This window comes from Silene latifolia, chromosome 6 (genome assembly GCF_048544455.1).
Source record: "Silene latifolia isolate original U9 population chromosome 6, ASM4854445v1, whole genome shotgun sequence".
In the NCBI taxonomy this organism is placed as follows: Eukaryota; Viridiplantae; Streptophyta; class Magnoliopsida; order Caryophyllales; family Caryophyllaceae; genus Silene; species Silene latifolia.
In genome coordinates this window covers 133767065-133819029 of record NC_133531.1, presented here as the reverse complement: position 1 = coordinate 133819029, position 51965 = coordinate 133767065, and the positions used below count along the sequence as shown (strand labels likewise).

General features: G+C 37.6%; 1 protein-coding gene across 5 annotated transcripts; it reads right to left on the bottom strand.

Moving 5' to 3' along the window:
* Nucleotides 1-8226: 8226 nt before the first annotated feature.
* Nucleotides 8227-49681, bottom strand: LOC141587330 (intermembrane lipid transfer protein VPS13-like). 5 transcript variants are annotated; one of them, XR_012519751.1, is made up of 48 exons: nucleotides 49567-49681; nucleotides 48985-49085; nucleotides 48748-48861; nucleotides 48467-48544; nucleotides 47178-47290; nucleotides 46889-46982; nucleotides 46032-46075; nucleotides 45863-45931; nucleotides 43817-43872; nucleotides 42741-42942; nucleotides 38903-38971; nucleotides 38741-38820; nucleotides 36817-36966; nucleotides 35649-35712; nucleotides 33591-33692; nucleotides 33288-33479; nucleotides 33066-33187; nucleotides 32031-32181; nucleotides 31515-31613; nucleotides 31326-31427; nucleotides 31156-31214; nucleotides 29755-29857; nucleotides 25360-25533; nucleotides 25157-25273; nucleotides 23563-23837; nucleotides 21670-23129; nucleotides 20049-21241; nucleotides 19422-19550; nucleotides 19171-19326; nucleotides 18501-19049; nucleotides 18357-18428; nucleotides 17563-18021; nucleotides 17301-17484; nucleotides 16192-16945; nucleotides 15417-15533; nucleotides 14999-15269; nucleotides 14099-14212; nucleotides 13697-13789; nucleotides 13488-13538; nucleotides 12908-13407; nucleotides 12018-12374; nucleotides 11854-11917; nucleotides 11439-11585; nucleotides 10247-10415; nucleotides 9921-10031; nucleotides 9736-9840; nucleotides 9567-9636; nucleotides 8227-9070 (listed from the first exon to the last, which is right to left on the bottom strand). XR_012519751.1 is itself a non-coding variant. In XM_074408786.1 (48 exons), exons 3-48 carry the CDS (start codon nucleotides 48842-48844, stop codon nucleotides 8376-8378), a joined length of 10368 nt encoding a protein of 3455 aa, XP_074264887.1. In that variant the 5' UTR covers nucleotides 48845-48861; nucleotides 48985-49085; nucleotides 49567-49681; the 3' UTR covers nucleotides 8227-8375. The 5 variants fall into 5 exon arrangements, 4 of the variants coding, with proteins under 4 accessions (XP_074264887.1, XP_074264888.1, XP_074264889.1 ...); XM_074408786.1 differs by having other exon boundaries at nucleotides 10311-10415; XM_074408787.1 differs by having other exon boundaries at nucleotides 10311-10415; nucleotides 48985-49039; nucleotides 49568-49586.
* Between the last annotated feature and the right edge of the window lie 2284 nt (nucleotides 49682-51965).

The window sequence follows — 51965 nt, the reverse complement described above, 5'->3', positions numbered from 1 at the left end:
CTAATCGGTTAATCAATCCCTAATTTCACGAACAATCTAATGTAATCGACTAAATCAACTAATTTCACAACAAATAATCATAAAGATCAAAATTTTACCTCGAATTTAAAGGCGTCATTGATTGAAGCAGCGTCGAAAGGTTGATTGTCGAAGAATTTATCGTTCGATTGTAGAGAAAGTTAAGGTTTGATTATCGAATAGGCGTCATTGATGGCGGAAGGTTTTCATAGTCGACGAGATGAGTTGAAGAAGAGAGAGAAAGCAAAATTAGAAAATGAGTAAGATTAGTTGGGTTTGGGTAGGACGCGCGAAAAAGTTTGGGCTTTGGTTGAGTTAATCTCAGCCTGTGTATTATTAGATTCAAGGGTTGTTAAGTGGTTCTCATGGTTCTCATTATATGGGTGGTTCTCACCGGATCTCGACCCTATATATATATATATATATGGGTTTTTTCCCAAACACAACCTTTTAAAAACTTTTTTTTCCAAACACAACCTTTTAAAAAAAAGTTTCCGAAACACCACCTTTAATAAACATTTTGTTCTCAAACACGACATTTTGGCTAGAGCTTGAACACTTGCAATTGGGTGACTTTCAGTCAGTGTTTGGGATAGAAAACGAGGTCGGTTTGAGATGTTTTTAGACCCCTTGGAAAGGTGGGAGTATAAGCTTTCTAGGCATTATCAATACGGCGGTGATAGGTGGACTTATGTGGGGTCTATTGGTGTGTAAAGTAAGGGTGGTCGAGGAGTGAATTAGTGTTTTTCTAATTTGTTTTTACCTCCAATTCACTCCTCGACCACCCTTACTTTACACACCAATAGACCCCACATAAGTCCACCTATCACCGCCGTATTGGTAACCCCTGGAAAGCTTGTACTACCACCTATCCAAAAAGTCTAAGAACACCTCAAATCGACCTCGTTTGCTACCTCAAATATCGACTAAAAGTCACCCTATTGCAAGGTGGTTAAACTCCTGCCAAAATGTCGTGTTTGAGAACAAAATGTTTATTAAAGGTGGTGTTTCGGAAACTTTTTTTTAAAAGGTTGTGTTTGGAAAAAAAAGTTTTTAAAAGGTTGTGTTTGGGAAAAAACCCTATATATATATATATATATATATATATATATATATATACAGCGGAGATCCGGTGAGTCTAGCTTTTGAGGTGAGTCCGTCCTACCAATTAGAACCGTTGGATCTCACGAAATCGAAGGCCACGATTAAGATAGCAAAAAAAAAAAAAAAAGCGCACAGGTCGAACCCCCTGTCATCATTCATCACAAAATAGACTCGCATCCTTCAAGAGACTTTTTCTCTCTCTCTCTAGATTTTCCAATTCCCTTCAATTCAACTAACAATTACCAAACAATTAGTGTGAAGAACTGAAGATCAGCTACTCAATGAAGATAACACAAATAATCATTGATATCAGATTATCATCACCAATTCGCTTCAATTCGGTTTGACGACAACATATATTATCAGGTACATGCTGCAATTTGTTCATTGATTTCTATTTGTAATTCAATGATGTTAGATTACTATGTTGCATTTATCTATCCCAAGCAAGGATTCAATTTCTGAAAACTGTTGGCATTAGATCATATATGTATTTTTGTTTGAGTAGAATTAATTTAAGCATAGTCTATCGTAGACCTGTTTTTTTTTTTTTTTTTTTTTTTTTTTTTTTTTTGAATTGAAGGTGATTGAATTGATTCCTAATTTTGTTCACTGATTTTCCAAATAAAATCATCGAAAATCAGTAAACCCCTATAAAATTAGCACAATTGCGTAGAAATTACGATTTCACTATCGGCAATGAAGTTAGTGAAAATATAAGGGTGCTTTTCAGTGTATCTGTCGTAAGAAGATGTTAATAAGAAAAGTTATATTAAGTGTTTAATTCATAGACAGAGTGAAGGAAATCTGCATCAACCAAAGTGAAATTTGATGTTTTTGTAAACTTTTGGGGTTTGATTCCGCTTGCTATATGGACTTCAAGTACGAATAATAGGATATAATTGTTCATTTGGGCCTATATGTTGTTCGGATTATGAAAATTTTTATTATTTCAATTTGCGGTCGATAGTTCCTTGTTGTATGTATTGCATTACTGTTGTTTAGATTAAAATATATCTTACATTTTCTTAATCTATAAGCATTTATATCTTGAGATCATATAATCACCTTCTTGGCAGAATAGTTGAACTATATCATTGGTCTTTGTCATTATAACAGATATCTATGGTCATTGTAACACATAATTAGTGTTCCTGTAACACACACTAACTATTATCGTAACACTTTTTTGTCGTTATAACACAAGTTAGTGGTTAACTTGTTACCGTACTACTTATGTTGGTTTATTGTAACAGATTTATTATGTTCCCCATAATTTAATATATTCGATACTATCATTGTAACGAATATGAGTTGTTATTGTAACACATCACTGTTTGTTATTGTGACACATTATTGTTAGTTATAGTAACACATACAAGAAAAACCCAATGCCTCACCAGCTTAAACCCTTCTGCATTTGCTCACATAAATGCTTTAACTTTGGGTGAATCAATAAAGCTTAATACTTCAATTTCCTCGGGAATAAAGTTAAAGAGTGTTCACTTATGTTTATTTTTCCTCTTGTTTCTTTCATTCCCCAATTTCCCTTTTTTGTTGGTGGAAATACAACTACTGTTTTCATAGCATATTTTTGTTAAAATTTAACTCCTCTCGGTGAGAAGATATGACCTATTCTCTTTTAGATCTAAAGCTTCCTTAGTTTCCACCAACAATACAACACCGTCCTCGGTGCATCCACGATCACACAATAGAGATTAGTCCTATGTCCTAGGTGAAACTAGCTCATTAGCTCAACTGGGAGAGCACTTGTGCAATTGCACAAAGAATGTAGGTTCGAATCCTACATGAGCTCACTATTATCTGTGCTTTGATCTTCAAAATTGATAGAATGACACTCTTCTATGATTACAATTGCTTTCACATGTTTTAAGTAATGCGCATTCGTAAATTGATTTACACCCAATATATATCATAAAAGTCTACTAAAATGAATGAACGAATTGTGAATTAAAGAGTAGAATTTAGTTTCTTTTAGTGTACATGTTTGATTGAACAATAGATTAAAATAACACACTTATATGAATAGAATAACACACTTACAATATTAGAATAACACCCCTAAAATGTTCATCTGTCCGAGACGGTGTTTCTTGTTTGATTGAACAATAAATTTTGTCACTGATTCTTTTGTTGAAATTTGAGGAAATTGAGATACAAGATTTAGACGCCTTTGATTTTGAAGCACCTGTCATTCCTCAGCCAGCAAAAAGAGCCTAGAACATGCAACCACTTGTTCCATGCCAGTCAGCATTGCAAAAGTATTGATGAGCTCAGTCAGTTCAGAACTACGGAGTAGCAATTATTGATGGCATGTTCACATCACTTCCTGTACCTGTTCTTTTTATGATGAATAGATCTGGTCAGTTGAAATTTTATTTGACACTGCTTGCTCAACTCGAACAATTTTCCTTCTCCCCATCAGGAAATGTCAAACCTCGAATTACCCTTCTGACCTAATAAATAATGCTACTAGCCAATATTCAGCAGATGTCTCTTATGCTACTGCAGCACCAGGCCTGCTTTGCAACATTAACTTGATCAAATTTATTCGTCTATGTAGGACTTGAACCCACATCTTGTGCATTGGCACAATGCTCTATCTTTTGAGCTAATAGACGTTAAAGTGCCTAAATTGATGATTATACCACTACACTCACTTCAGTGACCACCCGGTGGCCGGTGCGATACTGAATTTACCCTGTTATTGTTGCAACACTAGACAAAACTAGAGGAACTCACAATTTTATATAATTAAAGCATCAATAGCATGAACTTGTGCAAAACAATGCAAATACTCGCATAATCAAACGCTACTCCACTCTCACATAAGCTTTACATGGTGTGAATCAGGCAAGCAATAAAATAAATGGAAATTAGGACTTGAAAATTATAACAAGATAATGGCGGGATATGGAACATAGTTGAACCATTATAGTAACACATTTAAACCATTATCGTAACATAGTTAAACGTTTATTGTAACAAGATTAAATAATAATTGTAACACAGTTAAACCAATATTGTAACATGATTAAGCCATTCTCGTAACGGTAAAACCATTATTATGACAGAGTTAAACCGTTATTGTAACACGATTAAACCATTATACTAACACAGGTAAACCATTAATGTAACACAGTTAAACCATTATTAATAACACGATGAAACTATTATTGTAACATAGTTAAACCAATATTGTAACACGGTTAAGCAGTTATTGTAACAAGAATTACACGATTGAACATTTATCGTAACACAACTAAACCAATATAGTAACATGATTAAGCCGTTATTGTAACACGATTGAACATTTGATGTACCAATATAGTAACATGACTAAGCCGTTACCGTAACAGCATTAAACCATTATTGTCGTAAGTTACACTTTTATCCATTATCATAACACATTCATACAGTTGATCAAACGCGATAGCCAAGTAATTCTTCCCGTTGATCTTCCAAAGTTATATCAAGTTATAATTCTCAAATTTAATCTAAATACTAAACACTTCAGCGTATAAACTAACACAAATTTCTCTTATCTAAATTCATAATTACATAACCAAAGCAAAACACAACCTCGTTTTAAGTGATTGTTTTTCTAAGTAACAAAATCATCAGAATTCGAAAACTTAAGAGACACAAAAAGAATGACCAAAAGATCTATACCTGAAAAATCGAGTTATGATCCACACAATTTAAACACAAAAACGCCTGAAATCACGACAACTAAATAGAAATTTGTAGGGAAAAAAAAGCAAGCGTGAGAAGAAATAGTTCAGATCAATAACGAAGTATTTCTTCAAGTTTATCTTCTGTAAGTTAAGTCATATTTTAAATCTCAAGTTTAATCTAAATATGCTAAAAACATCAACAAGGAGTAATAAATTCAATGACAAAAGAAAAATATCGTAAAATTACCAGAAAATCGATATTACACCATCACCATAACAGAGATTTATCTTTAGAATAACACGATTAAACCGCTAGAGTAACACCTTCAAACCAGCGGTTCGGGCTTGAGCAAATTTACAAGGATTTCGTAACATAATCCTCGAACTCTACCATTCAACATCACTGTCCATTGCAAATCTATGTCATTAGTTACTGATTAGGATGCGATTCAAATCAAATTCCTAAGCTAATTTAATTCCACCAAAATACCACTCATTTTATCACAACAATACAAAATAATCAAATAAACAACACTGAAATTTAAACACCTCAATCATATCCAACAATAAGTAAATCAAAGCATACGATTTTGAGCGAATTATGATCTCGGTTCATTTTATAACCTAATTTAACTGTCATTAAAATGGACTAAACAACAAATCTAGCAATTTGTACCTGATTTCATCTCGAATGTAGGTTAATTGCAAGAGAACAGACTTTCTGATTAACATTGGAGATTTAATCGAGCAGTCGTTGTCGTCGTTGTAAGAGTTCAAAAATAATTTGTGAGAGCCATTGGGAGAAGATTGAGAGACGGAGGGAAAGAGAGGGAAAGTGATAAATCGGGAAGTAAATGACACATATGCCTGGTATTTTTAGAGAGAAAATTGGGGGAAATAGATCGATCATAGAGAGAGAAAGTGAACTGACAAAATACATGAACAAGCGCTTTTATAACTAAACTTGGAAATGACCATTGTACCCTTAATGACACGCGTTGATTCATGACCGTGAGATCTCCTTAATCTGACGGTCAGGATTAGAGGACGACGACTTCATTTCAAAAAGCTTTAGACTCATAGATCCTAATTTACATATATATATATATATATATATATATATATATATATATATATAGAGGTGGGATCCGGTGAGTCCACCTAAATATTTGAGTCCATGAGTCCATAAAACAATATCACGCACTATACAAAACAATATCACGATTTTTTTTTTTGAAATAATTTTTTTTTTTCGAAATTTTTTTTTTTTTCAAAATTTTTTTTTTTCGAAATTTTTTTTTCAAAAATTTTTTTTAACAATTTTTTTCCGTATAAGCTGTGATATTGTTTAGTATAACGTGTGATATTGTTTAGTATAACTTGTGATATTGTATTACAAAACAATATCACAAAAAAATATACAAATTTTTTTTTTCGAAAATTTTTTTTAACTGAGTTTTTTTTCGTGAAACCTGTGATATTGTTTAGTATAACGTGTGATATTGTTTAGCATAACGTGTGATATTGTATTACAAAACAATATCACAATTTTTTTTTTCAATTTTTTTTTTTTTTTGAAAAAGTTTTTTTTTCCAGCTGTGATACTCTTTAGTATAACGTGTGATACTGTAAGCTGCGATATTATTTAATATAACGTGTGATATTATATCATGGACTCACGGACTCAAAAAGATAGGGCGGACTCATGTGATCCTAATTCTATATATATATATATATATATATATATATATATATATATATATATATATATATATTATGGAATTACTCTCCATAAGATGAAATAATTAACGCAAGTTAGTAACACAATTATGGCAAGAAAAAATGATGGCCATAAAAATTGTGATCAAGAAATAAATTAAAGTAGCATCACCATTGCAAATCAGTAATAAAATCAGTAATAAAGTAATGTTTAATTGTTTAGTGAGTATACACAAACATCCACAAATTAAAAGAATTTGCATGGAAATTGATAGCCTGACAATCCCCAAAATTTGCGTAATTGAAGTTTGGGTAATTTGATAACTTATATCTTGAATAAGTCATTTTTTTAAGATTTGGTATCAAGTTTGGAAGAAAATGTTATTTTAGGTATAAGATTTTAAAGAAAATTATCTTAGGTATAAGATTTGAAAAAATGAGTTATTCAAGGTATAAATTATCAAATTACCCAAGTTTCAATACTACAATAAGCTAAATTACCCATCAATAGTATCATCATTTCTTGCGTAAAACAGTTGTACCCATGTTTTTCAATAAAAAGTGACTATTGTATGGTAATTAGTGACCACTTTAAGATAAACAGTGACCACTTTAAATAAAAAGTGCCAATTTTAAAGATAAACAAATGGATCTTATTCTCCTTTCATGGCTTACCAACATTCTGTTTCACCTCACCGATTCACTTCCATCCCTTTAAAACGATCCACCCGGAGAAAAAAAAACTTTATCAAAAATGTACATTAAAATATAAATATCTCAATTCTTTGTAAAAAGAACCCAATTAAATAACCCAAATTATAAGATAAATTTAGCTCTGAATATTTAGATTTATATTAGGAAATAAAAATAAGAATTGGTGTACAACAAAGCCAAGCTAACAACTCGTGTGAATCTCAATAAATAAACCCCTAAATGTGTCTATTTTTACCTTGTGCTCCCATTTGCCGCCCCCTCAATCCATTGCTCATCTTCTATATTTTTCCTTTCCATTTTTTCAATTAAATTCTCGTTTCCTAATTTTCACATAAATCCTTGCCCCTACTAATTGTGTGAATTTGTTTACTTCTTGTCAACGTCATCAACCGTCTCTCTTTCGAAAAATAAAATATCCTAATTTACAAATTTTAAATCATGATTAATTCATTATTCTATCTTTCTTTCCCATCAGTATTTGAACACATACCATATCACCATTACTTCCACCATATCCCATTAATATATATTTATTACATCTTAACAGGTAAATATTTTCATATTAATTACTTAAACTCTTTGATTTTTGTATGCATGTGATAAATACACAATTTTAAGTTGTGAGATACTGTTCTTATTTTCGAGGAGTCCAGCAATTGAAAAACATCTCAACTTATTATTATTATTTTTTTACAACAATTGAAAATTTCACTACGTATTTTGACCTTTCAATTTGAAGGCCAATTCGATCATCTCTTAACAAATAAATTCCATTTTCTAGGCGGTTTTATAGGGATCAAATTATTGCAGAAGATTGCGTGAGGCTATGCTTTCTAGACCGCGAGTCTGTTACCCTCGGGTGACTTGCTTGGTATACGTGGTTTGCAGACTACTGCGTATACCCGAGGGTTTAGCCAGTGCGCACCGAAAATAGCGACTGCAGGTTCACTTTTCACGAAACAATAAAACGAGCGGGGTAAGAAACTCTCTTCACTGGGCAAAAAGAATAGATAGCTTTGCACATACCACAGAATCCAACTATATTATAAATGATCAATCTTTACAAGAGGGCGCATTTACAAATTTACATAGGCCATGAAGCACTATTGCTTATTTGCTTATCTATTTTAATTTACTTTGGTGAAGAAGGTGCACATTTCCCCAACCTCTCTCCTTTCCCATCTCGATTGTAGACGACAATACTCTCAAAAAGTAATCCGCTTCTTCCACCGTAAGCAACTCCAAGCTTGTCTGAAAGAGCGGGAGTGTTGTAGAACTTTCGCGCCATTGCTTCGTCCTAACTCCACTTCTCCTCGAGTGATGTTGACTTTGACCAAGAGGAATCTCCGAGCTGCTTCCGACAATGTGCACAACACTGTCATCGACATCAGCATGTATCACGCTCTCCAAGGCAATTTCAACACCCACTATCCATTCGGGCTCAGCAACAATGCCTCGAAAGTCGGGCTGTCCTAAATCTATTAGACTTGAACATTCAACTATCATGATGAGTTTCTCAGTGAGGATGACAAACTTCCCAGCATCCTTAAGTGATTTGCACATTACCAGGACCTCATCTCCGTATTTGGAACCATCTTCAACCTCGGATAATACAGCTGTTCCGATTGCTTCCTCCCAAGAATAAGGTCTGAGGGGTAATTCTGAGCTAAGAGACCTTGGAAGGCGAACTCGTAAATTTCGGGTTCTCATTTTATGAACTCTACTCCGATTTCTTATGCTTTGGGCAGTCTTTCCCGTGGCTTCAAGAACACTCGCAGCAGGTTTAGCCACTAGTCCAGTAACACCTAAGGCAAACCCTGCAATTGACAGAATATAACATTAATATCACATTATGATTTAAAATCAATTCCTGCATTTAGAAGGTAGCAAAGTTTAGCTATCCCCTTAATAAGTGTTATTTTTTGTGGAAAGGGAGTCAAGGGGTGCACAATGACAGTTTTTTATCCTTGAGTGCTTTCGACCCACGTAGGAAGCACTATCACTCAATGACTTTATCAACCAGACATCTGCTTAAGCTGACGGAGAAGAAAAAGAGAATGCTATTTTATTGAAAATAATTCGCCTAAAATTCACATTATCTTTCATGAAGCAGATTAGATGGGAAATATATGCCAGTGAACCAGCATTGAAGGGCATTGCCCGTGTTGCAACCCTAAAGTCAACGAAGTATTGAAGTACATTATTACATTAGTAAGGTTCACCCCCTTTTCTTCTCATCAATATGATGAATGCGTTTACTTTATAAAATGGTCTTAAGGAGAGTGATATAGTACAAACAAATCCTAGATATACCTGACAAAACCCCAGGAAGTCCATGTTTCTCTGCACCTCTAATTGGTGACTGGAGGAGACCAGTTAGTCCCTATAGAAAGAAAACAAACAAGTCAACTGCAAACTTGACTCTGCTGAGTATATCAATTACGCAGGCGTGAAAAGAAAAAACCCGTTGGCTTTAGCATACCTCAAGCAGTTCATTGATTACACCTTTACTCTGAGAATATGCTACTGCTCTCTGGTTTTCCGGCTTTGTACTATAATGGTCATCAAATGTAAAAGCAAGAACTCCCTACAAGTATCACAGCTTCTAATTACTGAACAACCATCACAAACCTTCAAATATCCTGCAAATGTTTTAGAATAATATACCTTATGCGCAGCTTTGCTGAATTGTGTAGCTGTGTCACTTATAGCATACATTGTGTTGCTAAGCAGACTACTAGTTCCTTTAGCCATTCCAGTGAATAATCCCGAGGGACTCTGCCAGAAAGTAACATACTCAGATTAGAAAAACACCATAAATTTCCCCGCATGTTACTCTGACTCGGCTGCATGCGTTGGAGTGTCGTGCTGTATGAAGTGTTGCCACAAGTCACACACAATGTGTCTTGTATGAAACAGTCTCATATGTGAGACCAACCCAACTAATTTATATATGAAATCATTTATTTATATGGTTGATAGGTTGGTCTCACATGTAAGATGACCTCATATCAACTGAACCCAGATGGGAATTAAACAGTCTCCTTTCTACTACACCTGCAGAACTCCTTTTGCTGGAACTGAGAGAAAGTCTTTGAAGCCCAGCCCAATGTTTCTAGCAAAGCCCATTGGATTTCCAATTACACCAGCAGAACCAAACACCTGAATCATGCACTATCAAGTGTCACGCTGCCAGCTTTCATTGTGAATAATATTATTATATACAATATGATTGTAATGTACACGTAGTTGCTAGACAAGCACTTATCCAGGCAACGTTTCCTTCAGCAATGAGCAGAACAATACAAAAAAAGTAGTACATTGTAAACAAAGCTTTGATAGAATATCAAGGTTAGAGAGGGAATGGAGAACAAACATAAGGCCTTGTTTGGATACACAAATTGGCGGGAAAGGGAGGGGAGGGCGAAGGACGGAAGGGAAAGGGAGGTGGAATACGGTGTGGGTGTTCGGATACAATTTCCCTCCAAATCCTTCCTATTGTCGAGAGATTTTAATTTGCCTTGGAGGAGGGAAAATAGATCCCTCCCCCTCCATTACCCTCCACCCTTATTTGCTATTCAAACAAGGGATTTTAAATCCCCTACTCTCCCTCCCTTGCCTTTCCCTCCAAATCCCCCCATCCAAACACACCCTAAGAGTGGAGGAGGAAGAGGAGGAGGTGGTGGGGGAGAGAAGAGGAGCAACAGTTAACCCGTTTATGGATTAACAACTGCCCTCCCTTCATCTCCTTCATCTGTCCACCACCACGAACACCTTTAATACTCCTTCAAATTAACCAGTAAAATTATCCCACTCCCAAGAAAGGTTGCGTACATCCAATTCGGGAAGTCCTTGAGTCACTGGGGGAATTTTGTTATACATATGTTAACAATTATCCCCAATCCAACCTAGCCCTAGTTGGGAATATTAGATCCCACCACCACCTTTCTTCATCCCCCCTCCAACACACTCCTTTCCTTGATACAAAACAAAATAAAGAATGTCCTGAAAATGTCAATTTTCTACCAGTGTGTAGAACATACCACATTCCCCAATGACGTGCTTTGTATTAACTTCATTAAACATTTTTCAGAGAACAAGTAACAAAAATATAACAAAACATACACAAAATACTCCTTATCTGTTCAAATCAAAACCCCATATTTGGTGTACATGATTCTGTACCTTGTACAATTCATGAAGAAACCGTCTCGTATAATGCTTGGATAGGATCTCTTGAACTGATTCCCAGCTAGCCATATGATGTGTAATAGTCAATTCCTTGAGGCAGATCTGTGCCCCCTCAACATCAGCAAAAGCCATAATACGCCTCTACAAATAGAAGAGAACAAGTAGATATAATATACATTATAAAGCAGCATTCTTTAGAACAGGGCCTCAGGAAGATAAAATGTTCTCATAGCCTTAATTAGAACAGGGCCTCAGGAGTTCAATGGCATTTGGACGATTTATTAAATAACAGAATAAAATACCGCGAAAGGACAACAAGGGATTAGAGAACAGGACAACAAGGGATTAGAGAACAAGAAGACCCCATACCCCCACACAATACATTTGCCTACAATACCTTGACACTTACATGGATAAAAGAATCTGAAGATGATAAACCCCCATGTTTGAGTATCAATGGACTGCTAGAAAAGCTGCACGGTAATCAATATAATATTAGGAAGCAAACATAGAAAATAGAAAGAATCTATAAGCTGAATACAAACAGGGTGATTCACTAACTTTGTACATTACCTCAATGTCACCTTAAAAGAAGACACATACAATGCTTCCATGTATATCTTCTTTTGTCTTCTAGCCAGTAGGAAAATTTTCTGCCAAGGTGCACCAACTGGTACTATCTCCGGCAATGATGTACTGCTAGTGGTTTGATCAGAAGGAGAATAATCTAGCTTGGAGGATCCACGATCTCCATTGGCTCGGACAAAATCAGAATGTGCAGGAGACTTGCCAACTGCACTTGGCCTCTGCAAATCTTCCATCTTGCATACTGAAGTTGCTATCTCCGGGTTCAACAAAGGATTTGACTTGTAAAAGTCAACTAATTTTAAAAGCATCTCCAAATCAATTGCTAGTAGTGAATCTTTAAACCTGCATGCATTTGAATGTTCCGAAACATGTTGGAAAATTAGCACACATGTAAGAAAAAGCGCACGAAAACAATTCTAGAGTGCTTGGCAGGAGCCTACACCACAGGTACAGTTTAAGGAAATACTTCACAGCTCATTCACCACTTACTACTAGCCTATACCACGATTCAAATCTCCTTAAAAAGCAAATCCACAACAAGAACTTACTCAAATGAAATCAAGAGATACATTCATGCAACAAGTACATTTTCTGGACAAATGTCTGAAAGCAATCATCTCTAAGACAACATATGTGTTGCAGCCTGATACATGTTACCAACATTTAGTTATGAAACATTAGTTGATCTCCTTTTTAATTTACTTCATTTTAGAATAATTCTAGGAATTCAGTGAGTTCTCTGCAGTTATCTACAGGTGCAACAAAAAATGTGACACCAAAACTTAGCTGATTTGAAAGCAACTATAATCAAGGACGCATTTGATAGGTGAGTTGCCGAAAAACCCACACATCAAATTAAGAGCTACTTCACACACCTTAAGCTGATATATTCAAATGACATTAACATCATATCCTTGTTCCTCCATTTCGAAGCCTCCAAACAAATTACAGGGTCAGAAGAGCTCCCAGAAGCTTGAGACAAGAAGTTTTCATTCTTTGTTCCTCCATCCTTAATTTTCACGTGGCTCACAAGACTGCTTTTATAGTCATCATCAAATGATAAGACAACCGGGTATGGCGTACCACGCAGTTGATTATCAATTTGTAAGCATGAGATTTGAAAGGAAAATCTTTGTTGCTCCATATCTTGCAGACAATCAATTTTTATACCCTGTGCAGAAACGTACAGCAACTCTTGGGGAGATGAGTCCATAATGGAGATCCCAACACAAGATAACCTGATGGATATTTTATCCTTGTATTTGAAAATATCGTAGTTCCCTTCTCTAGCTTCCATTTTCCTCCCAAATAAAATGGAGCTTGAATTTTTCACCTCTCCCAAAGAATGACAGCTTGAGTCAATTATGCTGAGCACCTGCAATAAGTAAATGTCCTAACATGAAGACCAGGAAATGGGTGCAGGACACATTATTCAACTACATACTCAGATATAACCTTCATGGCTCCCTCTGCGTGGACTGATGGAAGTAATGTCCTTTCGTGTTTCTGCTCCAACAAAAAAAAAAGGAATTTCATAATTAGAGAAAACAGAAGTTTTAAGCAGGTGAAAATACTCCAGTCTCCAGCTGTTAGATTTGAATAAACTTCCTTATGAGGTAGGATCATTAATATTGATGCGCAGACAGTTGAGCTGTAGAAAGTACCTCGAATGACATAGAAGATGATGACAAGCGAACAGGAGCATATTCTTTTGTATCATCAAGAGTATATGATCCTATGATGCGCTCACCAGGAACCTTAGGCAACATACACGTATGTGAGCAGTAATACACATACATCTTAGTCCACTGCCTCAAAGGCTGGGCTTCCCAGCCTATGGCAAAGTAAGGGGTTTGAAAGCCCACATCCTTACCCATAACATAGAGAGGTACTTCATCATATAAGAAACCCAATTTTTTTAGCAAGCTATTTTGATATTTTCCATCAATATCTTAATGTCAAAGAATAATGAGTCTTTCACTTCATATAAATTCACAAGTAGTGATACATGTGTAGAATAGGTAGCATGGACAATATAAAAGAATGTGAGGAAAAAGATTACACACCTCAACAACTAGCCGATGTGGGTAGAAAGGCTCATCCCAAGCATACGAGCATGAAGAATAAGGGTGGACTATAGTTTCAAGAGTTTCACACTTCTGCTGATAAATTCGCAACGTCTACAGGCGGAAAACAACATAATATATATGTTATTTTCCGTTATATAATTTGACACATTAATGTCTAAGCAAATTCATAGAATACAATCATACATTCTTACATCAGTAGAATATAAGTGTAAAACAAGAGCAGTGTAAAACAAGAGCATGCCAAAGACTACATCATCAAAAACAAGTATATTGTGTAAAAGTACTACGCTCATGTATAAAAAGAAAGTAAAGCACCCACCCCAGGTACGGTGGAAGGACACTATCGGATACCATGTCCTATATATCACAATAATCAACTAAAAAAATGTGACATATTCGCAGGACAGATAGAGCTAAAGGTCAAACGGTAAGCAAAGGGAGCCATTACAAACGTTTCCCCATAGTATCAAAACAAAGCAATCCCAGAGCGTGCGCGCGCACACACACAAAAGGAAAGATTCAACTTAAAAAAAATTCTCAAAAATCAATTCCAGTAAAAATAAAAAAATAAAAAAAAAATTGTCTCCAAAATCATCAGAGAAGAACAGGTAAAGTTCCCGCAATAAAAATTATAGGTCAACAACAAAAGAAACAAATAGGTAAGAACAATCTCCTACAGTAAAGACAATGATTGAGGATTGTAGGCATGACAAGGACACAAGAAGATAAGATAACTCAGATGTCCCACTTTGACAACAGAAAGCAGTACATACTATTATTTTATTTTCCTTTTATAGAACGAAAGCTGTATAATAGTATGCTTATCGCCCGTTAAATTGAAGCAAACAGAAAAGGACAGCATTACGTAATCCTAACCTCTTTAGAGAAGTTATCAATTCTGTATGGAACAAATCCTGTGTCATCATCTGATAGAAGGATGAAAATTGTTCCGGATTTCCTCTGAGTGTCCCCGATTATCTTTTCATCCTGAATGACATCGGCATTCTGCACTTCAACCCGTATCATATTCAACGTACCGGACACATAATTCCGCATTTTGACTTGTGTATCTCCAACATGATCAGGAAGGAAACTACCAGACCACTGCCATCCAGGTTCATCAAAACGAACGGCGATAAGTAATTCCCTGGAGAAAGTTTGACAACTCTTCAGACCATACACAGCTAAACTTTGCGTTATACTCCATACAATTTTCATGGTCGTTCAAACCTGGTAAATTGTTACCACTCAATATCAGCTGTATTTATAGTTCGCAAAAGTAATGGTAATTTACCTTGTTGTATCAATCCAATGAAGATGAGAATGTTGTCCGGCACCCAGACGGTACAAAAGATCTGTACCCTTTTGCTTATAGCACAGAGCTTTGCCGCATGCATTGCTAATCACATATCTGCCAGAAGTTAAGGCAAATGAAAAAAATACAATCAGTACAGGAGAGATTCCATTTCCAGGTCACTATCTTTTGCTACGTATGCAAGCAGTCATATACATGCAACCTGAACGCATTAAAGGCTCAGGACACAGTATATTAGAAGATTAGTCTTGTTTGGCAAGAAACAAGGTAGCCTCCAAAACACAGCAATAGGGTCAGCTTAGAGGGCTGTCGAAAGAGTTTTGTTTGGTAAGATCTAATCAACTTATTTATCAATGCAACATCGTCAATTAAGCTCAACCAAGAAATAGCAAAAGAAATTGATAAACTCAACCAAAAGTGCAAACAATTTAGTGAGCTAATTTTTTTTTCTTTTATCATAAAAGAAATATTTGTGTTGCTAATACAAGGGTAAGGCTGCGTACATCCGACCCCCCTTACCCCGCAATTTGCGGGAGCCATTGAGGCACTGGGGTAATGTTGTTGTTGTATCATAAAAGAAATATTTAGTGACCAATGCTACTCCACATGGGCAGAAGCGCAAACAATTTAGTGAGCTAATTTTAGGTTCAGATGACGTATACTGATAGGCGCCATAAGTATAACATATTCTTCACATTCAATTGGCTTGTGATGAAGTAAATAATCATAGTTAAGAGTTGAAAACAAATCTCGCCTTGGCTGGAAAGTTACGGCTCTTGTTCGTCCTGTGAGCGGATCACCTAGAAGATGTGATGTCACAGATAAGACGGCAGCAGAATTGTTGTTAGATGGATGTGGGACCAAAAGAGCATTTGACCCACTCGGAGAGATGAGAAAAAATGGGCTTGACCATGCAGAACTGGACATATTATCTGAAGAATATTCAGTATGACACCTGCTCACACGAACCATGACCTCACTAGCAGCCGCATTTGGATCGGGAGAATACATAAAGGGCTTAACTTTTCCACTCTTGCTTCTAAAAATATTAGAGACCTCAAAATCTGATTGATGATTAGAGTCTTGCCTGCTTTCTTGCTTAGCGATATCCACCTGGTTTACAGATTGATGACAACCTGTAGAACCGCTCTGTGAAAGCGATGATTGTGTTATAAATATCCCTACAGGGGGGCTGCCAATTTTCTTTGAAGAGATAATATGATTTTTACACAAGTAACTTTCACTGCCAAAATTTACGGCTTTTGAATTTGATTTCTCCTCCATTGTTATGAGATGAAGGCCATCTTTTTGATTTAAAATAACCCCATCCTCAGTTGAACTATAGCAGGTTGGAAGAATGCGATAGTTTCCTTTTAACTCATGGTCTGATCTTGAGATAGTAAGCACAAAACCTGTGCAGTTGTATAACAAAAAAGGAACGAAAATACAGAGCTCTCGAGCACCAGACGACGAATCCATAGTCTTCTCCACAGTAACATATACGGGGCCTACCAAGTTATGCAGAGGGATATTGTTAGATCGACTAAAACTGCAACAAAATTACCTCGCTGCCTCCTATGAGTAACAGGGTAAGGGGGTCATGTGTACGCCCTGCGTCAAGAACAAAAAGTACGTTGTTTTCAAATGACCCATAATCGCACCGGAATCTGCAGACACTCGGGCCTCGGTTATTTTATTATACAAACCACGGATGGTTTAGTGAGTTATTTTGCTTTATTCCATCAATCCGTCGTAGACCAAAAGCTAAGAATAGTGAGTCCTCGGCCCCATCGAAATTTAAAAAATGCATGCACAACTTGAGGAAACAAGACATGCATACAACTACAAAGATAAAAATATTACCATCTGGTAAATCACAACTAAAGGTCATTGTTTCAGTGAGTGACAAAACAGTTCCGCTAGGCTTAGCTGTTGATGCGAATGCTTCCGCACGAGGAAACTTGACAGTTTGCGGTCTAAATCCAGCCATACAAAATGTCACGGATAAATCATGATAAGAATCAACATGGAAAAAGGAAACCTCTTCCTGCGAGAAGAAGCATACATTAAGTTAGGACTCATAAGAGACTAACAAATGGAAAATCAATATGGAACTCTTAGTAACCTCAGTGAGGAATGCATTGTGAGTTACTCCGCCACCTTCTATAGCCACAGACACTGCTTCTGGAAGATAGTTTTTCACGGTAAATGGTGTAGTCAGTGCGACGCGATGAATGAACCTGGTTTTCAACTTGTTATTACATAGCTGACGACCAGCTTCAGCTGTTTGTGTTAAGGCATCATTTATATGGGACCATCTCCGTTTCAGTCTACCAGATAAAGGCAAGATTGTATCCTGAACTGACAAACAACAGCGAAAGACATAACTGTCCTTTGGATTTGACGGATAACAAACAAGTGATCTTAAAAACCCACTCCGGCTTTCAGATGAGAGGATCTTCGAAAGGTTATGTACTTCACTCCATAAATAATTGTTACCAAGAGGACGCCATCTCACGTGACCTGCTTCAGCCAGATGTAGAGGCAGAGGAAACTCCTTGCCGGGTAAAATTGGATCTTCAATCTAATTTTTAACAAAGATAAGAAATTGTGTCGAAACTTTATAATCAACAGAAACAAGTACTACCTCCGTCCAATAAACTTCCTTTTTCGTGCAGAGTTAGAGGAAAATGAAAATATATGGATAAAAATCTAAGTTGCTGAAAGTACAGGATCACAAACCCTAATGACCAAAAATAACGTATAAAAGAAAAAGGTAAGCATTAAGGTATGAAGTTTTTTGACGGACGCTCCAAAAAAAACGCACAGAAAGTTTATTCATGATAGGAGGAGTAGCAGACAAAGTTGCACAGAATCTGCGCATCTGAACCAGTTACATTAGTTCATAGTTCCACATACCTTTGGAGACATGCTAAAAGGAAAGTCGAATCGTAGCTCCAAAGGAGTTGATGTTGAATTGTGGAATATCACCTGTTACAATGAGAGTATGACTACATAGTGATTGCATACACTTGAACAAAATAACATAGTTCTTTTACTCACAGTTGAATAAAGTTGTATAAGCTTGCTGTATTGCTGCAAAGATACATCGAAGACTACAGGTACAAGAAGCCCGGTATCTGAGCACGACCCTTTGTTATCTCTTGAAAAATTCACCTCAAAGTAAGTGAGACCAACAAGATCCATGGAGACTGGTTCTGATTTATCATATGTTCCTTCAAATTGAATGGTCATGAAATAATGCCCTGCCTTGTTTGATAGTTTTTTGGTAAAACCTTCTGAAGAAGGTCTAGAATATAATGATTGCTCCTCTGGCGTTCCATCAATGTAAATTGGAAGAGAAGATCCAGGTGGAACAGTATTCTCATATGCTGCTGATGATGTATCAATAGTTTCGGCATTCCCAAGTCCTTGATAGACTTGGAATAGAAAAGGCAACGAGGTTTTATTGTCAATGACATACGATGCAAATCTTCTCGCGCAGAAACTTTCAACAAACTGATAATTCTGAAATCTTTGGCATCTAGGAACCTCATTTATTTGCATGAGCCCTCTAGCTTCCTTGATCATATTGAGGGATCTTGCAATAACCTATACGTAGGTAACTAAGCAATCAAAAACTATGCATGCATCTATATCTATCTATACCTAAAACAACTCCCGATTAACACATTACGATCCACGTAACTGCAATTAAAAGAAACATAAATACCTCACAAAATGATTTTGTTATGTTCACATTCAATTCTGTGATCGATTCAAGCTGCACATCTGTGACAATGCCAGAGTCAAACAGAGCACTCTTGTCCCACTGTCTGATGACATGAACCTTAAAGGTCCAAGGTTCTATAAAGGGCTCCCAGAAGACCTGTTAATCCAAAAAGAAATAAAAAAAATTACAATCATAAACCATAAAGTTACTAATGGCAGCAACACAGTTGCTATGACGGTGAACTCACGCACCTTAAGGATGTTATTGTAGTTGATAAGGAGGTCTCCGTCAGAGACAAACCTTATAGAGTTCTCAGTGAGACTAGTTTCAATGCATAAATTTTTCATGAGTAGCTCTATCAAAGGCCCATTGAAGCTCCACTGCATGAAGAATGAAGCAATAATCAAGGTAACATAAATAAAGCGGAAATCAGAATGAAAAGTTCAATACTGCTTAAAATGATGTATGCATATGATCAGGAATGGGAAGCTAAGTGGCTATTTTTGGATGAATTTACTATTCATCAACACTGCTCAAAGTCTGTGTTCCAAGCCAAGTACCTGCATTGGGTTCCTCATAATCAAATTGTGTCTTTTTCCTACAATAGCTCGTTCTCTTATGCTCACCATGTCATCAACATGGACTAAGATGGAGAACACCTCTCTATATCCTCTCCCCCAAGGGCACTTGGAGAACAAGCTCTCCAAATAAAAAGGACCATAACAAGTGGAAAAGCAAAAGCAATTTTTTTTTTTCAAATGTAAAATTAAAAGAGATGGGACCAAGATGGAGATCAGGCACGAGCGCTTTGCTATTGTGGCCTTTTGTACTTGGCAGAGAGATTATTAAGTACGAGGCAAAAAGACGAGGAATCATACCCTTCCATCCGTCAGCAACAGGGAGAGCTTATCTATATGTATCTTCAAGTCCACATTTCCAAATGAGACTTCAGAAGTGCCCGGTTCAGCAGCTGGAAACTGAATGCCGTTACAGAAGTAAAAAACCTGGTGTGATAACTTGACATCAAATGCTAGACAGCTGATATCAACATTGGCGCCCATGCCAACTTTCCCGAGGTCACAAAGTCGAATTTCTGCAGCCAGCTGATGTATGTGAAAGAAAGGCCATGACTGTACAACACCACTTTCACATATCCCTACTAATCCAGTAGCTTTTTCAAAACTAATTTTAACATCCAGATTATCGCCACGAGAATACAGTTTACTGCTTCGACTATGCAAAGAAATTGTTACAAACTTGCTGTCCTTCCCTCCACCAACACAATTAACATCTTCTGTATCCAAGCCACCTCGACCATTGCAGTTCTCAAATTGAGGGACTGCCTCTTCACTAATCCATATAGGTATATGACATAATACATTGATATTTTTGGATGTAACAATTATAGCCATATCATTTGGCCCCGTCTCATCTGACTTCGAAGGCATTGCTATAGGCAGTCCATCCTTCTGAGCTGATATATCAAATGGATCAATAGTTGAACTGGAAACTTCAAAAGGTGAATCTCTAGGGAATTGTAGAATAAAAGAATTTATATGATCTACAAAGATGACCCAATCCAACATATGAAACCATATCTCCAAGGATGGAACAGCAATGAGAAGCTCAATTTTATTCCACTGAGTTATGGAAAGATAAATGTCAAGGACCGAAGATGATGAATTTTCAGACAAGAATTTTGCTAAGCAAGTTGATTTAACAGACGAAGAGAGCATTATGGAAAGGAACTGGGTACTCAACCTTAAATTCACATCGTTTTCCATAGTAGCGGACAGTTCGAAACCCGTATTAACTACTGCAGCCAAGGCCTGAGAACTTGAGGCTCCTTCTAAGCAGATTAATCTAATAGACATATGATTGACAAAACATCTAATTTCAGTAATTCCAGTGCTTGATTCATTAGGGATTGTATCAGTTTTGGCTGACAGAGACTTCACCAACTGAAGGAATACAGGAGTATCGCCAGTAAAGCATCTTGATTTCATTTCAACCAAAGAATATTCATCAACTACCTCAGATACTGCTTCAAACCCAGGCAGATAGTAGTTATCTGACAAAAGTGAAAAATAAAAACGTCAACACCAATAAAGTATAAAGCGCAAAAGATAACTTACATGGGTCTGTTCAAATCAACTGACTTTTTTTTCTGGAAATATTCAGAAATTTTAGCAAGTTTTTTTTTCTTTCAGAAAGTTATCTATACACCTCAAGTGCAGAGAAGTTATAAACTAAAAGTTTAGATGAAATAAGCTGGGGAATAGTATGGTATGGAGAAGAGACCCTAAGTATTGTACCCTAGGAGTATAAACTAACAGTTTCTCACAGACCTCATCACCTTCAAAATCAACACATGTCAAGTAAATAATCTATCTTTTTTTGTTAAGACGTAGTAGACTGACGATAAGTTATAGGTTGTATTATGTACAAGTTAGTTATCAATAACTAGCCACCTTAAACAAAATCCAGAAGGATTTCAACCTTCAGCAGTAAGTTCACAACTCGCAATCTTTATCATCAAACACAATGGAGATGCACAGCCTGATGGAGATGACTGGCTTTCATCTTGAAATCTAAGCCACAGATCAAAACTGTTTGATTGAATTAATCTATGACTTTCATACCCTGTTTCTTGATCGAAACTCGAAGAAGTAGAGGCACAATCCTTCAAAATCAATAATGACACATACATATCACGCCCAAATATATTCAAAGAATCAGCATTGTTAGCTACTTTATCCTCTGTAACTGAAAAATCAGATAGTATTCCTGCTAACGCCTCATCTAATGTATCACTGACTATAAAACTGCCATAAAGCTGTTGAAAATCAAGCTTCAAGAACTGATTATCATTGCATATGACCGGCGACATAATGACAGAATCCAAAATTTCAAACTTGTAGATAACAGATTCAAGCTTATTAGAATCAACATGGCCGCCATTTGTATTAGAAGTATGGATACTGTTTCCTAAACTCCAATCAGGCAAAGAAAAGTACCCAATTAGCAATGCCAAATAATCTGGCGGTAGAACACAGCAGACATGGTGAACACCAAAGCTTATCTCTAAATCAGAATTCAATAGGTAAGCAAGTCCTTTCCTTACACGTATATTTAAAACAGGAGATTGACTGGGTTGTGAAGGACCCCAAAGAAACTCCCGTAAGTTATAAGTCCACTGAGCAGAGAAGAGGGTCAGCTCCTTCACAGAACACAATACATCAAAAGAGTCTCCATGACCGAGAACAGAAGCTTTACCAAGTGGAAAATTCATGCTACCAACAGTACATGAAGAATCATGAAAATGTAAGTCAATGTTAGCAATGTTTAAATCTATTTGCCAAAAACTCAGATTACACTTTGAGCGTTGTAAAGATGATTTCAGAACCTTAGCACTGGTTGGAGCCACATAATTCTTATCATTTATGTCAAAATTTCTCGAGTCAGGGACAATGATAGCACTCTCGACCCTATGGAGCTGACCTGAGTTATGTATTCTTACAAACGGGAACTGATCCAAAGGGAGTGCGGCCCACTCAGTTAATTCATTCTTAGAGAAGTTCGACAACCCAAACCTCTCGAAAGTGAAAGTAGGAACATCTGTAGGTTTCAACTCCATTTGGCTGAAAGGCTTGTCATCTGCACCATCACTCCTAAAATCCATCAATTTTTCAGAAAACCTAATCAACAACCCCATGATTTTAGGGTAGCAGTGAAATTCGACGTTCCTCAATTGTACTGTAAACATGTGACGTATAATGTGCTGACTTTTCTGACCGACACAGTTCAGAACAAAACACCCATCTAACGATTTATTATGCTCACTGGGCAACGTGGATAAACATATAGTGTTACTCTTATCCTCACAAGACTGTCTATAACTGCTTATCTTGAGGGCACCCATGGATATCTGGCAATCTTCAACTTCATTACAAGCAAACCTGAAATCAGAAATATAATGGAGCATCAATATAAACAAGAGCGTAGCCAGAACCATCACTCAAGCAATGCACATAACTAATGGAAAATAGAAGTCAACAAAATGATATTCTACCCACATAAAACAATCAACTACTGGAATTTGATAGACACATTGGGACTGGCTTGCAATTGCTGACACGGCATGCAGCCAAATCGCAATATTTTGTCAACGACATCGATGACAGTTGGACTGGAAACAGAGCTTGTCGAAAAGAAATGTTTGTGATTGACAGTGTGAAAAAGGATGAGGTATGCACCCATAATGCCAGCAATAAGTATGACAAAATGAAAATAATGTTACAGGTGGAGATTCAACAGGGCATATAGTAAGAGAACTTCATTAAATGACAATGCTTGAAATTGACATACAAGTTAACACGTGGACATGCTTACTTAAGATGTAACTGCTGTAGATTGATTAACAAGATGGAGCTATTGTCTCCATCATCTTCAAGGTTAATGCCAAGTTTGAACAAGTCAAAATTTGAAGCTACTGAAAAGCACCATGGCACACTCGGATAACTTGACGCTACGGGTGATACAACCTTCAGTTCCCTGCCCTGCTCGTAGTCAAAATATAAGCGGCCCATATATTCTGCTAGGCTCACCAGAGCACCTACAATGGAGATTGAAAAGTGTACATGAAGGGACGAAACCAATAAAGAAGCCTGCAGTAGAAGTAAAAAATGTAAAGTCAGAACATAACTTAAAACCATCAGTTCAGCCTAGCTACATAAGTCAATGACAAATACAATTTCTTAGAGCACATTCCCTTGTAAAGCAATTATACATATGAGCAGAGAAAATTGAACTTGTCCAGATTTTTTGGGTTAGCCTTCCATGCAGAAAAGGGGAAAAAACAAACAACAATTTGATTTAGTGACATTAATCTTGCACTTAAATAATAATAGAAGACAAATAGGCCGTTGAACTTATTACCGACTCCACTCCTACTACCTCAAGAAGCTATTTCAATTACGGAGCAGCTGCTCTTCATCCCTCAAAAATCCTTGCACACACTAAGTCTGAACTTAAAACAAAGGAACACTCGCATGAAATGAAATGGCAGAGTATTTTTACCGAATTTTAAATACAAAGGAACAATAGTCTTCAGTGTTTTCTATACATTAGAGCACGTGAAAAGTTAGAACTGGGAATCAAGAAAAGTTACAAGACAATAAGGTAACAAACCAAATTTGGAATTTTCTATACGACAAACTATAAGTTCATGCCACACTGGTGATTTCAAGAGATAGAAATCCCCCTATCTAATATTCTCTGAGAGAAGCATTACGCAATAATAGAGGTGAAAAATACAATTATCAGAAGCGATAGAAAGAGAGAACTCCATAAGAGATTAGGCACACAAATGCTAGCATAACTTTTAATCAAGGGCCATCAAATAGTTAATCTCTCCACAAGATATGCAGGTGTGACAATCTGGTCCAACTATCTATGGAGTCATCTGCTCTCACAGACTTATTTTTGTCAGGTACTGATACGTGCCACTTACAAATGTGCCTGAACCAACTTCTAACTTCTTCACCATGTTGATATTTTATTCAATAAGAGATAATATTCATTAAAGGACGCCAACAGCGTGGCGCCCATAATAGAAAGACATTAGGAGGCGACACCAACATACAAAATGAGGCTACTGCAACTTTATCCATCTATAAAACAAAGAAAGCTCAAACGTTGAGCTAAATACAGAACATAAGTTCAAATATCCAACTTCAAAAAGTGAGGTTTGAATATAAGATGGGTGCTTCACATCCAACTACACCACCAACTCATAATCGGCTTCTAACTTCAAGAATCCCAACCACAATTTGCACCATGAACTTAGCACTCATCTAAAGATCAATGAAAGACCTTAGAAAAAACCAACCCATTTCTGGCACTTCAGGGAGAATAAAGTAAAGTGCAAAAAAACATACACGCAATACTTAAATTATGCAAGATGATGCAATGATATAATAGTTACCTCTAGTTGCTTTAATATCAGTTCATCTGGGATGAGGCAACAGGCAAATGCCACAGAAGTAGAAAATTTCTCAACAACTGATAATCCATGAGGTATATTGGGTAGCAACAAGGTTATCTGCACATCAGGTTCAGTCCTCAACCAGTCAAGCATTAACCAACATGCATGGAAAGAATGAAGTACTGAACAACAGAAAAGCTGACCTGAAAATCAGTCATGCTTGCTTCATACTGATCATATAGATCGCTGAACTGCAGTGCATCCAGAATATCACCAGCATTATCCAAATATAGCAAATCACTTAAATCTCCTCTATCAGATGCAAACGAAGTCATATCCAAGTTAGAAGACAGTCGTAGATAGCTCGACTGCATAACCTGTATCTCACACACCATGAGGAAGAAAAGAAATTGTTCAAGGGTGCATGGTTGGCTATATTTTGATAACAAAGCAGGAAGATAACCATCTAAGCTTCTACTCAACCATAACGTTCAAGGAAGAAATAGTAGTGTTTTATAACGCATAAAGAGGGAATATAGGACAGCAAGGCAGCAACTCGCATTTACATGAGGAGGCAGTAGCCCATTTCCAAAGGAAGGCTACAAAAGAAAGTGTCATGCTCTGGGAGAATACCACCAAATTATGAGAGGAATTATTCTCCAGCTGATTAACCCATGAATTTTTCACCCTTCTTCCCCAAGATACAACACAAATCCCAATCAATATTACAGGGCCTTTGAGATAAAAACACATATACAGAGCCAAGAGAAACATCAAAGGATAAATTATAAACTGACTTCTGGCTGCTACAACAAAAATGAGTGTGGACATTATACTACATAACAAGATCGGAGTGTGAAAAGTAATACAAATAACTTCTACTTCTAAACCCCAGGAAACCACAAATGAAACAAAGTAATACACAGTAGTACTTAATTACTTAACATCTTGTTAGTATCACATTATTATTAGAAGATCAGGACTACGGAAAGTTCAATGACTTGCACAACCTTTATTGTCACTAAAAGTTCTGGAACACGGAAAGTTAAATACTTCAGTGACTCCCCTGACCTTATTTACTTCGACTTATTCTTCATCGCGGAAAATTCAATGACTCGCATTTTCTGAGTTTCATTTCAGATTTTATGACTCGAACTAATTATTGTCTCTACCCAAAAAAGATTAATCATTTAACATTAAGGTTCATTTAAAAGGGGTTATTTAAGTAATTTGTCTTAGTATAATTGATGTCAGTGGAATGCCTGAAAGCATTTGCTCCAAAACCCCTATATCCTGTCAACCTTGTAGACTTATGCTTGTGTAACTTCTTAGCTAACAACAACAACAACAACAACAACAACAACAACAACAACAACAACAACAACAACATCAGAGCCTTAATCCCAAAATGATTTGGGGTCGGCTGACATGAATCATCCTTTAGAACCGTCCATAGGTGAACAACAACAACATCAGAGCCTTAATCCCAAAATGATTTGGGGTCGGCTGACATGAATCATCCTTTCGAACCGTCCATAGGTGAACGCACACCTCAAAAAGCGAATAGAAAAGGGAAAATGAAAACAAAAGGGGGAGCGAAAATGTAATGGAAAGTCAAGGTTAACTTAGGGGTTTTAAAATCGAATTCCTGATTTCTTTTATAAAAACTTAAAATTTAAATCGAGAGAAAAGATTAAAACGATTTTGAAAACCGAAATAGAATTAAGGATCCGGAATGCCTTAAAAGTAAACCAAGTTAAATATATAAGAAAGTGGTCGGCAAAAAAGTGTAATAAAGGAGAGAAGAACAAATAATTTAATTTTTTTAAATTAAATAAAAACACTAAATATGTCAAAAAAAATATCAAATACTAGAAATCAACATGTATCCTTTCCCTTCATTGTGCCCTCTCCGTCACCATACTCTCCTCAAGCCCCAGAAATCTCATATCGTGCTCTATCACTCTTAACCATGTCTGTCTCGGTCTTCCTCTACCTCTAGGGACCTTTTCTGTTCTCCAAGTCTCCGGCCTCCTAACCAAAAGCGTCCATAGGTCTCCTTCTCACATGGCCAAACCATCTTAGTCGGTTTTCCATAATCTTGTCCTCTATTGGCGCCACTTTTACCTTTTCCCTAATCACCTCATTCCTTAATCGATCTTTCCTTGTATGTCCGCACATCCATCTCAACATACGCATCTCCGCCACACTCATCTTTTGAATGTGACAATGTTTCACGGCCCAACACTCGGAACCGTAAAGTAAGGCAGGCCTAATTGTCATGCGATAAAATTTTCCCTTTAATCTTTGGGGCATATCTTTATCGCATAAAAACCCCGAAGCACTCTTCCATTTCAACCATCCCGCTTTAATTCTGTGAGCCACATCTCCGTCTAACTCCCCATCTTTTTGAATAATAGATCCTAGATATCTGAAGAAATCTGACCCCTCAACAACATTCCCATCAAAAATAATACTCCCCGCCTCTGTCGATCTCAACCCCGCCACTTTAGTGAACGGACACCTCAAATACTCAGTCTTACTCCTGCTCAGCCTAAACCCACGAGTCTCTAAAGTCTGCCTCCACAATTCCAACTTTCTCTCCAGCCCCTCTTTCGTCTCATCAATCAACACAATATCATCACCAAACATCATACACCAAGGGATGTCGTCCTGAATATCCCTCGTCAACTCATCCATAACTATGGCAAAGAGAAAAGGACTAAGTGCGGAACCTTGATGCACCCCGATGGTAATGGGAAAAATAATTAAAATGACTACCAAGTTGTCCAAAACCCAGAGGGAGTTTCTTCTACACGTCAACAATGCCATGTCCAATACTTGAGTTCAGATTATAATATGGTTGGTAGTCAAGTGCGAAATTCTAACCTGCAACTAACTTTTGCTCTCTTTATAGACAAGATAACTCAAAATAGCTTAAGAGCTTAATCTTCTCTCCCCTTTTGTATATGGGCACGCCCCCTTGGTGATCTTTAAACAATATTCCCTCTAATTCTTAACATTGCCCCATTTATATTTTCGGCCGATTCTTAGAATTGCTCCTATTCTATTTTGAGCAAGTTAGTGGCAAAATTGAACAGTGTGATGGTGAGACCCAACATCCACTCACACCTAATTACATTCCTTAATATTTACAATTTTCAACGAATCGGAGAGAATATACTCTAGTATTTGGAAAAAGAAAAAAAGACTCCAGGACATTTTCTTGATATATAGCACTTTAATATAAATTGTTAGAAATGGGAAATATTCTTAGGCCATACTCGTTTCACTTGTCTTGTGCTGAGCTTGTTACTATCTTGTGAGAGTGTTTGGACACAGGTGAACTGAACTTGGATTAAACATTTTCAATCAAGTGAGAATGCAAACAAATGGCCTTAATTGCATTATCAGCACAGGAGAGAAGAAATTTAGAGACTAGGAAAATATTTTGTAAACAAAAAGGCTAAAGGCAGTAAACAAGAAAGGCCAGCCCAGATATGAAAGGAAATAAGGTTGCAAAAGTCAGACAAAACTCCACACCACCAATACCAAACCCTTCGTCCCACATTGAAGTACGGCAGTATGCAAATATAAATTGTCAATGAAACCATCAATTTCAGGTGGTAAAGCAGATAAAATATAGGAATAATGAAAAAAAAAAAAAAAAAAAAAAAAGATAGCCCCAAAACAAAAAAGAAAAAAAAAGGAGAAAAGGGAATGTGAATAAAAATGATGAGAATAATTATAAGAAAAACTCACAGAAAGGAACAAATAGGAGACGCTCTCACGAAAGGATAAAAATTACTGAGGAAAAAAAAAAAACAAAAAATGTTCGACTATCAAAGATGCCGGTTCAGATCTGATATCCAATGTCAGATATACAATCTCCAATCCAATATTTCAGTTATCCAAACAAATTTCAGATTAGGAACGGGTATAATTGGATATTCTTATTTCAGCATTTTATTGACTAAATAAGATGAAAAGTCCTCATCTACATCCTCTTGTATGACAATTATTTTGCCTCCATCCTCTATTGAGTACTACTAAAAATTTTAGACCAACTTCCATTCATATTATATGGTTCTTAAATTTTTAACTCACTCTTAGGTTTTTGGCTCTTATAAATCAATCATTAAGTTCAACAACTTTGTTTAGCGAAACTTTAAAAAAAAAAAAAAGGAGGTGAGGGAGAGGGAAGGATACAAAATTCCTTGTTTGGTTAACAAATAGGATATGAGAGAAATGGAGGCTCTCCCCTCCCTTTCCCTCCTATTCTTGTATCCAAACACATCCTTTACAATAGACAAATTGTAAGGTAATAGGGAACTATGTTACAATTGCAACAAACCTATTTTTGGATCGGATATACAAAAATTTCTTGATTAATATCCATAACCTATCCAAATATACAAAAAAGATAGGTTGAATGAATACCGGATCCGAAATTAATTTCTGAGCGGAAATTCAAAATTTTGGATAGATGTTGAGAATAATCTACGTCGCGCAGTCCTTGTACTAGCATGGCATGACTTAAAGCAATTACTGAAGTTTTTTAATTCAAAATTTAGTCGGTACAAGTGTATTAGTATTACCATACTGCATTCTTCAGAATTCTTGCTAATCCAAGGAAGATGTACTGAGATGTCGATAAAAGTAACCGTCCAAATTACTCTCTGCTTCCCTGATAAAAGAGACCTGTAGCAAAACATCAAGAAAGTATCAAACACATAACATCAATAGAGATTTTCATTTAAAAAATGTCATTCACCATCACCAAAAAATATGCAACTATGTCTACATATAAAATCCCAACAATGACGAAAAAGATGCAGAAAATAAAGGTCACCACTAAACAGCATACTAGCATGATACAAATAATAGACAATTAGCTTTGTGTGCACCATGTATGTATTTTATTGTTCTATCTTCACTATCATCACGATGAATGAAACACGCCAGAATTAATCATATTAAACTTTGGTGCAGGGCATGATCACGGAATCAGTAGTCTTGACCTGATTGATATGTGGTCGCAGTAACCTTCATGACCTTGAACAGTGATAACTCGGAAACTATGAGATGTCGTGACTGATAATCTGATATTTAATACTATGCCCCAATCCCTCTCCCCCCGTGAAAAGAAAAATAAAAAATAAAAAATTGAACCTCTTGAACCAAATTAGTCTGAAACCTTTACACTTATTCCACGACGCAGGTAATGGCATCCCTTATTTCATCAGGGTCAACAAATAATAAACTAGTTATTACAATAGAAAGGTTGCATATGTCCATCCTCCCTTCTGCTTTCAAAAAACCAATCAAGCAAACATATGTCAAGTTGCCTACAACTTGGATTTTTGTTTGTTCCCTTGTGCTGCAAATGCTTACAAGAAGTCCTGAAAATTGAAATATGTTGTCCATAGAGGATCCTCGTACAGTCAGATGGAGTTGGTTCAAACTTCCCAAACATCATTCACTCATCATAGCAAATGCTTCAAAGGATTCCTCACTAAAACTAAACTATGTTGTTCTTTTTCGCAAGTAAGATATAATATTAATTAACGGACACCAAGGGGATGACGCCCATGTACGAAAGATATCATAGATGTGGCGCCCATCTACAAACACAAACAATGGGGGTGACGGCCATATATACAAAAAGACACCCTAAATGTGACCTCCATGTACACAATGAGAGATGGATAATTAGGCTCTCAAACTATCATGGGTAGTCTTATCTAAACTATGTCAGAGGAATCATACTACAGTCAAATGAACTTGGTTCGAACTTACAAACATCATTCACGTATTATAGGATCATCATAAGGAAACAAACCCATTTCATGTAATTGTGTTCTGTATCAGATCTTTAGCTGTCTTCAGAGTTTCAGTCACCTCATACAGTCATACTGAATATCCTAAAGCATTTACCAAGTACAAAGTGCACAAATAATAAAGTCTCAGAGTCAAGTCATTTAGTCATTTGCACTCACTCTGTTTTACATAGTAGTCGAGACTTGTCATCTTGAATACCGTTCAATGAAAAAAGGACCTGCCAAAAAGTAAGTAGCAACATCACTATTCAGATCCGGAACACTTTACAGTGAAGATGCTGGAACACCTAGCATGGTAAGAAAATATTAATGAAAATCGAATTGTGTACCCGCTCATGGAGAGATTTGTGAGACGTCAGGACAGTGTAAAACTCCATTAATTGAAGGAGAAACTCCAGATCAAAGTAAATTTCAGTAGGCTGAACTGTAACCTGCTCAATTCAAGTACACAATAACCAGTTACCAAGACTGTTTGGGGTTTACGCATTTTAGATACAATGATTACACTACTCAAATACCTTGAGTACCAGGTCAGCAACATCACTCTTCATAGAAAGATCAATGTCAATGTTTGCTGAAGGTTTTTCACTAATTAATACATCTTCGTTACCAAGTTCCTGCATATTCACAAAGGGATCTCAATGCAACTATGAAGAGATTGGGAGATGAACATTTGATCTGAAGACAGATTTTTACCAGTTTAACAACAACAACAACATCAGAGCCTTAATCCCAAAATGATTTGGGGTCGGCTGACATGAATCATCATTTAGAACCGTCCAGCACTAGAGACTCTTCCAACAGAACTCTACTTTTTCCCTTCTTTTTTAACAAGTACTAGAGAAGTACATTGCAGGGATACCAAGGGGATAACAAAAGAATTAAACAATGTGTTCTATAAATTTTCAAGCACCCATCTTATTGAGAATTTAGCATAGAAAACACAAACAACCAGAACCAGCTGCACTGTGTAACAACTACTTGTATAAAAAACATGTCCTTTATTGGACTATAGTAAACAAAAATACACAAACCTTTTTAGTACGCAAGATTGCTATCTGCTTAGACGAATGAAGAACTTCAGCATAGCCCACCTTGACAGTGACAGAAGTTGACTCCTCCCATACATTGCACTTGAATTCAACAGAGCTGCAATTTAATTCAGCTATCTCTAGACCCCGATTCCTGATTCAAGAACTTTACATCAGAAGGGTTTGTCAAAAAAAAAAGTAGGATTGGATTAAAAAGAAATTTACTACTCAAAGTTTCAGATTAAATGCACCATTGGTGCAATTAGACTTCAATAGTTCAATGACACCATAGCACCAATCAAAACCAGTTTAAAACAGTAAGAGATGAGTAAATTTACAATGACACTAATCAATTTTACTTCATCAGAAAATAAGTCCATGCCTGAGATAGACCTCACCTAGAATGTTTGTATTGTTTAGGCCCTAGCCATCAGGTTAAACTGAACTTTTGGCTTAGATGGTCCTTCCCCAGATTCTACCATGTGTGGCTTATTAGAAGTGATGTTTACATGCATCTATAAACTTGTTACGCTTTTGTGTTCCTTCTTTACCATGCGCAAGAAAGATATCAATCGAGAAATCAACCCGTTGACACATAGAAATACGACAAAAGTAGGAATGCTGAATGCCAGATATAAACTTAGGATTTTGAAGGAATCAAGTTTTTAGTTTTTTTTTTCCAAGCCAAGGGTATGCAAAATAGTAAATGGAAATGTTTAGGGAGAAAAATACTCTGGAGAGTTTTGTGTGGTGCGATAATAAATTACGGAAATCAAATAGTTTGATTCTAACATTACAAAAATATTTAGGGCCACCATATGACAACTTTAAGCACACCAGGATATAGTCAGAGTCGTTTGACTAGAGAGAAGATTCACGAATCGACACATATTTCTCTCTCTCCTACCTCTTTCAGGGTATTTTAGTATTGATCACAACAAACCTTTTTATTCTGCTATTGCAATAAGCTACAGAGCAAACATATCATAAAGAGAATGCAAGCACCTCAAGCATGTAAAGGATAGTTAACTTCCATACCCATTCTTCATTAATAATGACATCTGAAAGATTTGGAAGTTCACTGCAAATATTAGTGTCGTACTGTTAGCAGCAACACCAACAGAGGGCACAGGCTGGAACTTTGTAGCTTCACAAATATCCTTCACGAGAAGGAAAAAACAATTTCAAAAGTTTTGAAGCCACCATTCCCAGATATCAGCAAATCAAATTTTAAATTATACAAAGAAGATGAATATGTACCTTTATCACTTCATCAGAGACCACTCCAGAAAACTGACTAGAGTCATCTGTTCCTCCAGCACCCAGAACACCACGAGAGAGCCAATTTAGCCATCCACGTGCTTTACCTGAAGTAGCCTCATCATTTGCTAATTTCTCACTAGTAGCAGAGCCAAATTCTACCACCTCACGTGATATAGGTTGAATGGAAACCTAAAAATAACCAGGGCAAAAAAAAAATGAAGGGACGACGATGAACCTCACAAGGAACAAAACAGAAAGCAATGAGACATAACAAAGATCCTTAAGCAACAGTTGTATTACCTCCAATTCTTGTTCAGCTATAAATCGAAATTGTAGGATATCATCAATATCGGAATCCTTCTCCATATTCTCAAGCTCGAGCAAAACATCTTGATCTACTTGCTGGCATGGATACATGAGACATGAGCATTCAATTTAAAATAACCCTTCTCCATATATTATGCTATCATCGATCAAATATTTAGTTTAAAAGAGATAAGATGACAACTAAGAGTAATCAAAATGTATTGACTTGGGAAAATCCGATTACCAGATAACATTTTTTGTTCAACATGGTCCCTCAGACACTCTGTTTTATCAGTTCTACTTTGATTCCTTTCTGTTTTACTGGGCTAATGATTGGACAACATTATATTTAACCAGGGTCGAGAGATACTGACATGCTTAGTACCTTATACAGAAGCACAGAGAACTAAATCAGTTATTAATTTTTCTACATCGCTTGATGAGTAAAACTTTCCATTTTCAATGGAGCCAGCTGCCAAGGGATCAATATTTTTTAGCTTTGGAATATTATGAAATAAATAGATCACTAAATAATTTGCATCTGTGCTTCTTATATTGTGAAGTACTAGGCAGTCCATATAATTCTCAATGCAAATTAATGAGGCTAAACCCAAATATATATCCGTGATCATCATGCATCGCCCCATTTCCCATTCCAGAATTTCACACACATGAAGTGTGATATCACATAGGCCTACGGATGCAGTCACAGAGCTTCAATCTTCTAATGTGCTCACCAGCACAGCTAAACAAAATACTTGATATTATAGCTTCTGCAAATCCCCACATTTCTGGCACTTTTAAAAACTTGCTACTCATTGTGATGCCGCCAACTGCCCTTGGCCTACCTCCTCCAGCACCCTAACTAAATGAGAATACATTAGATCTATGCCATCATATATATACTCAGCCAACATTCCTGTGGAATTATGTTTTTCTTCTCACACCACTCCAACTGTAACAAGAAGCCAGTATACCTTCCACTACCTCAGCAGTCAGCACCTTAAAACATTACCTTACTGGACTTTCTAAGTAATATTCAAATCCCAATTTCTAAGCTTCAAGAGTATAGATTGGGGGACTTCTTTTATTGGCTTAAGAAAACTCTCTCTCTCTCTCCCCACCCACTATCTTTTCTACACCCACCATCTTCTTTTGCCTCCCTTCCTACAACCTTTCCTCCCCAGTCCCCACTTACCACCTCTTTTCCAAAACAACCTCCATTTGCGTCTCCCTCGAGTAAATCTCCCAAAAACTGCGTCTCCCCCCCTTGCGCCTCCTCAGCCGCGCCTCCCTCCAACTGTATAACCTTTGTGATGTCCTTACCCAGTGCAACCTTCTCCTTCACACAAACCACGTAACAATCTCTCAAATCTCTTTTGCAGAATGAGCCTTCCTAAATCTCCTCTTTCGTTGATCATGAGCTTTAGCTTCCTCACATTTCGGATTTCCAAAGACAACACCTAGAGCCGAACTCCATCCCAGATTCCCTGACTACAGGAGTAGGTTTGTTAAGTTGGAGTGGTGACTCTGGTAAGCTGTGAGTTGTGGCTTGTGAGTAGGTGGGTTGGTGAGTAATTTGTTAAGGAGTAGGATTACAATACTTGCTTTAAGTTAGCTATAGTTTAATTGATTCCCCCATTTGTCCTTGGTTTCTCATATAATGTTACCACCTAAATCAAACTCAAAAGAGAAGTGGGAAAATCACTCCGTTTTGGAAGGAATAGTAGATATCGGCATTGACACCGCACTACAATCGAGTTACAAAGGTTATGGAATTAGTCAGACAGCATTATGAGACGACATCAACAGCATTGATTGTACAATAACCAAGATCAGGCTACAATGATCCGTTCTGAGGCCAAGTCTCAACCCAGTATATATAATCATGCTTGTGATTGTTACACGTTGACCATCTACGAAAAGCCTTTCATTAAGAATGCATAGAATTCTTGAAATAAGAAAAAATACTGCAGCGAAGCAAGGAAAGAAGAAAGAATATGAAGAACGGCTAGAGAAGCGTCAACGCAAAAAGGTGGGAAATAATATCACCTGGTCACTTTGGAGGAAATTCAATTTAACCTTGTATAGATTCACATATTTGCGACGACAGTCTCTGAGATTCAAAAAGTAGGCTCAGTACAAATAATTTCATTAAGCTATAGTTGAATGGCTATGCACAAATAAATGTCTTACTCTCAAAATCACACCACCATAACATGAAAACAATGCAGAGACATTCGAAGTTACATGGATAAAATAGTCAGGCATACCTAACTTAATGATGTAGGTTGAATCCCATTAAATTGGGTGCAACTAAAGGGTAAACAATTCTCACAGCGGATCAGACATTTGCACTTTTCAGTTCGAAAAAAAAAAAGATATCTTGATCAGTAGCATCTCACTACAGATAGTCAGATAAATTGTAGGCATCAGACATCTGCTCTTGAAAGGTTGCCAGATGGCACTAGCAGCTACTGACATTACTATGGAAAGTGTTTTTTCCAGTATGACAATTTGATTTTGACAGAGAAACAAAAGCAAAGTTACTTTTTTCCCTGCCAACAGAATAGAAATGAACCAACCCAAGACAAAATCAGAGAATATGCAAATGAACTCAAAACATAATGATATAATCCATTAAAAAACGTACACTCCATCCACTCAGATCTATGTGCCACTAATTCCTTTTTATCCATTCAAATTTAGGCAAACATAGTTTTCCAAAATATACCTTCTATTATGAAATTACAACATGCCATTGATTCAAGTTCATGAATATTAAGTAGCCTGCTGTGGCTATGCTAGGCTGAGAAGAATAGGGCAGGACATTGCTGGGCTGAAAAGGATAGGGCAGGACATTGCTGGGCTGGGAAGGGAAGGGGTGGAGAATAGCTCCGCTGAGATGTGGCAGTGAGCCTGCCAGCAGCAGTACTGTGATCTGGCATTAATGTCAGGCCGGCAATGATTGAACAAATGAGGAAGCCAATTGATTTTTAATGGAAGGAGAAATCGCTCCCCACCATCAAATTTTCCCCGAAAGCACATTACCCAATTAACATGTGGAAAGGTTGGCCGACAACTTTAAGTTTTATAAATTAAAAATTTACCAACTTTTACCTACATTACGCAAGGGAAGACTTCTAGCAAAGAAAAACAAACCAAATGCAAGATATGACTACGCAAAGGAGGATAGAAACACATCACAATGCAGACATACAATCGTTGCCCAAAGTATTTCCATGAAGTCTTCTTCAGCGTCTTTCGGACATCATAAAGAACGGATTCTTGAGCATAACGCCACCAGAGCTTCTGCCATCCATTTTCTTTCCTTGATAATGGCCCACCACAAGGGCGGTAGCGACCATACCTACATTAATGAGCAAATATGAATCAACTACAATTACGTACACACTAGAAACTCATGGCCAAAAAGTTCACAGAAATCCAGAGAGAAACGCTGCTCCTATAAAAGTCATGTATATTGGTTTGTAACAACGTAAAAATATGGACTGTGTGCACTAGATTATATGAAACCTTTCTCACATTCCCTTTATAAAGATGCTGGGGTTTGAGTGATTAAAAGCAGGTACTTTAAATATCATGTAGCAAATAGGGAAATGATGAAGAGATTTTCCACTTGCAAACTAGAGAAAGGACTGAAATAAAATTCAATCACATTAACATGGGGGTTGTAATAGAAGTTTCAATTTCTGATTTCCCATTTAAATCTTGAATACCCCCGATCACACACCATACAAATGATACAACCGAAAGTACATGAAGAGGCAATTTGCGTCATTCTCGAAACGGAGATTATCACTTTTTTTACTTGGATTATCACTACCAGTACATCTGTTTCCCTCTCTGGTGGGGCCATAGATTGAACATTCTCTGGATATGAAGCATAAGCGGGGCAATCACAATGGCTCACTAACTTCATGCACTGATGCACATGTTATTCATTGTGGCTGATTGTCATTCACTGCTAATTAAGCGTCTGCCCCTGTGCCTTGACAAGGTAAGGCATGTACATCCAAACCCCCTTCTGTATGAAGGAGCCTCTCAAGGCATTAGGGTAGTTGTCGTATCGCTACAATTAATATCATTTTTCAACCTTGTAGAAAAATAGGCATAAAAATGTTATTGAATTGCAGTATCAATCGTGGATTTGGCAAAGGTCGCAAAATATCAGTATCAGATATTGCGGATGTAACACAGATAGCGTCTAATGTAACCGAAATTTCAAAAAACGGGTACCAAAGGCAGTAGATTTTCGATATCTATGATTTTAGTAAATATTCAATACACCATTACAAAGACGCAGCATCCCTATATTTTCTCTCACAAAATAGCGGATAGAACATACTAAGACACGCAAATACGGGTAAAGACAAGCGATATTTAGAAATATTGATTTGTGCCTTGAAAATCAGCATTTTCTATGCGGTGTAATATAACGGGAAATAGGGCAACGGTGGCATGAAATTCCGTTACATTGCCTGTGTGTTACATGCCGTAACAGAAGCATTTTACTACCATGGGTAGAGACCTTTTTCCTACATTTTTTCCCCTTCATTTCATACTAGTATCCGTCTTGTCAAGGTCAAACCCCATCTTAAGCAAAAGCATAAGTGAAAGAGTGTAAAAACTTGTGGATTCTAGACAAGGCTCATCCGAATATGTGGAAACTAAAAAATTGGGTTTTGAAGAGAAGTCATTGATCATATGCATAGATGTCAGACACTTCTAAAGGCAAGTAAGGTATAGTAAGCAAAAGGGCATTGAGTTGGGGTTATGTACACTTCAACCTGCCTGTTCTATCTGTCTGTGCAGGTCAGTTACATTACAGTTAAATAGTGTATCCATTAGGTTTAGTTGTTGCAGAAAACTAAGAAGATTACTGCACATGCCAAAGAAAACCTCATCAAGGATTAGAAACAACATCAAACACTCTTTGATGTATCAGTTTCGATTTTTCAGAAGCTGAAAATACTTAAATCATGCAGAGGCACATAATACTTAACAGGGATCAAAATCAGCAAACTGAAGAGTACAAGAAGGGGGTAAATGACACAGTTTGGTAAAATTATCATCCCGTAAGAATCAGAAGCAGAACCCTACTCAAGGTATATGGAACATACTTTTCCCTTAGCTGGCAGGTGGTGATATAATCAGAAAACTTCAAGACATGCTCCAGTTGATCTGGATTAATGGTCATGGCCTGAAAAAATAAGGACAATTTCATTGCACAGCTCGGCCTGAAAATACTAAACAACAAATTGTATATAGAATGCTCAACCAACCAGTTTTGTGAGCTCAGCAGTTACAGAATACTTTGGAGCATCATGCTCAACCTTTTCAGTTTTTGTTACCTAGGACGGACAACAAAACTCAGTTAGTGTCAGCAATAACTTTTCAGCTTTTACTTCCAAGGCAAAAAATATGAAATGAGACACCCTTTCCAATAAAGGTAGAAAACGAAACACAAACAAAAAAGGCAAAAGACGGATAGCATGGAAGCAAACAAAAAAAAAACAAGACCTGTTTAAGATCAAATAAGTTTTCTTTCCAATTAAAAACAAAAAAACAATGAATTGGAAACAACAGCCAAAAACAAATAACATTTCTTTCTTCATTGAGAGGTCGCAGCAGCAAAGTTCAGAAAACATTCCATTCCACCAAGACAATATATAAACCTCCATCATGGAAGCAAATTTTCTATCAACAGAAAATGTGTCGAAAGTTGGTTGGGATAGCATTTTCTAGTAGACACCATCTAGCATCCCTGCAGAGTTCACTCATCGGATATTTCGTTGAAATTTGGTTGCATTAGCAAATCCTAATAGACACCATGTAGCATTTTTGAAAAAAAAAATCATAGGGATGACGATATGGCTCGTCAACGTTTGATATCGCAAGTTTCATTGCAACTCTCATGATCACCGACATGAGACAGCATGCATGGTCGGAACCAATTCTTCAGCTAACATCCATCAAGAAATTGCATTATTTTAAAAGAGTCCCAAATACCAATCCAACAGTGTAAACATTCTAGCTCCATAAGCAGAATCACACAAGGCAATTCTAGGGCTCCATAAATTCTTTCAATGCCTCATCATCACTCAACAATCTATCGCGCATTCCCGGCAGTTTCATCAAACAATTACCTAGGCATCTAACAGACCTTATACATGTTGACAAATACCATAGTGTAAGTGCGAAAAGACACCAAAGGGGTAACACCAATACAAAAACAGCAGCAGCAACATTACCCCAGTGCCTCAATGGCTCCCGCAAATTGCCAAGTAAGGGGTACGCAGCCTTACCCTTGTGTTAGAAACACAAAGAGGCTGCTTCCCAGTAACCCAAGATGAAAATTGCGTCCAGAACTGCATCGAAAGACCGCTACTTCACAAGAGAAAGAAACGCAGCCACTTTAAGTGGCCCCGATACAAAAGGAGAGCAAAATGCAAAACTCTTAAGCCCTCATGAGTGATCTTATCTACAAGACTACAAAGAACAAAATTAAAATTCTTGAGAGTGAAGCACAAGAGTCCAATTACACAAAAGCCTTTAAAAGGTAGAATTTGAATTCCTGGCACATAGCGGCAACATCATCAAAAATAAAATGAATCATTTCAATCCAAATACACCACCAAATAGTTAAAGGAACCATCTTCCAGTTTTCGCTTATCCAACACTTTCACACTCTTCTTTCCTTGTCGAGAGAACGTTTTCAGGCTTATTAGGGTGAACCCAACTCAAGACGAATAGAGACACTCCGGGACAGAATAAGAAATTCATCAAAGATTCTAGCCGCAGAAGGAACAACTAGCTCCGCCGAAATTTCTCCTCTCAACCATGTATTGGGGATTTTCTCATTTGCTACTGCTCAGGCAAAAAAAACAGGTTTTGGGGGGGAGACTTGCATTTCCAAATCGAAGTGACTGAGAAGTCAATACAAATGAGTTTTTTAGAAAAATACACACAACTTTTAGCAAGAAAATCCTTGACTTATACTGCAACCAAATCATCTCATTGTTTCTGTTAGCAACAACTTTAATAGAAGAAAGTAACTATAGAACCCTCAGAACAAAAGGTTCCTTCCCATCATTAGGTAGCCTGGAAAAGACAACATCCCAATGATGATGATGGTAGTTTCTTTGAGAAGCAATTCTGAAGATATCGAAAGTGAGTCACTGATTCTTCACAACAAATGTCATGCCAAAACAAGACTCTGACCCATCTTGAACCCTAAAACACACAAAGGAATGAAACGAGAACATCCCAATCACGATGATTGTCATTCCATAATATAAATTCCTTCACAAAAGCTTCTTTAAGAAGCAATATCATTTTTGTGGTTTTATATAGGTGAATCCCTACAACAAATGTTATGCCAAAAGAAGACTCCCAAGCCATCTTGAACACTAAAATCCAAAGAGGATTGAAAAAATGAAAGGTTTGAGACTATAGATTGCAACAAGTTGACGCTACAAGAGCAATTGACATTTTTGCCCTATCATCCTCACCTTCGGGCTCCATATGTAGAAATGATGACATTCTACCATAGTGCCTCTTTTCCGACGACAAATCTCCAAATTCACTTACCCTTAGGAGCAGCATTCACTTCGAGCTCCATATGTTGAAATGATGACATTCTTCCATAGTGCCTCTTTTCCGACGGCAAATCTCCAAATTCACTTACCCTTAGGAGCAGCATTCACATAGCAGAGGTGCCTAATGTCTAATGCCTAGACCACCAATTGACTTTGGCCTACAAACATCATGCTAATTATCCCAATGAAAATACTTTTGATCATCATTATCATCCCACAAAACAATTATGTTGAAATTATTCAAGCTTTGAGCGTCACTGGCAGGAATTTGAAGAGAGACATAAATTACACGAGTACTGTGACAATGTGTTTTTTGAATGTCAAGATGACCACCTATACAAATCTTTGATATTACAACCAGAACTCTTGACTGACACCTCATTATAATGGTCAAAAGCTTTCTTAAGATCAACTTGGCCCAACAAACATGTTTGGTTGGGCTTATTGAGTCAATACATTCATCAGCAATATGGGCGGAATCTAAGCTTTAGTAACAAGAGTACACAACCATAACGTAAAGGACACACAAGTATGCCGACGACTCTTTTCAGCATTGAAGATAAAAAAATTTGTAGGTGCTACAAAGTAAACTTATAGATCTGAAATTTTTACTTAGCATCGGCACCCATAACCTTCGAAATCAAGCTAAAGAAAGTCTCATTTAAATTCCTCTCAAACACACCATATTCATGGAAATCGAGAAAAGGGCCCATACTCTCTCCTTTTACAACCTCTCAACAATGGTGGAAAAAGACATTGTCGAAACCCTCAGCCCCGGGGACTTGTATTTGTCAAGCTGACAAACTTCTTCAGAAAAAGGAGCTTCTAAGGTAGTAGCATCATCCAAGCAAATAGGCACTGAAATGTGGTCTAAGGGAGATCTCTTCCAAATACATGTCATGATAGAATTTAGTAATTGTCTCTTGTTCAGAACAAATGGATGGAACTTGTCCATTCACTACGATGGACCAAACTTAGGAACTTCGTCCTACTACTTGTCAACCGATGAAAAACTTGGCATCATCTATTGTTGTTTAGCTCTTAGTTTCTAAAAAATATCAATCAATCTTGTAAGTACCGAAATTTGTTATTCTGTCTCCAAATTTAACTCCATCTACATGTGGCAGAGCTTGAAGTTGCTCATTCTCAGTCCACTCACAAACTCATCCACCAAATGGTCCATGTTCCTATCCAACTGCCCATAAACATTGTTATTCTAGTTTATAATACCTTCGTATTCAAGTTGAACATAGATGGTTGAGTCCTGCTAAAATTAACCTCTTAAGACAGCATCAGCCGGAAGGGAAATTGAAAATCATGGGGTCTCCTCAATTACTCATTGGGTAGATTAGACATGCATTCCAGAAAACAAGCATGGAAAACAACATAACAAAACCCATCCCTAAATCATATATATTTCGGTTTTTAAGGGAACGACTTTTTAATTCAAGCATATGAGCTCAAATAAGAGAACGTAGATGTAAATAAAAGATGACAGCAAAAATTTGCAATGCTTGCCTACCAGCAGACACATATCGAAGGGCACCACCATATAGTTAAATTTATCCACGTCATTTTGTGCATCGAGCCAGGATTGACACTTTCCATCAGCAACGGTTACCATCAAGTCTGAAGATTCTTGAAAGGTGTTACAGTATATACCCAGACCTTTGATCTCCCCAGATTTGTTTACCTGGCCACCTCTGCCCTTCGAAATTGAAGATCTGAAAAACGCAATAATTAGAGAACCATGCATCAATATTTACTTTAAAATGAGACGTAGATGCATGACTAAGGAGTAATATACAGAAGAGGAGTAAAAAAATCTCCCAATAAGCTGAACAGAAACACCCCCCCCCCCCGCCTGTAATATGATCACAAGTAGGAGTGTCTTCAAAGTAAAATCCCTAGCCCCACGAAAATATGAAAACCAAGCCTTTTAAAAAAACTCCCTCTGTGATAAAGTGCACGAATACACTCGTGAAAACTGGATATAAACTATATACATAGAACAAGTAGAAGAATGGGACAGCACCCAGCAAGAGTATCACGCTCACATACAAGACTAGGCCACATTTGTTCAAGGTTCACAAATAACTAAGGCAGAAAGGTGATTCTAAGTTCCCAAAGGCCAAATTATTACTGACAGTTGCATATTCTTGAGGACAAGGTATTAATTTTATCATGCCGAGTAGCATGCTGTGGTCTAAACTTTCAGCTCTAAAAATACCAAAAAATGCACCAATTTGAAAATCCAATCAAAGATTAAAACAGAACTTTCATACTAGCACCGTGCAGCTAACAATAATACTAATTAAAGCACCAAGAGGGCGACGCCCATGTACAAAAAGACACCAAGGGTTGGCAATAAACATATAACAAATTTTATGGTAATGTAAGAGGCAAGTCAATAGTAGCCGGATGGGTTTAGCAATGATTTTATCTCTTCCACTCACGAGTTCGATCCCAATTTTTTGTAAAATTATGACTTAACAAGCAATACAATGAAGCGGAAAAATTACACCGCACACTTAGCAATTGAAAGTGACATGCACTCTACATCACAATTCAAAATTTATGTAAGGACTAGCTGGTTACCCGATTGAATCTGGCTTTGGTACTGTCAGGCTTGAAAATGTTAACCCAAATAGCATCTGTGTCAAAGAAAGAGTTGGGAAGATTTGAATTAGATTGCATGGCCCACCAGATGAATAGCTTACAACTGCATATATCATCGCAAAATATAAAAATAAAAATAAAAACATGAAAAGCGCACGACAAAGTAAATAAATACTACTCCCTCCCATTCTTTCAATTCATACAATATTGACTTCTGCCAAATTTTAAGAAAAGACCATATAATAATTGACTTTTTTACCCTTACCTTTTCTTGTCTAACCCCTCACTTCTCCAACACCACAAAACACAGCCCTGCCACCACCACCATCACTCCGCCCCATCTCACAACAACCTCATCAGTCACCACTCCCTCTGCCGACCGCCGGTGTCGATTCCTCACCGCCACCAGCGCCTTTTTGGCCCCCTCCACCAAATTAGGGTCTCAAATTGCATGAGCAATGCCTCTCAAATGTGGGCCTTTGTACCACCTCTTCGCTCAAGATCACATCAACCGAATCATTCTCACCCATCACTCGACCTGCCTCTACGGAACTCTCCTCGACATGAATCTGATTCCCTTGCCCCTTGTGAAACCCATACACATTTCTTGATTACATAAGATTAGTCTGATTTCCTTCCAATTTGGCAGTACCCTGAAGATTATGTATCTCATCTGAGGTAAAAAGTGATGAGCAATTAATCACTGTTTAACCATGTTTGCAAAATTGATTTTGGGTTGATTCGCAATTTCTAGCGTCTACCTACATTCTAATCCCAAATTTACTAACCAATATGCAATATGACCTGTGAGGTGGTGGTGGTCGGCCTTTTAACAGCACCATCGTGGGAGTGCTTAACAATGGTCGGAGCCAGATGTCGGGTTTGAGTGGTGGAGCAGTGTGGTAGTTTTTTGTATGGTGGTGGAGCGTGGTAGTTGAAGGGTGAAATGAGAGGCTGAGGGAATAAGGTTTTAAGAGAGAGAGTGTGTGATTTACTAGGGTTGAGGGTATAAGGGTAATTTGGTAGGTTTATTTATGCATTTTAAGGTAATGGTATGAATCAACTAAGAGAGCGTTTGGCAACAAGAATTTAATTTGAAATGTCTCATTTTAAATTTAGCAAAGTTCTAAGGATACTGCTCACAAGAGAAACAGCTGGCGCTCCACAGTTAAAAACAGGCTATTGTCTTTGCTACAAGACAAACCTACAACATTGTTATTAAGAAACTTGGCAAAAGAACCAGGACACAACCACTTCAGCAATACAAGCCTTTTGTATCCTTCCTCAAACCCCTAAGCAGATTTGAGCATACTACCGGCACATCAAAGTATGTGCCAAAAAGAAGGCCTGGTAAACACATCTTTCTAAGATACAATATGTTGAAGTTACAATATAAGCCTAAACCAAAAATACCTGTACTTTCCCCCCAAAGGCCCAAACTCCAAGTCTTTCACTTCAAACAACTACCAATTTTCATTTCATGTATACAGAGTTTGGGGGAGAGAAAGCAGAAGAGGGTTCTGCCTAGGACAAGGTAAAAAAAAATTGGCTACATGCAACTTTATCCATGTGTTATAAACACATACAGACAGTTTCGGATGACTGATAATGAAAATAGTGTCTCTAAAGCATCAAATTCTATTTAACACTATCTCAGATTCCCAGGCCATAATTTCACAGATAAAACTGAACAAGAACAATCACCTACAGGAATAGTCGCAACATGTTTAAAAATATCAATAAAGATGAAGAAGCGGAGCTGAAAAAAGATTCAAAGTTCAGAGACACTTATAATCAAACATAAAATGATTAAAGCAACACCCAATCCTGATTTTATTCACAAAAGAAGCACAAAGACCAAAAACATCAGGTTATGTCTTGCATAATCTCATTACAAGGAAAAAAAAAGGAAGGAAACCCAAAGCGAATAATTACACTGGAATAAATATTTTGAATATCTAAAGCAGCCTTCAAATTAAAAAACTTATATACAAGCAACTATAAATGAAAGGAAAAAATGGGTACCGGATGAGGCTGTGTTTCAGAGTATAATATATGGACATTCCTCATGGACACTTGGACGCTATCAAGGATCTGTGCATAATAAATTACTATAGGTTAGCAGTCATCAAGCAAGGACATTTGATGGATTACCTTTAATTCCAGCTTTATAAATAACAATATGAATTATCACCCTTCCAGTCACATGTGATAACAATGATTGTCCCGCTTGGTTGTCTGCAAACAAAGAAGATAGGAACAAGAAGGAATCAAAAGTGGCAATGCAAGAGCATGGGAAGGAAAAGGAGACAGAGTGCCAACATTTTCTAAGTTTTGCCTGTTCAGTGAACTGTCAATCTGATTCTTGATTAATTCTGATTTTACTAATAGTCCAATACCTTTAAGCATTGACTTGCATCAAGCATGATGTTTCAGGCTAGGGGATGTTTATCCAAGGTTCTATTGCTTGGATAAAGCCAAAGCCTGGCAGAAGATGTTAACTATCAGCTTAGAATCATAATCTTGTGGGTCTGGAGCTATGGAAGATGGTTCACCTCCCCAATTATTTCCTTTTTCCAAAAGTGTTTTTCCCTTTACTAGAAAATTTCTTCTAGCTAGATAAAAAATTCCATATAGCAGCAAATATCAGAGCACGCTAACTTGTTAAGTGTGTTGTCTCAGACATGCATTGGGATGTGGTGTGTGCCTAGAGTCAAACCGCAAGAGGTACTGAATCAAGCAATTTGGTGGTTTTCCTTTGAAGAATTATCATCAGTGACACCAGTATATTTAGAGTTGCAGTGATATAATCACCATGCTTTTAACCACTATGAAGTCTTTTTGCTGCACATATGTATTACTTTCATAAATAAGACATCTCTTGTAGCTTGATTAATTATCTTGGAACAGTTTAACCATGGCTCTATTCTAAAAGTTCTAATAAGTTACAATGCTCATAGATCACAACGTCAAGTGACAGAGTAAATAAACATTGGACTACATGATACATAGACAAAGTGGTTGTGAGACTAATAGCTGAACATGACTCACCAGAAACACGTCTGGACAGTTTTGCTAACTCTGCAGCAGCAAGCTTTGCCTTTTTGGCAGCCAGTTCTCTTGTTTCAACAGCATCTGCACTCCACTACAATAGTAAAGGTAAAAACAAGCTCCATATAGACATGAAATCACAGTAAGCAAGGACTGCAAGGTATTTATTGCAAATATGTGACTCCATAAGAAAGGTAACATGGACCATACATTAGAGGCTAACCCACAATGTACATGGTTTGGAAAGTGCAAAGAAAAAAACAACTTGGTGGAGAAAACGAAGGGATACCTCATCATCATCCCTTGGACCAGCAGAAAAGAAGACATCTTCTACAAGTATTATGATAGGGTCCCAGCCTAGCTTCTTCCAAGGAATCCTAATACTTAGCCTCCCAATATGACCTGTCAAATAGTGAAGATGGTATATCAAAAGATGCCCAAGCTAAGGAACATAAAACCAGAATAGTGATCTGTCAGAACAAACAAAAACAATAATGAAAACAGTAAAAACTTAGTAGTAGTAACGATAACAACAGTGTTTCAAAAGCAATGGACAGCATAGCCAAAATTTATTTCATAAAAAGAAGATAACAATTAATAAGGACCAAACTCTTGACAATACAGAGTAATTCCTCATTCAACTCTTTCTTTTCGTATTCCCTTTTTGGTATGTGTGTTTCTTTACATTTCCTTTTTAGGAAACTTTTACACAATCACAACTACCAACCAACCCTTATCTCACCAGTCACCACTCACCACCCATCATCAATCACTATCCACTACCCTAACCCACCATCCACCCTCATTTAATCCAACCAAACGATACCACCACAAACAACAAACCAACTCCGCCATCACCCTAACCCACCACCAACAACCCATACCCCACTACCAACCATCCATGACTTCACCACCAACCACCCCTACCTCCGAACCATACCACAAGACGCCCAAAACCATCCTCAACCCTCGAAACCTGCCCCACCACTTGAAAAACCCACTCCCCCCCATTCACAAAACCAGCCCCCACCCCTGGAAAAATCCATGCAAGGTATGAGTGGGTGGGAGCCCTGGGAGGTTGTTTCAAATAGGGAAAGGTGGGTTTGTAGGGGATGGAGCTAACTCTGGTGGGTAGGGGGTGGCTCATTGGGTGGGAAGACTGAGTGGAGGAAGGATTACAGCTAAGTCAAGTCAAGAAATCGCTTCCAAATACATTTCTTTTGAGTACAACATTTAATAAAAGTAGTGAGACTGTTACCTCTCCACTGAAATACATTATTTCAATTTGACCATTTTCATTTTATTTCACAGGAGTTTTGACCATTTTCATAACCACTGTTTTGACGATTTTCATAACCACTCATACATGGAGAAGACATCATCACATGACCAGAGCCTGCTAACCCTGAAAGTGCATTTTTTATGTTATAGTATACACTCAAAATTCATTATCATCAAAACGTCTTGAGAACTGTACATCAAGAGCAAATCTTGCTCCTAAATGGAACAACAAACATGCCTCTAGAGAGTAGTAAAAGGTGTAAAACACACAATACAAGCAGGCAAGATCATGCTTACCTCTCTTGAGAGCAACTGGCAACTGAAGGTAGTCGAATGCTTCAAGAATAAGCTCCACGTTCTCCAGCAAGACTTCCTCTGCAAAATAAAATTAACTCGTCATAACAACTCAATCTTTAACCTAATAGTCACATACTCCCTCTGTCCCAATCATTTGTCGACGTTCTTAAATCTTTGCGAGGGGTATTTTAATCAAAGGTAAACAAATGATTAGGACAAAAGGAGTATATGACGCCATAAACCAACTAATAGCGTTAATCGCAAACTCTACAAGAGCATACCATTCCAAAATGTAATTTTAAGCTGCTCCTTCTGAAAATCTTTAATGTATCGTCCCAAATAACCCAGGAGCAGTTGCCTAACTAACCCCTCAAACATTGCGACCAATCAATCTCCTGCAAAATTAACATAGAGAAAAACCCTACTCATAAAACTTATAAACAAATCCACCCAGCAAATAAACAAAATGACTATCAATCGAAGGGTAAGGGAAACGGAATATGACATAATGAGATTACCAGAAACCATATAACCCAGCTAGAAAGTACTCCGCATCTTTCAGCACGAAAATCCCGAGAGTGGGCAGAAAATACGAATGCAACACATTAGGGTAGAAAACCTATCAAGAGAGAAACAGAAATCTCATTTGAAACCGTCGTAAGCTTACTACCTTTTTCTGCTACCTATGATCTATGTTACTCAGAGTCTCAGGCTCATTTAAAACTATACGACAAGGGTACATGTCCAAGTATCCGACTCGGATATTGTAATGAAAAATACGCATATTTTGGCTTAAACTGAGATGTCAGTCCAGAGGTGTCCGACTCGGACACAGGTTGCAAACTTAAGACGGTTCTAAGTAAGACGAAACTCCTAAATATTTAATCTCAGCACAAAGTTAATGAAAAATTCAAGTATCATTACAACAATTATAATCAATCAGCCAATTACTTAAATCTTGTGCAATTCAATTTTGAACACATCAAAAACAACAACTAGGGAGTACCAAATTAGAACTAATAAAAATAAAATCAAACACAAACGCGACAATTACGGTAAATTAGAGTAAATTGAAAGAATTATAAACCCTAATTACTAACCAAGAATCAAACGAAAAGAGCGATTGAAAGGAAGCAGCTGGAAAATTGGTCGTCGGAAAAATTTCTTGCGTTGAGAGAGTGAGGGGAAAGGGTGGGAAGTGTGGGACGAGGATGTGGAATGTGTAGGGTTATTTTGGGAAGAGCGTATAATTGACACACTGTATAATTGACGCAATTTTTTTTTTAGAGCGTATAATTGACACACTGTATAATTGACGCAATTTTTTTTTAGAGCGTATTTTGGGAACACACTGTATAATAAATTAGGGGTATTTTCAAGCAGCTGGAAAATTAGGGGTATTTTTTTTTTTTTTTTTTTTTTTTTTTGGTAATGTAGTTGACTAGCTTTTAGTACGTATCCCCACACGACGCGCCAATTGTTCCGGGTGTAATTCCTGGAGGATTGTGACCACTGAGAAGTAGAATGATGTCGTTGCTCGTCTCTTCCTTTCACTCTTTCCGTAAGGATGAACAAACCGAGGCTCGGCTTGGGGCGAGCGTACTCACTCCGACGCCTCAAGTCGATGAAACTTAGAGAGATAAGTTGCATGTTTAACTTGGCAAAGTATCTTTGTAGAGAGATAAGGGGTTTTATACCGATTTTCCGGTTTATTTCTCAATGAGAGTTGTGGAGTATTTATAGACTTTCACCTTTTGTCACGTAGTGGCCAAGTGGCGTAGCAGGTGGAAAGACTGTCTTACCCTCGGCCGAAGGACCCATGACAGGCCGGCAGGCCTGGTTGACTCCATGCCGAGGGGACCGGATGCGAGTATACGGATATGCCTCTCGTGGCTAGTTCTTGAGCCGAGACCAGTGACAGCCGACAGCTTTGTCGGATTAGGCCGTTTTCTTTTGACTTGTTGTCTTTTAGCTTTGACCTTAGTCAATATGTTGACTTGGTCAATGGCGGTGCGAAATATGCCCCATCAATTTGCCCCCAGCGTAGTCTATACCGTGGTATGGACCTTCGATGCGTGTTGAGCGTATTCTCGCGCATGTCGAACTTCTTCCTCGGCTTGGTCCTGTTCAGGCCGTACCATATCCCCCCTCCACATTGTTGTGTAATGGACATCGAATGTGGAAAAGAAAATGGCGCTAGCTGAGACCAAGATTGGGAGTGCCGTGTGCTTTTGATTGCCCCCGGCCGGTGCTGCCAAGCTTGGTTGATCAGCTGGCCGTTGGCAAGTAGATACCAAGGAGCGTGTCGAAGAAAATGGGTCACGTGGCCTGGTATTGATTGGTGGACGCTTCATGGGCTTTGCTCTGATTGGTCCACTGAATGGGCTTTGCTCTATAAATAGAGCAGTATGCCCCTCATTTTGCTGCGCAAATTTCTTTTTCAAGAAAAATTTTCTCTCTCTAGTTTTCGAAGAGTTTTCTCTCTCTAATTTTCGAAGCGTTACTCGGCATAACACTTTCTTTCAAGGTAAAAACAAATTTTTCCCCAACTTTTATTTGTTAAGTATTCGTTGCCACCATGTCTGCTGCTGACGCTCCGCCTAGTACCTCAACCCCGGGGGACGAACCGCCGCGTCCCACTGAACAGGAGCCACTGGTTGTCTGCCTGGTAGGGTTCGGGGGTCGCAAGTCGTCTTCTCCTGAAATCGACGAGAAATATCTCGAGGATTTTGATGATGATGAGGAGGAAGAGACCCAATCTGATTCAGAGAGGGCACATTACTTGTGGCACGGCGAAGCCTGCTCGATTAAACCTGATCTCGTTTGGACGAACAAGTTCGCTTGTGCCTCTCCGGCCGAACTTTTCAAGACCACTACAACTTCGGCAGGGGGTATAGAATTATTGTCCCCGTGGGTGATCAGCGATCTGTTGCCCTCCCGAATGTCAGATAGGCGTGTATATTAGACATCTGGAGTATGGGCTTCGTTTTCCTCTTAATGAACACGTCTCAGCCATAATCAAAGCCATGAATGTCGCCGTGGCACAACTGCACCCGTTGGCCATTAGGACGATTATTGGCTTCGTATGGTTTTGTCTCTTTAAGGGGAGGCCCCAACAAAGGAACCTTTTCCGCCGGCTCCACCATCTTCTACTGCCTACCCAAGGCGTCATGGGGTGGTACAACAGCGATCGAGCCGGTTACGTAACCGTCTCCAAGCTGACATCCCGCAAAGACTGGAAGGGGCGGTGGGTATATGTCGAGGTTCCGGAGGACTATCCACGCCCGGTCCTTCGGCCCGCGTCAATTTGCGTGAGAGTCGGGGGAGCATGAAAGATATGTCTCCCGTAATAAGATTAAGATGGACGTCAAGAAGGTTTATCTTAATGACGACGAAGTGCGGGCAATGAGCATGTTCGAGGCTGAGAAGGATGGCACACCGAAGGGATGGATGCCTCCGACGCAGATCGTCCTTCAAGACGAGCCGCTTTGTCACGTCG

Excerpts from the sequence above, each read along its gene's own strand:
- LOC141587330 (XM_074408786.1), bottom strand. The coding sequence starts at position 48,844 with ATGTTTGAGGGGTTAGTTAGGCAACTGCTCCTGGGTTATTTGGGACGA. Across the intron at positions 32,182-33,065 it reads TCATTATTAATGAAGAATGG|GAATCGGGGTCTAGAGATAG; the intron begins GTATGGAAGTTA and ends TTCTTGAATCAG. Across the intron at positions 13,539-13,696 it reads CATCTTCTATGTCATTCGAG|AAACACGAAAGGACATTACT; the intron begins GTACTTTCTACA and ends TTGTTGGAGCAG.